At 39.4% G+C, this 52476-nt stretch overlaps 2 protein-coding genes across 3 annotated transcripts; both read right to left on the minus strand.

The window, feature by feature from the left end:
• Positions 1-1735: 1735 nt before the first annotated feature.
• Positions 1736-10551, minus strand: cebpe.S (CCAAT enhancer binding protein epsilon S homeolog). The gene is made up of 3 exons (XM_018243908.2): positions 9927-10551; positions 4395-4981; positions 1736-2763 (listed from the first exon to the last, which is right to left on the minus strand). The coding sequence occupies exons 2-3, from the start codon at positions 4839-4841 to the stop codon at positions 2449-2451; spliced, it is 762 nt and encodes a 253-aa protein (XP_018099397.1). The 5' UTR covers positions 4842-4981; positions 9927-10551; the 3' UTR covers positions 1736-2448.
• A 6645-nt stretch (positions 10552-17196) lies between these two features.
• Positions 17197-49984, minus strand: slc7a8.S (solute carrier family 7 member 8 S homeolog). 2 transcript variants are annotated; one of them, NM_001086186.1, is given in 12 exon segments: positions 17197-18397; positions 19259-19436; positions 19545-19694; positions 20127-20223; positions 20728-20831; positions 22246-22369; positions 23749-23902; positions 26291-26416; positions 39048-39199; positions 39329-39533; positions 47375-47595; positions 49782-49984. In NM_001086186.1, coding segments are annotated over 11 exon segments (1590 nt in total). In that variant the 5' UTR covers positions 47526-47595; positions 49782-49984; the 3' UTR covers positions 17197-18248.
• Between the last annotated feature and the right edge of the window lie 2492 nt (positions 49985-52476).

Here is a 52476-nt window from a genome sequence, read left to right on the forward strand (position 1 = left end):
AGGGCTCAACAATCGAATCATAATGCAGGCAATACGGGAAGTCGAATCACAGGACTGCATCAATGAACTGATGCTGTCTGCGATCAAACATCGGCCAGATATTGATCGGGGAAGCCCATCGGAGGGCCCCACACACGGGCCAATAAGCTTTTATCGGCTTGTGTATGTCTTTTAGGACTCAGGCTCATACAGATGAGCTTTTTTCTCTGCACTCAGTTTAAATGCATTCAGCTGTAGAGGAGTGTAGGAAAGATCGCAGCCTACTCTTCCTTATGGCCCTTTAAATTAATAGTTGCTGTTCTTTCCTGCTCATTTGTATGAGCCCTAAATTCTGACTTTCTTTCTAGTTAACAACCTGCCAGTTCAAGTATCATGTCTTCTAATGAAACAGTCCAGTTAGTTGCTATGTTAGCAAAGGCTTCCTAAACAAGCTGGCCGCATAAAGTCCCATGTTGTGATTTGCTTTTTTTTTAAACTTAATTGGTCAATCAAATTCAATTTATACCACTAAGATTGTAAGCTCTATGGGGTAGGGACCTACTTTATCTTGCCTTTTAACGCTTATTTGTAATCTTGAATGTACCTGTATTTTGTATTTATTTATATTTTATTATTGTATTGAGCATATCAGTTCTATCATTCTAGTGTGCTATTGCTGGGGTCCCCATCTGCCGGGCCGCGGACAGTTTTGGCCCCTGGCCGCCGAGCCTAGGGGCTACTAACGTGGTGCGCCGGGTCTTGTAATCTACAGCAATTAGATGTGCGCCTTTAGACAGGTGCCTGTTGGTTGGTTGCTATGGTGATAAGACCTGGTGCAAGCTTTTATACTCATTACCCCTATATTGTGAGAAACAAATACTCCTTTAGAAAGTGAAGTTGAGTATATTAAATAGTAATGAACAAGATATGTGCAGAGATAATATAGACACAGCTACAGGCTTGCGTAACTACACACAGAGAGCATTTCACATTATAAAGACTATATACTGTAATTCTACATCACGCACACCCCATCTATTTTACCCCTGTCTTCCTGTCCCCTTAACCACTCCATTCCCCTTTTCTCCCTCCCACAGGATGATGGGGCAAGTCTGTGGTCACAATTAGCTGTGAAAAAGTGGTTTTGTAATAAGAACATCCCCTTTGAGTTTTACAGAAAACTAGAGAATGGGGAGGAATAGTGAGGAGGCAAAAAATTTAATGAGAGAGAGTAGAAAAACAACAAAAGGCAAATTGGGGACACATTAACTGCATGACTATCATACAGCAGTCAGAGCACAGGGAATAAAGTTACAACAGGTCTCGTAACCCACAGACAAATGGGACAGTCAGTGAGCAAGAGGAACGTTTGAGATGAAATGGGTTAAGCAGAAATAACTGCACACTGGGTACCGAAATATAGCTGTTTCACTTCTTGTTGTGACTGTTCCTGTGGATAAGTCTAGACATATATCGCTATATATATATATATATATATATATATATATATATATATATATATATATATATATATATATATATATGTATTCCCAAAATAGAATTAATTACTCAGGTATAGGAGAACCTATATAAAATGTTCTATTCCTTTTTTTTTATATTATAATTTTTAGACCCCTTCCCCCCCAAGGAGCTGCCCTTTTCTTTTCATCTTATCAACCCAAAGTACACAGCTAAAAGAAAGGTAAAATGCAGCTATGCATATTAATGTATATGAGCAGATGGACATTGCTGTACACATTGTTTATTGGCCATTTTATTGAACACCCAAGCATTACAGTATATTTTATTCCCACCCACAAACATCATGAAAACAGAGAGAACTGACTAATCTGTGGGAACAGTTCCAGGAATTCATGATTGTGATCCCTAGAGTCTCGCAATTCTGTATGATGTCATATATATTCTTCTTCATTCAGAGCTGTTACTCAGAACTTGTATATACAGAACTATCTAGTGGCTCCTGGAATTTGTCACAGTATGATTGCCATGAGTGTGTTTTCCTGCCTGGACTGGCAATCTGTGGGTTCTGCTGTAAAATGCCCTATTAATTGGGCTGGTGGGGGCAATTAGGGCCTCTGTGTACTTGGAATGCCAGGGCCTATTTTAAATCTCAGTCCAGACCAGCCTGCAAACATATGTATACAACAAATTTCGGGTTTGCATTCTAAAGACAAAAAAAGGGGCATAGATAGTGAAGTGTAACACTGTATATTTGTTTTGCCTAATCTGGGGCCCTTCAGTGATTGTTCAAGAACAAATCCAAGCACCCAAAATCAGTCAGATCTTGTCAGTGGATAGTAAGAATTGTTGCTGAACAACAGCGGAACGGACAAGGGTTAGAAGGCCCTATGTTATATAAATAATAGGGCTCTAGAAAACCACTGTGGGGATACCCTATACTCGTTTTGACAAATGAACAGGTAACAATCTGCATTCTTTTTTGGGTTATCAGCTACACCCGCCTGATCCTTTGCTCAGAGCTGCTGCCTCAGGAATCTGTCTAAATACACCCCTCAACGCATCGAGCTCCTGGGTCAACTGCTGGACACGGTTTCGCAGTTTCTCATTTTCTGTCATGTATTCCAGGGCACGCTGCTGAGTCTCCAGGTTTCGACGTTTGGTTTTGTCTCGGCTCTTGCGCACAGCAATATTATTTCTCTCCCGGCGTAGGCGATATTCCAGGCTGTCTTTACTCAAACACTTCTTACCCTTTGATGCCATATCTTTTAAAGGTGGACTAGATAACATCCCTGAGATAGACCCCTGTAAAGTGAAACAAATTTACATAAGAGACAGGAGTGCAGAAAGTAAAAGCAAAACTTCTACATAATTAGTGTCTACATTTGGGCAGGCAGAATTTACCCACAACAACCTAACAGTTCAGTACTAACCCAGTTAGGATTAGCAATGGAACATAAAAAGTTTATTAGAATGTTTTTGGTGGGCTGCTTCCCATGGTTCTCTTAGCAATAGGAACTTATTTTTTCTTAAATGTTCTTTCTCTTTATATTTAAAGTAGAGTCAGGGCAGTCCTGGCAGCACTAATTGCATTGAGCACCAGTGTGATTAATACTATACAAATAAGTGAGGAAGAGAAAAAGCCAGAGCTCTGTCCATTCATTGGCTAATATAACCAATCATGTATTTGTAACCTTGGTTTGTCCATGAGCACAGTAAATCATACAATCTTGTGTAGTAGCACTTGAAGCCAGCACTGCCCTGAAAAATTACTGGACAATAGATGTTGAATAGAGTACAAGCATAAACAAGGAGGGTGTTTTGCATCAGATATTAAAAAAAAACAAAAAAACATTAGGGTCTAAGGGCAAAGCCAAACCAGATGGTTCCAAGAGTGATTGCAAGAGTGAGTGCCCAAATTCTATGAATAGTGTCTGTGAGTCCAGACACAGGAGCAAGGGGAGGCTAATGAATCAATCCCATCCTCATTTGGCAGTAGTCTCACGACAATGCTTGTTCTGCACATAGCTGATCATTGATCTGATCATTAGATAGGAGGGTAAATGGTCATAGACATCAACAGGTTTTTTAAATACAGAAGAAGAGTAAAGCAAACCAGATGCTGCTACTTTGGACAATAAGATATGTGGATGGTCTGTGGGAGACTTTAGATTTCCTTTAACTTTTAGTATGATGTAGACATCAATATTAAAAAGACAATTCATATCTGGTTTTCGTTTTCTATTTTTATGTATGTGAAAGTATTTTCATTTCTAGTATGCCTCTCTGTAACCGGAAATGTAAATGCTTTCTGTTTACTGGGATTGGCAGCAGCTAGCAATAAGAAAAATACATATTCTAAGACATTACTTCCGTTCCCATTCTCCTTCATTTATGTCCCAGTTTGTCATTCAAACCCCTGTTGGTTGTCAGTGGGACCACAACAAGCGTTTAAAGTAGAAGTTTAAACGTTTAAATTAGAAGTTTAAACGTTTAAATTAGAAGTTTAAACGTTTAAATTAGAAGTTCAAACGTTTAAATTAGAAGTTTAAACGTTTAAATTAGAAACTAGACAGCTACAGAACAAAACATGCAATAATTAAAGAAAAAAAGAAGTAAAAACAAAATCAATTTTCAGTTCTATAAACTGACCAAATATTTGCAATGCAATAAGTCAAAAACTGCAGTTCTGGAACATAAAAAATTAAAACATTATCCTTGCTTATTTACTATTCTCTTAATGGCAGCACATCACTAAATAAAATTTGGAACTGCCACATTTATAATTATTATTATTATTTCAGATCAAAAGAACCTAAGGCCATCCCTGGATCAAGGGTAATAATCACAAGTGGAAAGAGACAAACACAGATAAAGGGGGTGTAGATTTGAGACTTGATCTAGTAGAGTAGAATCAGAGTGCTTAACCTTCTTACCTTGAGAACTCGCAGGGCAGGATGTACACCCTCCAGAGGAGAGGGCAGATGCATTGCTGTCTGTGCGCACTGTGCCGCCTGATACTGCAGAGTGTTACACACACTCCTGTGGGTTCCACGGGTCTCTTCCTTTACAATTACCCCCCCAGATTCATACCCCCCCATTCTGCGCTCTGGAGCATTGCTTGGGGCATACCCATACATGGCAGCAGAGGGCAGTCCTTCTGGAGGCATATAAGGATACGTGCCTTTAAGCCGATCCTGTTTAAGAGGAAACAGATCAGACAGAATCTCTTCTCCTGTGTCCATGTAAGATGACAAATCCACAGATGTCTCAGGGTCACAAAGATTGCCCCCTACAAGTTCTGAATGGGGCCCACTCAAACGGGCTGCATATGCTGAACCTTGACCCCTCTTCTCATACTCATAATAACTGCCGTGGGACATTCTCGATTCTCTGACACGTCCCCTGGTCCCTCACTTCTCTAAGATGTTCTCTGAACACTTGACTTATACAGATGTTCTCTGTACACTTGATTCGCTGACTTCCTGGATGCAGGATTCACATTGATGGCAACAATGAATAGCTGAAAAAATAAAATCAAGTTACATTAAGGATGAGTTCAGGGTGAAGCAATGACTACTTGACTAAACACAAATTTAAAGATGACCACGTTCCTATGGCAAGTGGGATTTGGTTCAGATTTGATTCCATGAAAAAACTTTATTTTATGAAAATTTATGGGTGTTTCAATTTAAGGAGAAAAACACTTTTCTCATAATTCTGCTCCAATTTTTCCCCCATAGACTTCAATACAATTTTTATGTGATAAATGGTGATATATACTTTTCTCATTGAATTATATCTGGCTCTGTGGGACAGTCTGAATTGAATAAGGAGACTGGATTTTCTTATCAAATTGAACCTGACCCTTTGTAATCTATTATGTCATTTGTAATTTCAATTCAGTGGTTTTCAGATTGTTCACCAGAAATAAAGACTTTTATCGGTTGCTATCCATTTTTTATGTTTTACCAATTTTTTTAAAACTGAAGTTTAATGTCCCTGTCTCTGGTGTCTTGGTCTGGTAGCTCAGTGATTCAGGAGCAGATTCTGAACTGTTACAATTTGCTACATTTAATTGCTGCATATGGTATATCAGCAACTATTTTATCAACTCTAACAGCTACCTTTAAAGGGGTTGTTCACCTTTGAGTTAACTTTTAGTACAGGGGTGTCCAAACTTTTTGCAATGAGGGCCAGATTTGGTGAGGTGAAAATGTGTGGGGGCCGACTATTCAGCCCGACATTCTTTGAACCATTAACATCATTTAACTCATTTAAACAAGGAATCGCATAGCCGTAATATTTGGGCATATTAGTGAAATGATCTGCCACTTGGTCTATACTGCTGCCTGTGTGCTGAAGGTGTATATAGACACGCACTGGAAAGTAGTGACGCCATACTTCTTTAGTTTACTGTACTGGCATGTCAGTACATCTATTGACACCTTCAGCCCTAAAGAAGTATGCGAGATCGGTGCGTCACTATGTGCCAGTACTTGTCTATTACTAACACCTTCAGCACACAGGCAGCAGTATAGACCAAGTGGCAGATCATTTCACTAATGTGCTTTAATATAACTGCTATGGGATTCCTGACTGCACTGTGTTGGGAGGCCGCATTATTATTAATTTCATGATGGAGGCTGAGGGCCGTTGTAAATTCGAAAACAGTCTGCAATTGGCCCCCGGCCTGACTTTGGACATTTCTGTTTTAGTATGATGTAGAGCAGCGGTCCCCAACCTTTTTTGGACCAGGGACCGATGTAAAAGAAAAAAGTAAAGGGGTCAGGGGGTTGGGAGGGGTCAGGGGGGGGTCAGGAGGGTGTTGGGGGGGCAGCGGCAAATGCACGTCCAATTCAGGCATGCCGGCATCCAATTCAATGCGCCGGCATTAATTGCAGGCTAGGCTCGGTGGCCCAGTTCAGGACTGTCCGCTCCCCGGTTTTGGCCCGTGGCCCGGCGGTTGCGGGCAAGGTGAACAACCTACTTTGCAACAAACATTATTTTACTGGTCCTCTTTGCCTCAGGTAACCTTTTGATCATTAGACGGCCCATTTACATATTTCAGTATTGTTAAGGCAGAACATAGATTTGAAGGACATCTCATCTAAAATGCTTGTTTGTGTTTGTTGGTGTTTCATATTAAAGAAACAGTAACACCAAAAATGAGAAGCATTGTAAAGTAATTAGAATATCATATACTGTTGCCCTGCAATGATAAAAGTTATGCGTTTGCTTGAGAAAATCTAGTACAGTTTATATAAACAGGCTGTTGTGTAGCTATGGGCGAAGCGATTCATGCTGGAATATGGGAAAAGGCACAGGATACTTAGTGGATAACATAAAAGCTCTGTATCAGAATACATTGCTATGTAACCTGTGCTATGAATGGCTGCCCCCATTGCTGCACAGCAGCTGGTTTCTAAAAAACGATATAAGTGTTTCTAAAGCAAACACACCAATTGTATTAGTGCAGGCAACAGAACATTCAATTTTAATTACATTAAAATACTTTTTTGGTGTTACTGTTCCTTTAAATGTTCCTACACCATTTCTTGCACAGGCAGTACATATACGGGCCATCTCTAAGCAGTCACATATTATACAGTCTTGCCAAAAGCATGGAGGGCTCAGCTGCAGAAGCTGAAGATTCAATGCACTTAAAATATCATGCCCCTCTATGATTGTTTAACAAAGAAACACTACTCCATTAATATGTTCTATTGACTTTCTTTTCCATTAAGAGATACAAAAGGATGAGTCTTAACTGAAGAACATGACACACAGAACAACAGTTCTGTGCACTGGGTATATTAATAAAGACTGCTTAGTTTTAGTATATATCTTCCCTTAGTGAATACTAAGAGAAGATAGTACATTGCCCACTCAACACAATGTAACTGCACACTAGATGGGGTCCCCAACCATACTGTGTATAGCGAGATAAAGGGGTGTACATGTAAAGCTCTGTGTAATATGTTGGCTCTATATAGATAAAATATAATAATGAGTACAGAGGCATATTGGAGAAAAGTCGGTAAAAACTAATTAATTTGGGCTTGTCATTTCCTAGGTATCTTGTCTCTGCAGATGAAAACCTTCTGATAGGGAAGTCAAAAGTTCAAAGGAAAATGACTTCCCTAAGAGAAAATCTTTATACCTTTGCACATCATGCTTCTTTACCAAGTTTAATGTTTCCTTATCTATACATATCCATATCAATAACCTTTCCCATCAGTTTATTAGCACTGGTATTTTCCATTTATCAACCTGTTTACTTCTCTGTTACATTTCTCTGTGACATTTGCAGCTTATTTGATGGCAGATAAATGTTCATACAGACAATATTAATGTTGTTAATAGCAACTATGGAAAATAGTACAGAAAAGTGATGTAACCCTAGCCAGATAAATTGTTCTACCTAATTTGGAAAGCTGACCAATCAGGCATAAGTTAAATTAAAAGTCCTGTCTAATCCTCTATTCAGATAATGATTGGATAAGAGATGAAAAGAGTCAATGAACTCATAAATGCCCCCACATCTTGAAAAATCATGGTTTGTTTTGTATTTTGACAAAGTTTGGATCTGGATGTGGGTTCTCTGATGTTTTTCCAGGATTTCAAATACCAGGATGCAGGATAAGGGGTTCCACACCTGTAATCACTATGAGTTGGATTTATAGGTGTGAATACAATGTATGGTGAAATTCCCTTTGAGTCACCCTATGGCATATGCCATGCTACAAAAATCACTTCTGTGACCTGATATACACTGCCTTCTAGTTGATGCTTCAGGAAAGTTCATTTATATCAGCGAACCAATAATTACCCATAACACATGTACTGAAAAATGAAATGTCCAGTGCAACATATGGGGTCTTTGGTTTGGGTTTGTTTCAGTTGGTATGATTTTTTCAGTTATCAGAATCAGGTGGCAATTTCTCTAGGTGGCACACATACAAATTAAATGAACAAAAATTAGATATGGCTAAAACATTGGGTCATTTTTTGACCCAATCCAATGAAATTTAGAAAGCTGATTTAATTATGTCATATGCACTATCTATCTATCTATCTATCTATCTATCTATCTATCTATCTATCTATCTATTTATCTATCTATCTATCTGTCTATTATCTATCATCTATCTATCTATCTATCATCTATCTATCATCTATCTATCTGTCTATTATCTATCTATCATCTATCTATCTATCATTTATCTATCATCTATCTATCTTTTATCTATCATCTATCTATTATCTATATATCTATCATCTATCTATCTATCTATCTATCTATCTATCATCTATCTATCTATCTATCTATCTATCTATCATCTATCTATTATCTATATATCTATCAATCTATCTATCTATCTATCTGTCTATTATCTATCTATCTATCTATCTATCTATCATCTATCTATTTATCTATCTATCATCGATCTATTTGAATTTGGATACACACACACATAAAAAAGAAGGAATAGCATTCTTCACACACTTTTTTTGCATAGCTGATCAGTATATTAAACAATATTACATATACAGTAAAGTGACAGTTCCGTTTGTGTTGAATAGTTTTTTGCCTATTGTTTTAATCCTGAAAAAAAACTATGTTTTTTGTTATTTCTTGAGCTGAACGGGGCAATCAGGGAAATGAAAGCTACCCCACATTTGGTCCCTGCGATGTAGATAATTAGATCACCAATGCACAATCCCTTCCCTTTACCCCTTTGTTGTGACTTTTGTTTCACAGATATGCAGGTTTTGATTAAGCAGAAGGATTATCTATGTGCTGGTAATGTAATTATTTACATCGCAAGGACCAAACATGGAGTCTTAATCACAAGAAATAACAAAAATATAGATTTTTTGATTCAAATGCCAGGCAACCCTTATTTATTGAAGTTACGTTGAACAAAGGTGTATCCTTTAAATCCAGTATACACCAGCCATTTTCTATAGCTGAACACATAACATAATTACCGTGTTTTATAATGAGATGTGGTTTATAAATGAATATCACATTTGTGAAATCTGAACTTTTAACATAAGACTTATATAACTAGATCCATTATGAACCTTATTTTAATGGGTCGTAGAAATAAGACCTTTTGGTTTTACGGTTATTTTTGTGAAATCGAAAATTGTGCTTCCAAATGCCAGCTCGTGTATAAAATTATGTTTCTAAATGAAATGAAGCAAACCTAAATAACCTGAATAATGGCCATGGTGGTCCAACAGTGGAAAAGAGGGAATAGCATTCTGCACACATGTCCTTCATGAATCTTAGTAAGTGTTTTAAACAAAATTACTGAGCATACATTTCAGCACAAAGCGGTCATTTTTCTGTCGTTTAACACTTACCATGTAATTATAAACAATTATGTTTTAAGTTACCCTTAGAAAGTGATTAAAACATGGTATTAGGGTATATTATATATATTATAGGGTATTACCTGCCTCAAGTGATGCTTCCCCACTTGTGCACTCTTTTTCACAGGTATATCTTTGCAGCGAGGGAGAGGTCTATTACACCTTGTGGCTTATTCCTGAGGGTCACAACTATACACCTGTCGATCAATGCCACTCTGAGCTCAAAATGCAAAGGGAAGGGGGGGTCACGTTCTGTGTCACTGTATGTCCCCTCCCCGTGGCTCACAGATTCTGCTCCCCCTCCACCGCTGATGTGCTCTTCAGGAAGACAACAGATTTCCCAATTGGGCTGGTGCAATCTGAACAGTGCTATCAGTTTATCAGCTCCCACCACCCGGCCCCAGAGCACGCAGTAACGGTTCACACATATGGTGACTGTAAGCAATGTATACATATTAACTCATTCCTTTGCACAGAGCAGGTATAAGAGTATGAGACAAAAAATGGCAAGAGCGCCATTTAGGAGCGACAATATGAAGACCCACCATTTGAAACTTTTGAAGGAACTGTCTAAAAGGGAGACTATGCTCATGAACATTGCGAGCCTGTAAAATATTGCATAAAACAGCCCATATGTCAAACACTGCTTCATCTTAATACACCATTTAAATGAAAATATACTTTTTTGTGCCACTGGATAATCCGAAATAGAAAAACTGACATTTTAAGTATTAAGGGCCACCCCCTGGCTCATATGATTCACTGTGCTTACCCAAGAGCACATATGTAGGTTAGGTTACATCAGCCAATGAATGGACAAAGATTTGTTTTAACTCCCACACTTCTTCCGGTTATTTCCTGTCAGGTGATCTCTGAGGGAGCACACAGACCATCACTGGGGGCTCAAGATTCTTTAATTGTCACTATAGACACATTCCATTATTCTTTGGAGAACACATTACACTTTTTTTTACTCAGTTATCAATTCCCAATGTGATTTCTAGGGATGCACCGAATCCAAGATTCAGTTCGGGATTCGGCCAGGATTTGGCCTTTTTCAGCAGGATTCAGATTTGGCCGAGTCCTTCTGGCCGGCTGAACCAAATCCTAATTTGCATATGCATATGTGGGGAAGGAAATCACGTGACTTTTGGTCACAAAACAAGGAAGTAAAAAATGCAAATTAGGATTCAGTTTGGTATTCAGCTGAATCTTTCGCAAAGGATTCAGGGGTTCAGCCGAATCCAAAAAAGTGGATTCCGTGCATCCCTAGTGATTTCTTTACATCATGGTGACTTTAAAACTGGGTTACATAGTGGCATATTTGTATTGAATAAATGTAAGCATTTATATTAAGCATATATTAAAAATTGATTCTTTGTGAATTCTGTGTTTAGGCCTACAATTATTGGTCTCTGTAATAACACACTGGGTCACTTGCCAACAGTATAGCCATCTGCAGTTGTGGTGCCCCATACGCTAGCACTAACCATGTCTTTGATCTACCAATCCCATCCCAATCCAACCAAACCCTGGCAATTTAGCCCCTGTGCTTGGAATGGATGTCCAAGAGCAAATCTGCCTCCCATCCCAATCAGTAAGGGCCCAGAATGCCAGACCATTCTTATCACTTTCATTTCTTACAGTGGTATTGCAGAGTCTGAAGAGATGATTTACTCATACTGGCTCACATTAAAGGTGGCCATAGACGCACAAATAATATCATACGAAACAAATTTTCTTTTGCTATTTGGTGCGTGTATGGTTGGAAAAGAGCCGACTGATATCGGCAGAAGACTTGAATATCGGTCGGCTCATCGATCGTGGCTGGATGGAAAACTTTGATTGGGTGCCTTTGAAGGCACCCAAACATCGCCCATTGTTAGTGCTGAATTCTATTGTTTCTACCTATATATCTACCTCTATATCTGACGATTCAGCTCTACACGTGTGTATTGAAACAAACAATCTTTCTTGGAAATATCTTTTCCAAGAAAGATCGTAATTGTTACGTCTGTGGCCACCTTAAGGGTGGCCATACAGAGGGAGATCTGCTCATTTGGCGATGTTGGAAATCTCCCACATGCCCACATTGAGGTGGGCGATATCGGGCTGATCCGATCGTGGGCCCTAGGACCCAATGATCGTATCAGAATGGAGGGCATACAGGCGGTCGGATTGCGGGACCACATCAACTTTTGGCCAGATATCGATCAAGGACGCCCATCAGATGGCCCCACACACGGGCCAATAAGCTGCCGACTCGGTCTATCAGCAGCTTTTATCGTTGGGCCCGTGTATGGGGGCCTTTAGCAGTATATTAGATTGGTCAAAGGTCATTACTGTTGGTTAGTATGGGTCACTGCTAGTGATGGGTGAATCTGTGTCGAAAAATTATCGAAACACATTGAAGTCAGTGGGCGTCAAAATAATTTTGACGCAAATCAATTTTGACTTAAGCGACAATTTTTCTACGTGCGACTATTTGGTCCAAATGCATTAAAGTCAATGGGTGTCCAAATAATTTTGACACGTGCCAATTTTGATGCATGTCAATTTTTTTACACATTTCGCCAGCAAATTGTTGCCGCAGTTTTGAAAATTTGTTCGATTGTGGTAAAACGCAGAAATTCACAGCAAATTTGTGTCTGCCGAATTTATTCGCCCATCACTAGTCACTGCCACAGTGCAGCATTGAATATACTGTAAATTAATAATAAGCCCTTGAAAACTAGTAAACTGCACAATATCCCATTAGTTTTCAATCATATTCTTCTATACTGAACCTCACTTAGCTACTCAGGTTATAAGCTATCATGGGAAAAGCAGAAGGCTATCAGCAAATTACTTTTAAATTGCTAACTTCTGCAAGTAGGTGATGTGGCAGCCATTCATGGTAGTTGTGAACCATACAGAGCCAGGATCCAAGGGTTATATTGTAGCAGGCTATAAAGTGTATCTGTCTGGTCTAAGCACTTAAAAGATTCAGATAAAGGTTTATCTTGTTTTTGACCTTATATATCTTACTCTACTTCAATACTATGCAAGTGCTACAATATCTATCTGTGTCATCTGATTTGCAGAAAGTTTGAAGCTACTAGGCCTAATAGTTATAATTGATAATTTATCATGGACAGCAAAGAAATCATATTTTACAAGTAAAAAAAAAGCACTAGCCTGGCAATAATGCACATTTATTGCATCAAATAACACAAAGTATGTTCTTGAACTTTTTCACTACAAATTCATACTTACCACAGTTGACACTTAGGTTTCTATATGCAGAAACTGGACCAATAGGTTCTTTTTCTCATATAAAAAATAGGAAAATTAAATGATTTACAGACCATAATAATCTTAGTTCTACATTTCTGACAGCCACATATCATCAGATACATTATATAAATAAGAAATTGACTCCCTTAATCTCTAAAACATGCAGCAGGAGATTTTAACATCACATGTCTGTACCCCTCATATTCAGAAAAGTGAACATCATATAATAAATGTTATATTTTTTAAACATTACAGAGTTAGCAAAGCAGGTTCCTTCTGCACACTGCTTTTACAGTCTGGTTACACAGTATATATAATACACATAATACACAAGAGCCATGAATATCCTGTAAATTATATCCTTATAAACGGTGAGTTCTGATGTCATCAGTTATAAACAGTTATACTATCCTTATAATTTACAAGAGGGGGTACTTTATTCACTATATTATTTTTGAAAGCAAGCTGTAAAGGGTACATACACGCAAATATAGTGGATCTTTGCTCAGTTTTGCCACCCACATGCTGGTCAAATTTTGGATAATAGCTTGCCCCTTCGTGAATCATTTTGCAGGCCTATGGGACCAGTCGAATGAAGATACATTAACATGCAAATGTGGTCCTTCTCATCTTTAATCACTTGCAAGGCAATGCTGCAAGTGAAGTACTGGCTGGCATGTTTTAGTGCTAGGTAAATATAATATTAAAGGTAATTAGAAAAGAAAAATAATCAAATAAAAATGAGTCGAGAATCAGCCTAGGTTACACAACTACTGCAGTTCTAGCCATGCTGCTGGGTGAGGCAGAACTGCTTGGCTGCCTCTTACCTCTACTTTATAGCAATTGCCTGGTGCTTGGGGTTTTACCAAGGAAGTATAATGTGCCAAAAGGTGAAACTTCCAGTTTAAAAACGGAAGTTACCAACACTAACAGTAAAGCAGATATTATTAGGCTAACAGAAAGTAAATGACCATGCTTTGAAATAGTGTCCTACTTCATAAACGTTGTTTGCTGGTTTTTGCACTCATTGAAAGGGTGCAGGACAAATTATTATTTTAAGGGAAGACGCTGCTTTATATTGCATTGTTTCCCCTATGCATATTTGCATGTATACTTGAGAGAGCTGCCACACTTCTAACTTCTAACTAAGAAATTCTACATAACTGTAAAAGCAATTTCTAAGTCTTTTATTGTTGTCTATAAAGTCTTAAAGGGATAATGTCATTGGAAAACATGTTGGGGGGGAATGTAATTAAAGTCGCAAAGAGAAAAACAATTCGCACCAATAAGAATAAAAATCCACATCTCGCAATGTAATATTGTTCCTTAAACTGTTATTGCATTGCGAATTTTAATTGCGCGTTGCGGATTTTAATTGCTCTTAAGAAGTGCTTGAAGTTGTCATAATCTTTTGGAGCAAACATAACAACTTTTTCAATAAGAAGTTTTATTACATTCACTGCGCATTAGTGCAAACTACTGTAGAAAATCACAAACAGTCTTCCACTGTCGGAAGTGGTCGCTAAACAGTTTCCGGGTTGGCAAAAGCTATATTAAATTTGTGCAAAGCAAATAGTTTTTCCTTTACCGACTTTTATTAGATGACCCTAGTTTTTTTTTTAAAATGCCTCCGTTAATAGTGCTGCTCCAGTAGACTTCTGCACTGAAATCCATTTTTTCAAAAGTGCAACCTGATTTTTTTATATTTAATTTTGAAATCTGACATGGAGCTATTGTCAGTTTCCAAGGTGCCCCCAGTCATGTGTTCTGATAAACTTCTGTCATTTTTTATGAACCAGGCATATTCATTGAACTAATGTTGAAAATGGGGTATAATTTCCCTTAAATGGAATGCGCTTGTAAGGGCTCTTACAGACGAGCGTTTAAAGCTGCGCTCCCCTGCGTTCCGTTTTTATGCGTTCAGCCGCAGGGGAGCGCAGAAGTAGACGCATGGGGATGTACTCACACAGGCGCATGTAGTCGCCGACCGCAGGAAAAATGTAGCATGTTGCGTCTCAACCTGCGTTTGAAACGCAGGTTGAGCCCTAAGAGAAAATTAACAGGATGGGTACCCCCAGTGCCATTTTAGCACATTTTATTTTATATTCTTTCTGTGACTGGTTGCTCATCAAACTGCTGAGCCCACATCACTACTATAGGTCACAAAGCCCCCAAAAGACAGAGGCTAAGGGGCACATTTACTTAGCTCGAGTGAAGGATTAGAATGAAAAATACTTCGAATTTTGAAGTATTTTTTTGGCTACTTCGACCATCAAATTGGCTACTTCAACCTTCGACTGCGACTTTGAATCGAACGATTCAAACTAAAAAACGTTCGACTAAGGACTGTCTCTTTAAAAAAAACTTCGACCACCTACTTCGCCACCTAAAACCTACCGAGCACCAATGTTAGCCTATGGGGAAGGTCCCCATAGGCCTTCCTAGCAATTTCTGATCAATTTCAATCGATGGATTAAAATCCTTTCAATCGTTCGATTCGAAGGATTTAATCGTTCGGTCGAACGATTTTTCCTTCGATCATTCGATCGAATGAATTGCGGTAAATCCTTCAACTTCGATATTCGAAGTCGAAGGATTTTACTTCGATGGTCGAATATCGAGGGTTAATTAACCCTCGATATTCGACCCATAGTAAATGTGCCCCTAAGTGTTACAAATGATGCACTGGCATAATAAGCTCTTGAAAACGGGACCCTCTGCTTCACACAATTATTTTTTTAAACACACTTCTCAAGTTGAACAGTGCAGCATTGACATTCTTTAAATCAGTTTGTAGCAGATGAGGTGCTTTTCCAAACCTCTCATTAAACCACTGTAAGGTATCATGGGTGGAGGCACAAGTGCTGGAGTGTTAACACAGAGCATGTGTATCCATACCCCTGGCAGGTGATTCAAGCTCCTCTAGAGTTGCCACCTCACCCCTTTAAAATCAAACACATATGGAATCCACAGCCTGCATGGCTAATTAGCAATTAATTTAGATGCATGATGCATGGCTGCACATAAATCAGTTCAGTATGCAGCATATGTGTTTGGTTTTCAAGGAGGGAGGTGGCAACCCTAAACTGCACTATGTTCTTTGAGCCATAGTAAACATCTGAAGGTACAGTCCACACAGTTGCAAGGGACCCCTGTACTTAATTCTTGGCTCAATTCCCCTACTTGGTGCTTTTGCTTTGCAAATTCTAAATGACACCCAAGGTAGGGATTTGCAAAGAGACACCTATGTCCTATCCAGGTGTTGCCCCTTTATTTGCAGTGCTACGAAATACTGCTAGCACTGCATATATAATTGGTTTTCCCTGGGCAGCAGGAGTTGCACCTGAGTGCAGTGCAACAAATGCACGGGGCCAAAGTTGCAACAAAAAAATGAAGCTTTGCTAATTTATTTTCTATGTCAATAATCTGAAATGACTTGCATATCACATACAGTGACTTTGTCTTCCCTTCTCAAGAACTGAATGCACCCACTGTTATGTTCAGTCAGGGCTGCCATTAGAAATCACGGGTCCCCGTACAACAAAATTTTGGGTCCCCTGAACTCGTGGCTTCAGAACTTCAACTTCGCCTCCTTACGTGACTTTGGGTCTATTCGCCGTTTCAGGACTTTTCGGCTGTTTTCATAACTTCGGGTCTTTTCTCCACTTCAGGACTTCAATTGCGGCTGTTTTCGTAATTTTGGATCTTTTCACTGCTTTAGGACCTTAATTTTGTCTGTTTTTGTGACTTCTGGTCTTTTCACGATTCGGGACTTCAGCTTTGGCTATTTTCGTGGCTTCGGGTCTTTTCGCCACTTTGGCTATTTTCATGGCTGTTCGGCTTTTCGGCACTTCCACATTTTGGCTGGTCGGGACTTCGACAGGGCGGCATGGCTTTGGCGCTGCCAGGCCCCCCTTCAGGCCCAGTACACTTGTACCCCCTGTGCCCCCCTGATGGAGGCCCTGTGTACAGTATTCACAATACCTTAGTTTCCTTCCACAGCTATATGTACTCTGCAAAGTGCAAGAGATGCACAGTAGATGCTTCAGTAACAGACTACAACCAACAATACTGATGTGATGTTTCACCAAAAAGGCACAAAATTAATTTTATTACATTCAAAGACAAAATCCTAAATAAAAAATATATATATCATATAAAACATGTAGAGCATCCTGGAAATTACCCAGAATTTCTGGAGTGTGTTAATTCGGTACTAAGGGACTGGATGATCCCAGAACATTACAGTTAATCGCAGCTTTGGGTTGGACTGAGAATACCCTGAAGTAACCTGGTTCAGTCAGGTAGGGGGTGGGGTAAAGTATTTGATTGGTAAAGACCTGAGACTACACTAGAGTGTGCTGGCATCACACTTTTTCACTTGCGATAGGAACCATGCATTACCCTGTTGCTTTCACAGGAAATCTTCAGCAATAGAAGCGTGTTTGTCCTGTGCAGATTACATGATTGTCTGGTGATAGCCCAGCTCCAGCAGCACAGTCTGTATTGGAGACGGTTAAATAGGCAGTGTGGAGCAGCCAAATGATACACAATCCATGGTTTTGTGAAATATAGGATCTGGCAAAGTTCAAATAACAAAATACAAGTTCCATAGGTTCTGCAGTCTTTTACATTTCAAATGATTTGTAACCCTCAAGGAGCAACCTGTTGCCAATATAGGGATGGGTGGGCAGGAGGGAGATATATATGCAGCAAGCCAAGACCTCAGATCTGCACATTCACAAAGCACAAAGACAATATGCCATGTTGCTGAGCAGAGCTGCTATTTCATCGTCTTTCTTCTTTCCAAGAAAGCAGGCACTGCTAATTATGGCACCACAGGGGTGGCTGACATACAAAGTCCAACAGTACAAAGTACAGACAAAACTGCACATGTAACTGAAACAGACAATTATACACCTACGTGTATTAGGGCACATGGTATACTGAGGAAGATGGTGCAATAACCAGTACACACAAAGAGGCACACGGGGTATCCACACAGACAGACACTGTCATATGTACATATATGCATTCACACAAGTTCCTTCCATCTTTATAGATCTGTATACTGAGGTCTTGACAGCGAATATATGGAGGGGTAAGGGAGATGGCTGAATGCTCTGAGTTCAGGCCTGTGCTCCACTTTCTTCCTCAGAGCTTGGTTTATAGATTGGCGCCCTCTGCTCTTTGGTCTCTTCACTCACATCTTCATCTTTATTGTCCATTTGAGGGTAGACAACCACACATAGCTTCTGACCAGCTCGTGTCACGGCATCTAGGAGGAAGTTAATAGTTAGAGATGTAATCGTGCAGGTACAGTCATGCAATCCCACCTACATCATGAAGAATAATTACAAAAGCTTATTTATACTGCATAGGATTCGCTGAAGGTTGAGATACATTTTACAATGTTAGGAAAACTGTGCAGATGTGTTTGGGTAAATCATGAGCACGTTTGAGCATAATGGGGTGACAGGGGCATGCAATTTATATGGGAATTTGGTGGGGGGCTGGGCTTTCTACTTATTTAGCAGCACATCATAATCAAAATAAAAAATATGCATTTGTTCCTAGGAACAATGTGCAACTCCTGGCTTAAAGAAAAACTTTGGCAAAAATTGTTTATTTAAGTCTGGGGAAAGAATAGTCGTGTGTGTGACGTGCAGGGCCGCCATCAGGGGGGACAGTTGTAGGGGGCCCCGAGAGTAAGGGGGGCCCGACCACACCACACTTACTTGATTAGCCGGGCCCCCCATCCACAGCCCAGGGGGCCCAGGAAATTTTGTTGTATGGGGCCCTGTGATTTCTGATGGCGGTCCTGGTGACGTGAACTGTCTTTTTAAAAGGAGTCTACTGCCTTTCTGTTTGTATATGCTACAGAACAGTCCTATCATGATCTATAGTGGAGCTTCATTTATAAGAGCAACAAGTTACAGGATGCACTATTCTGAACCTCACTTTATTTAGCAGGATACATAAAGTGTCCCAGCTAAACTGGGCTGAAAGGTTGGAGCTAAAAAAGGAAGAATTATGTTATGTTCTATTAATTTTGGGTATGCTATAGGGATTAGCCCTTTGGAATATAGTAGTAAGTGGCAATATATGTTTCTTATAGCACTGTAGAGACCATACTCACCCACAAAATTATTAAAACACTCTGGTTTGTTCTGCCAGTGCACTCCCAGAAAATAGACAGGCACCCCTGTCAGCATGATCGCAAGGCCAATTCCACAGACCACAGGCTCTGACCACAAGCTGAAAACAAGCAAGAAGGCCCAAAATAGGAGGTAGATCACTGGGAAAATCAGATTCACCTAGGGGAAACACAGACATCATAAGATTCACATACATCTGACTCCAATCTGTCCTTTTTTTTATTTTCATTGATTTCCCCCAAATGAACTTTCAGAGTGGTCACAAACCTTGATAGGCCGAAGAATGTCTGGCTTCTTCCATCGTAGGACGATCTGTCCTGCCACTGTTACTCCATAAAACAGATAATTGATGAAGCCGACATAATTGATAAGTGTGTACATATCACTGGTCACTAACATCAGCAGAGTGGAGATGCACTGTGGAAGTGGAGATTATGGGTGAGAAAGAGATAAATGTAAAAAGAGATCTGGCTCTTGCACACCCTTGTAAGAGATGAATACAATGCTGTCTGGTGCGCAATGGTAGAGGTCTGGCAACCCCAAATCTAGTCTAGAAGTCATGCAATCCAGAGGCACACAGAACTGATGCAAGCAAGGAACACGTTGCATTTTTATTGCAGGATAGCCATTGTGTTATTCCTCAATAAACGTGCAAGGTGTTCCTTGCTTGCATCAGTTCTGTGTGCCTCTGGACTGAGAAAGAGAGAAATACCATGAAGCACTGTTCATAGAAAAAAGTAAAGAAAATTCTGCTTTTGAAGAAAGTTATCAATACCAGCAGAAATTGAAAATGTTACATCGCCAGTAACAAATAGGAGGTACTAGGCTGCCTCAATGCTGTTGACTTACAGTGAAGAGCAGTGCTGGAATAGGAGTGCAACGCTTTATGTGGATCATTGCCATTAAACTTGGAAGATGGCCCTCTCTGGCTCCCGCAAAGAACAATCTGTTGGGAGAATAAAACCATAGAGTAAATCAATAGGGAAAATGTGCAGCACTTAACGGCAGACAATTTATAACAGGAGCTATGTCTGTTCTTCAGTCAGCACCATTGCTTTGGTGTGTCTGCAGAGGATATTATAATGGAAATAGCATCTCTTGTTGTCTTGCCATGTAATATGCTATTTCTAAATCTAGATGTACTGTATAATTACTGCAGTTATTTGCCTTTAAAATACAATGATGTGTAAGCTAAGCACTATACATTCATTTCTTTCTCCATCATCAACATGGAATATGAGAAATCTGAGGGCCCAGATACATTTATCAGACTGCCTTGAGTTCTGGAAGAATAAAATGCCTTTGATCCACCAGTAGCAGACATGTTTGTAGCCAGAATACAAGCACAATATGTTAGCATCACTACACACGGACACAAATAAACTGTAATAGTTCATACATTGTCATATTCACAAAGTACAGTAATACATACACTGACAAACCCACTGACCTGGATGAAGTAAAGAGAGAACCATTGACTCCCCCAAAAGTGGAGAGAGCCACAGAAATTGGCATGATCCAGGCCATAACACCTAGCAACTTCTCACCAAATGTCTGAGGGAAGAGAGAGGTGGCAGTTAATTGGAGAGAAGGGATGGGTGAGAGAAACATGATAAAACATGAAAAAAGAAGAGTAAGCGTATATATATATATATATATATATATATATATATATATATATATATATATACATACACACCCTGAATCAAACGATTCAAACTAAAAATCGTTCGACTATTCGACCATTCGATAGTTGAAGTACTGTCTCATTAAAAATTTCTTCGACCCCCAAGTTATCCACCTAAAACCTACCAAGGCAAATGTTAGCCTATGGGGAAGGTCCCCATAGGCTTCCTAACAATTTCCTGATCAAAGGAATATCCTTCGATCGATGGATTAAAATCCTTCGAATCGTTCGATTCAAAGGATTTAATCGTTTGATCGAAAGATTATTCCTTCGATCGTAGGAATAGCGCAAAATCCTTCGACTTCGATATTCGAAGTCGAAGGATTTTACTTCGACCGTCGAATATCGAGGGTTAATTAACCCTCGATATTCGACCCTAGGTAAATGTGCCCCTAGTTTTCTGTTGTATAAAATCCTGTGAGTGCCATCACTTTACACATTATATATGTGTATATATATATATATATATATATATATCTACAAATAAGCAATAATGTCCATTGCCCTGTCTGCACAGAACAAAGATACAAGCAGTGCACTATCTTATCCAATAAGCTTCTTATGCACTGAGGTCTGCATTCTCTCTGCATGCTTAGCTTCAGGGTGCATTTAGCTTCATGTGTTAGTAGTCCGAGTATATGATATTTTGTAATACCTAGCAGCATCAGTGCATCACAAGAATTCTTCATTTCTTAATTTACATTTAATTTCGAAGCATAGTAAAAATATTTCGGCCACCTGAGGAACTGCCTGTTGCACTTACAACTTTTTGTTCATTAGAAAGTTACTGCCTATTTAATGTCAGGCACCTAAAATTACCCCATTTAAACTTATTACACTGCTGCCCCCACTCTGATAACAAAGCAGATCATTTGTACTTCAAATTGATGCTTTCTAAATGTGATTTAAAAAAAAGACTGCAAAATATAAATATAGTCTAGCAACATCCTGCTTCTTTTTGGAATTTGTGAGCCAGTGTTAAATGTTCCTTGGAATGTGTGAATAATAACAACAAGGGACATCTGAATGATGCAATGAAACAAAGCTGTCCCACTGATAGCCCTGCAGATTGTCGCTGCAGGTTATAGTAGACATAGGCCATAGATTGGGCATTCCTTAGGCATCAACATAAGCAAAACAGAGATGCAGTGAATCAATGGAGTAGAAAGAGATGGAAAGTTTTGAGTATTCTTATCACAGAGATATGTATTATACTGGTTTATTATCCAAACAAGAGAAAGAGAGAAAACCAGACAGATTGGATTGGATTTGTATACTCACCACAGCAACAGCATTGGATGCTAGTAGTTCCTGGGGGGACATGGCAGTCACATAGGCAATATTGGCAAAAACATACACAAAGGTGACAAGTGGAATAGAGATAAAGATGGCACGGGGCAAGTTTCTGTACAGAAAAAAAGAAATTAATGGTGAGTACTTGTATTTAGCCACAAGGGTGTGCTCTATGCTATCAGAATATCAGTAAAAGTCAATTTTCTGCATACAGTACCGGCATGCTAACTCCTTCTATGAACACACTACTACAACACAAATGGGAAAATAACCTTATCTGTAGGTTTGTTTTAGTCAGGTATACCACAAACAAGCAACCCAATATGCAGATAGACTATACTGATTTATATTAGATCTCATAAAATAACTATATATTTATAATGGAGGGTGGCTTTTTGCTCATTTAAGCATTATATTGGTTCAATTGTACACAAGTCTTGGAGGTAATACAATAAAAACTGCAAATGTTTCACTAGGTCTAGTAACCTATAGAAAACACTTAGTTGCTTTCAAACAAATCACCAGTAAATGCTACCAATTGAATGGTTGTTATGTTTCTAGAACTAGTGCATACTTAGTGTCTAGTAGTACAATAGAGTTCTTTGCTACTCAGTAACTGTCGTCTGCTGTATGCCATAGCCATTACAAGTTGCATTGTTTGCTTAGTGTACACATAATGGTATTAGTACATACAGTATATATTGCAAAAACAGCAAAATGGCTACACTTTTCCTGGTATATCTGGAACAGTTATAAAGCCACCATGCCTTAATCTGTATCCATTGCCCACACTGGGGATGCAAAATGTTAAAGGGGAACTATCGCGAAAATGAAAACTTAATATAAGCTTCAGCATACAGAAATAAGGATTTCTAAATATAATCAAGTAAAAATTCGGAACTGTTTCTGAAATAACCAAGTTTATCTTCACTATCCCTCTCTCAGCATCTGTTTCTCTTCATTCTGTCTTCATACAGGAGTTGAGTATCAGATAATCATTGACAGTTAGATCCAATATATCTTATGGGGGGGGGGCTCCTTTTGCCTAGAAGATGTATTAGAGCTCACTCTTTTAAAATCACCAGAAATCATGTCTCTCTACATGCAGAATTTGTGCAAAAGGCAATTATTTTGTTAGATTTTGTTTGTACTGTAATCAGTTATTGTAGTGAGCTCTAATACATCTGCTAGGAAAGGAAGCCCCCTATAAGATATATTGGATCTAACTGTCAATGACACCTGACACCCAACTCATGCAAGAAGACAGAATGAAGAGAAACAGATGCTGAGAGAGGGATAGTGAAGATAAACTTGATTATTTCAGAAACAATGCAGAATATTGAATTGATTTTATTTAGAAAGTTTCTTATTTCAGTATGATGAAGCGTATACAAAATTTTCATTTTCGCAACAGTTCCCCTTTAACTGTCCAAGGATTCCAAACTAGTTTATTAACAACTGGGTTGTACGCCTGATATAGCTTAAACTTACTTGTAAGGGTTCACCAGTTCTTCTGTGACATAGTTAAGGAAGTTCCAACCACCATAAGCGAAAGATCCCTGTAAAAAGGCTAGTGCAATAAGGCCAATGTCTGGCTCCTGGAAATTCTCAAAGGCGTTCTTTGGTTCCAGCCAGAAATACTCTCCTGAGATACAAATGACAATATTTTCAGTACACAGAATAATAAACAGCAGTACTTGTTTACCTGAACCACCAAATTATTGGACTGCATGGCAGCCAGAACGTGTACATATATACTATATATATATATATATAATATATCTGATAACTGTGGCTGGTGCAGGTGCCACAACCAACGCATTCTGTATTCAGGGCCCTATTGGTATAAGGTGTCAAACCCTTAACGATTAGACTGGGTGCACTATAAACAGGACAGGATTGGCGTATAATTTTTGCATGACCCCATTGTGAAAAACAAAGCACCTCAAACTGATACTGATTGTTATTTTTTTTTATAAACTCACAGGAATTAATGTCTAATATAACTTGTTGCATATCTATAGCCATAATAGAAAAGTAAAAGGCACTTTACAGACTTTCATGGCATGTGGCCTGACTTGGGACAGCTGGGAAATTGACAATATGTCTAGCCCCATGTCAGATTTCAAAATTGAATATAAAAAAATCTGTTTGCTCTTTTGAGAAATGGATTTCAGTGCAGAATTCTGCTGGAGCAGCACTATTAACTGATTCATTTTGGAAACATTTATTTTTTCCATGACAGTATCCCTTTAACTCTGGTTTAATTATTGTTTTTTTTGCAAGAGCAGTCAAGAATGTTATCCTAATATATTTTCTGCAGAGAAACAACTCTTTTAGCATTATGGCGAATATGACCACAGTGCTCTAAGGTAAAATGAATGGCAACACTGTGAACAACCGGTAGCAGCTGCCCATGTCACTGAATGGTGCTTAAAAAACACTATAGATATTAGAAGACTATTGAGGTTCTTCATAATGGAAGCTGCTCTTTGTGGGCAATCTGATCATATTGGTTCTCCCTGATTGGACAATATAAATGCTTGTGTGCAAGTTCTCTAAATCTGGCATCTTTATTTGGGTTATATCAGCCTATCTAGTATTTGGCTTGGCCCAGTTTTCATAAACAGACTACAGATATATAACAAATATTTTACAGCTAGCCTGCTAAAGTTTTGCTGGCATTCAGGACAACTGTCATCTATCAAAGTGGTACCCCCAAGTGAAGTACAGTATATGAGACCAACAAGAACAACCTGGAAATAGAAACTGATAATGCTCTGCTGCTCTCAAATAATAGTAATATAAAGAACCAGAAGCAGAGTAATACAAGTTTTAAGTAGCTGCTTGTTAGTAACAACTATTTACCCTGGTAAATAAATCAGTTGGTTACAGACTTTGGGTCTGCCCCCCTTTTGATGAGCCTCAAATGCCCTGTCCAGATAGGGTGAAATCTAATACTGTAATACTTATTTACATCTTGGCTATCTTATCTGAACCACAAAGGAGTTGCATATATTATAATGGTTTATCAAGTGAAAACTCATAGATGAGATTCAATTTGAGTTGCAATTCAATTCAGAAAACTCTATCTCATGGTTTATCATGTAAAGACTCTTTTGAAGTCTAGGGGAAATAACTGGAACTGAATTTAGAGAAAAGTTTTTTCTCCTCAAATTAAATCATATTCATGAGTTATCACGTAATAAACCATGAGATGCATTTTTCTCACTGAATTGAGTACCTCTGCTCCATAATAAAAGTGACCAGACCTCATCTTTAAGGGCTAGTCCACACGAAGAGATTTGGGGAGATTTTGCCGTCTGGCGACTAATCGCCTCGTCTTTTGAGCGACTATCTCCCCGCACTGCCTCAAAAACAAAACAAACCCCCTAAAAAATATTATATTATATATTATAATATAATATTATTATTAATTATATTATTATTATTTACTGAACATTTAGAATTTGAAACATGAGTTTCCTGGTCCAAGTGGGTATTTCATATTTTATTTAAATACTTAGGTGCTGGGCATTTCAAAACACAGTTTGGGATAAAGTCCCTGTCCTAAAGTTTACTATCTATTAAATGCCAGCTACTGTACTGTATAAATATATTGTGTAGTGTTTTAGTTCATTATTACTGATCCTTACATTTTATGGCTGGATTCATAGGGCCAGATTCAATTCAGTGAGAAAAGGTTATTTTATAGTCACATGAATACTCACCGATGAGATTCAAAAAAAAACTTTTCTCCAAATTCAGTTCCAGTTTTTTCCCATCGAGTTTTCATGTAATAAAACGTGAGATCAATTTTTCTGAATTGAATCACATCTCAAATTGAATGTCGTCCGTGACTTTTCACTTGATCCTTTTTCCATTAAATTGAATCTTATCCATAATGTGTTATACTGTTGAATGCCCATATAAATTGCACTCATTATAGTACCCTTATATATTTTGGCAGGAACGTTATTAGTTCACATGTTAACAGTATGTAAAAGCAAGGGGATTGTTCCAGAAAGCTTACCTTTGCAAATCTGTACAATTCCCATGATAATGATTAGTCCCAGTGCCAAAAGTTTTCCAGCTGTAAATATGTCCTGCACGCGTGTTGCCCAGCGCACACTGGCACAGTTCACCCATGTCAACAACACTGTGGAAGGCAGAGAAACAAATTGCACATTAACTACCATTATTTCATGTTATTCTTTGTCTTATTTTATGCCACCAAAATGTAAAGAGGTCATAAACACACAACATTTCCCAATCCTCTACTCCCGGTTCTGGGATATGTTTTTCCGCAGGCCGAGATCATCCCCCCATGTGGCATTAGGCATTCCCAAAAGGGTTTTCCCACTGGCAATAATGTAATATATAAAATAATGGTTGTGGGAAAAACATACAGGTTGCTTTGTTTTTTCGAAGTTGCCTTAAAGTAACAGTAACACCAAAAAATGGACAATATAATGGACCAATGTCTTGCACTGGTAAAATTGATGTGTTTGCTTCAGAAACTAGAATAGTTTATATAAATTAGTTGATGTGTAGCCATGGGGTCAGCCATTAAAGCACAGGATACACAGTTGATAACAGATAAGAATCTCATTGTAAACTACAGAGCTAATCTGAGCTCTGCTGTATATCCTGTGCCTTTTCTCCTTTTTCAGCTTTGAATGGCTGCCCCCATGGCTACACAGCAGCTTGTTTATATAAACTATAGTTGTGTTTCTCAAGAGGCTTGACTCTGCCTACATTTCTATGTTGGAGAGAAGCTGATGCCACCCCACTCGCCACCCCTCCACTGCGTCTCAGTACTGACAGGTGTGGTGTTGGCTTGTGTTGAGACATACAAAGTGTATATCAGCACAAAAACATGAAATTATACACTTTTCAAGGTGGAGAGAAAGACAAAGCTGCATCTCGTGTTCTTTAATGACAAATGAATAGAAGAGGTCTCCCAAAGAAAGGGTGTGCAGGCAAAACATCAGGGGTCTGAGTACAAAGCCTTGCTGCACCCCACACAGTTAAACTGAAGAGGAAGGTTTTGTTAGCAGAGTATTGATTACAAAGGTAACAAGGGAGTTATCACTAATTGTGGATAACCAAAGAAAGGAGATATTTGCATTAGAAGGAAATGGTTGACAATGTGAAATGCAGAGGATAAAAGTAGGAGGATAAGATTAGAGAAGTGTCCTTTGGTGTTGGCAATCTGTCAGACTCATGTCAGTGCATCCTATATAATCTATGCAGCAGGTATGCGAGGAAGGATTATGGCACTCCTTCTGTGACTCTGTTTCACAACCATTGCATCTATAGAAAATCCAAATGGGGGAGGGTTTCTCTGATAGATAACAGCTGCTGCAGAGATGCCCTTTGTAGTAATGAGGACGGGGATGTTTACTGAGACCATCCCCCTTTCTATTCACTGCACAGCGCATCTTCATGACAGATGGCACCTATGCAAAGAGAATTACAGATACCAGTGAACAAGTGAAAAATGAAGAAAGTAGCCATGTGAGTGTATAGCATAGCAATAGCAGTGTATCTGTATGCACAGCAATACAATACTGGCAATTGGTGGTTATTGTACAATACTGTATGCCCAGTGGATCTAAAATTTAGTGACTGCTACATTTTACCCATCAACTTTATGAGTAGATGGAAAGCATAAGGATAGTGTAGTCCTTGTCATGCCCACAGCTGTATAATGAATAGAACAGAAAATTAAATATTTATTATTATTATTAACATGTATTCATATAGCGCCAACATATTGCGTAGCGCTGTAAAGTAAATGTGATTATACAACTAAATCACATGAATTCTATACATAGAACATATGGAGTTACATACATCACAATCAATACCGGTACAAAAGGTGAGGAAGGCCCTGTGCAATTAGATCTTACAATTTAAAGGGAAGGGAGTAATACACAAGGTGTGGGAAATCGGCAAGATCGAATTAAGTGGGTGAGAAATGTGGTACTGTATGTGGTGTTGCCTTTGCTAGTTAAGCAGAGTGAGGGTAGGCTTCTCGAAAGAAGTGCGTTTTAAGAGATTTCTTGAAAGCAGAAAGGTTGGGAGAAAGTCGGACAGACCGTGGGAGAGAGTTCCAGAGGAGGGGTGCAGCCCTTGCAAAGTCTTGAATGCGAGCATGTGAGGAGGTAATGAGAGAAGAGCTGAGTAGCAGGTCAATAGAGGAGCGTAGTAAGCGGTTGGGTGAGTATATAGAGATGAGTTCAGAGATGTAGGGTGGGGCAGAGTTATAAAGTGCTTTGAATGTCAGGGTCATTAATGTTCACACCTTTCTTATCTAATATAGCTTGTTTTGGTAACTACATTGGGGTTTGCCAGTATTTTGGTAGCAGGATTAAGCCATGGATGTGAAGGGATACAAACACATGGATGTCTTTGTTTTGTGTGATTGGCTGGGGCATGCTGTAACACTGATGCTGACTAATAATAGATTAAGAGCACTGTATATTTTAAGCCATATAAAGCCTTTTAATATGTTAAGATTACTGAACTTTCAATACAAACACATGCAATATAAAAATATACCCTATTTCTAAATAGGAATCGCCTTCCATATGATTTTTAAAAATTAACTCTAGCAAAGTAATAGGCTAATGATATGACATCGGCTGCCAAATTATGAATACAAATATAAAACGAGCTAACTCATTTAACTGCCTATTATAAAGACAATTAACTGGAAGGTAATCCATAATATAAAAGCAGATCCCATGTTTCCAGCTACACTTACTTCTATACAGGTACCAAAGGTTGTTTGGTATAGAACATACATTTACTAGTGATCTCAAGGTATTACTTTAAATAAAAAGTTTGATTCTATTTTAGAGTGTGAAAAAGATCAAGATGCAGCAACCACTTCTCACCACCCGCCACTATTTTAGAGCATCCTATATTAATGACTAATACATTAATAAATAAGAATATGAAATGATGTTCAAAAGAATATTTTTTCCAGTAATAAAAACTTCCCCTCAGAATGGCAATTCAAGGCATGTCTTAAAAGTCAAATGATATTAAATCTAAGAAAAAATTAGTTTTCATACGTCAATATTGGCAAGACAATTAAGTTATATGCAGTTAGCTTTCAATTTGAAATATGCCTTTCAACATAAATGTATATGTTACTACGTATTGTGCAGGGGCTGTCAGCACATAGTCAGCATTTAGTTTTAAACAGTCTACTTCAAGATAGGAAATGAATGCAAAGACCTGTTACGTTGCCCTGATGACTGCATATGTGCACAAGTTAGCACCTATGTTGCTGAGTGAACCCTTATAAAGTTCCTACTTGGTTCCTATAGGCTGCTATTCTGCTCAGTAGCAAGGAGGGCCAACAACTTCTCTGGCAAGGTGATTTAAGGTCCTTCCTGAAGGAGCAGGTCAAAGCATAAGCAACATTATTCTAAATTGTAAAGAAAAAATGAATTACAAAGAGGAACATTTTGGTCTCTATATATTTTATAGACTGTAATTCCATCTCCTAACCATAATGGGCATTTTTATCTTTCCTTTCATGAGATTATAGGCTTTCTAAGTAATGCTCCCAAATGAGAAGAAAAGGTTTGGCAGATACTTATGTAGTAACATAGTAGATAAGGTTGAAAAAAGACACACATCCATCAAGTTCAACCTCTAAATCTATATATAACCTGCCTGCTAGTTGATACAGAGGAACGCAAAAAAAACAATTTAAAGCCTCTCCAATTTGCCTCAGAGGGGGAAAAAAATCATTCCTGACTCCAAGATGGCAATCGGATCAGTCCCTGGATGAACTTGTACTATGAGATATCTTCCATAACCCTGGGAGGGCCCTTGCTAAAAACCATCTAACCCCTTCTTAAAGCTATCTAGCCTGTACGACTGAGAGAATTTCAAATCTTCACAGCTCTCACTGTAAAAAAAACCCTTTCGAATGTTTAGGTGGAACCTCTTTTCTTCTAATCGGAATGGGTGACCTTGTTGCAGCTGGAAAGACCTACTGCTAAAAATAAAGCATTAGAGAGATTATTATATGATCCCCTAATATATTTATACATAGTTATCATATCACCCATAAAACGCCTCTTCTCCAGCGCAAACATCCCCACTTTGTCCAGTCTTTCCTCATAGCTAAGATTTTCCATACCTTTTACCAGCTTAGTTGCCCTTCTCTATACCCTCTCGACTTCCTTAATGTCCTGTTTGAGCACTGGAGACCAAAACTGTACAGCATATTCTATATGGGGCCTTACCAGTGCTCTTTACAGTGGAAGAATAACCCCCTCCTTCCTTAAATCTATGCCCCTTTTAATACAGCTCAATATCTTATTTGCCATTGATGCTGCTGACTGGCAGTGCCTGCTAGTTTTCTCATATTAGAGAACATGAGCCATATTTGCAACCTGCAAAAACAGTTTTAGGAGCAAAATATGTGCAAATCTCTGTGGCGTAGCCCACACATCCATTGATTACTTTCAACCAGGTACTCAAATGTGTTTGCCTATGGACCATATGCAGAAGAGGAATGCACTGAATGGATGTCAGGGGGATTTTGATGATATGCTGTCCTGGTAATTCCAGATGCCTGATGATATCTATCTAAGATTTTCACTCTGAAAAATAATCTGATTCCACTAAAGATCAGATCACACTTTTGCTTACGCAATAGAACATACCACTCATGCAAACTGGAACGTGAAGTTAAACAACAACTGGAGAGTTGCAAGCTGGACATTCCTTATGATTAAGGGCAGCTGTGTCTGTAACGCTTCAAGCTAACCATGCAGCGTGTTTTTAACAAGGACTAATAAAGATTTCGGCTTTTAACAAACAGTCCGGTGTGGGAAACTTCACCTTTTTCCTTTCCTCTATTTTTGTGCGGCGCGGGACTCCTGCACCCGGGCGTGTACCAAGTGCTGCTGGTCCCTAACTACATGATTGCGATGAGTCGGAGCGGTTATATTCTCTAAAATTTCTGTGTAACTATCTGTATAACTATCAAGTGTAGTATCTACATACATTCATCACACTAGCCTCATGACATCGGCTACAAACTGCTTCCAGGAAATAAACACTTGATGCTTCACAATCATGGTATTCCAAAAACCAGTCGTGGACAGTGAGCATTAGCCTAAAGCTTGACCATACATGGAGAGATCCGCTCATTTGACGACATCACCAAACAAGTGGATCTCTCCCTGATATGTCCACCTTGAGGTGGGGCTGACCCGATCGTTGGCCCTAGAGCCCAACGGTCAGATCATAACAGGTATGCCAGCGGTCAGATCGCAGGACCGTATCAACGAACAGATGCGGCCGTGATACAAATGGATTTATTACCCTGCATGATTGACATCTGACTGACTTTCGGCCAGATATCGATCGGGGAAGCCCATCGGAGGGCCCAACACACCGGCCAATAAGCTGCCAACTTGGTCTGTCGCTAGCTTTTTTTGGCCGTGTATGAAGGCCTTTAGAACAACCCCCCCATGGCTGAAACAGGGAAATAAACATTACAGAGAATCATTAGGTTATTGGCTCACAATCTGGGCATGTGGTAATCATTTCAGAGGTTGTGCCTAGCCAAGTTGACAGAGCCCAAGTCTGGGCATGCGTGTCATGCCACTTAGTGAACTTCCTGGAACTTCATCCATATATGCAAAGAGACTTCCTACAAGGCAAGCCCATACATGATGAGGGAGAAAGAGAAGGGAACTAAAGTGGAGAGAACCTGGCAAAGGACTCTTGTAGGCACTAAAAACAAATTTCATGCTCCTTTGCTGGCACTCTAAATACATTTCCCCATTGTACAGTGATAATGACACCTGCAACACAATTCCCAGACAAGAAAGTATGTAATTAAAGGATACACGTCAGTCAATTAGCTTGTCTGGGATAATGCATAATGGGTGTGCACTGAGAGCATGTAGATGTGAGGGGGAGAGGAAGGTCATAGGTACAGGGGAGAGGAAGGTCATATCACAGTACGACTACCAAGAGTTTTACAAAGCTTACTACTCCAGCACAAACTAAACATCCTGTTATGGATGGTGTCCACACGTACTGCACATATCCATATTCTCAGCCAGCTTCCTCCAGAAAGCATTAGACAGGTACAAACACCACCACACCTCTTGATAGTGATCAAGGAGCACATTCTAACCCTGGTCACCAGGAAGGGTTTCTACCTTTTCTGGAAAAGAATACCGACCTTCCTATATATTTATCATTTTCCCCTATTTATAACATTAGGATCAACCATCATTTTTACCAGCCAGGCCGCTAAAATACTGGCCAGGTGGCAAACCTGGTCACCAGGAGATATGGTGAAGATAGCCCTGCAGAATGTTCCATGCATCAGAGATTGGTCTAGTCACTTTTTTTCTACAACAAAGGTGTCTTACCTGTGATACTACAACTGTTATCAAACTAAAATTCCCAACATTCTTCAACTGCCTTTCACTGCTTTCATTGATAATGCAGGGTAACACTGTTATGGGTAAGGATTTTGTTTGCTGTTTGGCTGATAATGAGCAGTTTAACCATCCACATGGATTTCTAAATAGAAAACTTGTTGAGCCTTTTTTTACAAGGGGTTCCACCTGACACTGCTCAGTGTAGATCAACAAGGGCAGTGATGCGTATTATCACTATATAACTTTAGAAGCAGTGAAAGGTGTTGTGATCCAAAATAGAGAAAATAATGCATACCCAGAAAACCCTAGGTCTCAAGCTTTTAATATCCAAACCTGTTTTGCAAACTCATAGTTCCTGGATAGTTTGTGCCAGTACACAGTACGTAGTAAAACATCTTACTAAAAACGTTGATACTCCCCCCCCCCTCAAAAAAAAGATAGTAGTACCTTCAAGTAGTTCTTCAAAAATGCTGCAATAAAACCTGTAATGAAGTAGCTGTCTGATTTAAAATATAATATGATATGTTCTGCATTTATTTAGTTTATGACTTATTATATTTGCGTATTAGTGCCTTTACTTTACTGTGTTTTTATGTCCAGGGTCTACATTCTCAACGATTTTATTATGCTTGTGTATATTCAGTATCCCAGAGATCAGGGAGTTCTGCCAGAAAAGACAACTTGTTTTCAATCTTAGTCTGTTACTAGAAGCAAAAGATGGGAGGGGAAAGAACTAAGTGAGTGCAAGGGGAAGAAAAACAACTCATAGGTAGAAAAGACAGAATTAGACAAGAAGGAGGGGGAAGAGAACATGAGAAGGAGAAAGCAGGGAGAAGGCAAAATATTTCCTAGAAGAGCAGTACAGAGTGAATGCATAAATATCATTTTTATCTGTCAACATCTTTATGTCACCGTGTTCACTAATCCCAATAGCACTGGATGTAACATAGAATATGTTACATTCATTTGTAGCATCCACTATGTAAAGACAGATCCTATAGTAAGGATAAGTATATCTCTTATGGTAAGCAGCTTTGCCAGCCAGCCAGCAGCCTACCAGATGTTGCTGAACTACAGATCTCAGACCTTTGCTTATAGCTGAAGGTTACTACTGTACACTTACTGCTTAATGTCATCTCACAAAATAGACACATAGGGCAGATATTTCTCCTGTGGCCCTGATGCTTTATTGGTATAACTAACAATCACTTTTTTTTCTTGTACCACTTGAGGTATATCATGTATGCTGGGAAATATATTATTTCAATCAATTGGGTAGGTACTTCTCTCACAACCATACAGCTGTGCAGCTCCATTAAAGTAGGTAAGCCATCAAAACTGTACCTTCCAGCTGTATCGACTATGACGTTCTCTGGACCTTTTATACTGTAGATCCCCAACCAGTGATTCATGAGCAATATGTTGGTCACCGACCCCTATTATTTTTTAATGCCAGGCTTGATGCATAAAAATCAAGTATACTGCCAAACACAGCCTCTTGTAGGCTGACAGTCCACATAGGGGCTACAAAATAGCCAATCACAGTCCTTATTTGGCACCCCCAGAAACTGCTTTTGTTGCTCCCCAACTCATTTTATATTTGAATGTGGCACACCTATATAAAAGGTTTGGGAATGGACCCTAGAGGAACAGGTATTGCTATTGTATGCAAGAAGATGAATATACTATCCACAGGTACAAGTATTCAGTACTGTTCAGAATTCTATCAAAATAATATTCATAAATTAAAAATTAGGGATTTTTTCCCATAGTAGCTTGCCTCATTTCTCAAATTAATTTTGACCAGAATATTAGTCCTTCTTGTATGATCATTTTGTTATCTCATAAGTAAATTTGTCCACATGCACTGAAGGCATATATAAAATTATGGCAATTCATTCAGAACCAAAAATCTTAGGCATAAGGTGATGGATAACCTTATAAAGTAATTGCCAGCACCAGTTTTACAGTGACAGAGGGTTAGAATAACAGTAGACAAAATATGTAAGGTGCATTGGTAGCTTCATAAGATAATAATGACTTGAAGCACAGGGTAAAGTGTAATTGCCGACAGTAACCTTCTATTTTTCGAGTTATACGTCCCTCTGATTATCAGTAACCTTGTATCTGAAGCATAGTTGGCAAAGGGCAAGGAGTTACCTCTGGCAGGAGTAAGGAGGAATGAGAAGTAGGGAGGCGTAGTGGCTTGCCTCTTATTCACACATGCCTACATATTTAATAGAATGAACATCCTGTGTGCCAAATGCAAACTATGGTGTTCAACTGAAACACACACACAGTAACAGAGGGCTTTACACACATTAAGGGTAAGGCCAGACGAGGAGATTCGGGGAGATTTGCAGTGAGGCAACATTGGGCGACTATTGAAAACGCATCGCCGCGTGTGCATTAGCACAGGCGATTTTGCGTTGTAGACTATGGGGAAAAGACGCTGAGGTAGTTCGGGGAGATAGTCGCGCATAAGACGTGGCGATAAGTCGCCAGGCGACAAAATCTCCCCGAATCTCCTCGTCTGGCCTTACCCTAAGTGTCTGACTAACTCCCAACTAGTGCTAATTAATAAGGGCAGACACATAGACATTAGTGTGTCACATGCAGAAGATCTATTCTTTTTTTCTCACACACGCTCATATGCAAACACTTCCCTGTCTCTGTCCCTCATTCCGCTGACTCAGGCCTGACTAATCAAGCTGTCGTAATAATGACATTTCAGGCTCAACTGTGCTTGCATAATCCCAATCCCCCTCCCTCTATGTCTTTTGCTTGCACTGAACCAGTTTCAGCAGGATCTTTTCCTCCAGGCTGCCTGGCACCATGTCCCATGAACACAGTCCAAAACACCCCTTCCCCCACATCAGCAGACAAAGGGTCCAGGGCCAGAACCAAGGTCCAATAAACACTTATTAACTGATAAATGACGCTAGAAGCTGGATGACAAATGCCTCAGTAAAGGTGGCCATACACGGGCCGATAAAAGCTGCCGACAGACCGTGTCGGCAGTTTATTGGCCCGTGTATGGGGGCCCCCGACGGGCTTCCCCGATCGAGATCTGGCCGAAAGTCGGCCAGATCTCGATCGGATGGGTTTAAAAACCCCGTCGGATCGCGGCCGCATCTGTTAGTTGATGCGGTCCCGCGATCCGACCGTCCGTTTGTGAATGCTAGGATCCGATCGTTGGGCCCTAGGGCCCACGATCGGATCTGCCCGATATTGCCCACCTCAAGGTGGGCATATCGGAGGGAGATCCGCTCGTTTGGCGACATCGCCAAACGAGCGGATCTATCCGTGTATGGCCACCTTAAGTCTATAAAGCTTGCCCAATGGAGTAAAGCAACTGCTTTATTTAATTAAAAAAAGGGCAATGCTATCTCTAATATAGAAGGGCAGTGCTATACGCTGAAAGATTTCTAATTGAGGTTAGGGTGTCCATACAAGGGCCAACCCTTACAGTACCCTGGGAATAGCTGGACTGCTGAATAACCATCTGAAGATGATAAAACCAGAAACGAAGAGTGACTTTTGCTTCCCTTCCATTTAGCCGTCACAGATAACCCTCAACCCATCAAATTCTTATCTGTTGAAACATCTCCTTGGCTTGCTACATATGCCCAGATAGGGGGCAGTAACTGCCCAATCAAATCAGAACATGTGTGACATTCTTCATAGCTGTTGACTTGCAGCTCCACTACCCTTTTCCCATTCACCCCATTTATTGTCTAGAATTGTATTTTGAGAGGAGCTATGTAAGCTCAGACTCGTAATTTTTTTGTGTTTTATATATTTTATTAATAATATCTAATAAAGTAGATTTTTTCAGTAAAAAAATTGGGCTTCTGAAACGGGCACTATCTGCAAGGATGTGTATAGGTTACCTAGTTTATTCCAGTTTTCGCCCACACTCCGAAAACATACAAACAGGTAAATAACATCCAGATGTTATTGACCTAAGGGCACTTATACATAGACATTTGAATAGGCATCTATTTGAATGCATGTTCAACTGTATATATTGTGTTTATATGCTTTTGATTGTTTTTGATATTTAGCATATCTGTTTTCATCTAAGATATCTGCATGTATAAACACAAAAATTTGCAAATGTTGCATTTATAAATATTGCAATGGAATGCAGCCATGCCCAAATCAGCAACAATAAAATGGAATCCATTAGATCATGTGTTTGTTTTGCTAAGCTCTGTCTTTCAAACCTGGGTTAAAAGTCTAAGGGGTATGTAAGTGAAAGTTCACCATTTGATAAAAACTTTAAAAATCCCCATAGAAATGAATGGAGAGAGGCAGTATTTCACGCTAGCGGACTGTGGCGAACTCTAACTTCACTCTATGATAAATATAATATAAGAATATGTTTCAGAGAATGAGCTTTTCCAGTCTTCTATTTTCAATGGTATACAAATAAAAATCAATGAATGGCTTCACAGTAAATCAGAGCCAAAACAACTGCAGCCTGGTTTACAATGCAACTCCAGAGAAATGACATGTCTTTCATGGTGATTAAATGGCAGAACTGAGTGGGACAAAGTGTGAAGTTATGGTTTTTACTACTAGTTTAAGGGCCCCAGCAGTCTGTTTTCTTGCGTTCCACTGGTAGGGAAGAAAAAAAGCAGCTTATATTTCTTGATAGTGCTTTACTCACACAGACATATCGAAGCACCGAACACAGGTGGAACACAACATGATGACTGCAGGAGAACACAGGGCAAAATAGTCAGCATGAGCCCTGGAGGGTGGGTAATCACGGGCGATTCTGGGGATGCTGCCACCTGAGGCAGCAGCCAAGATGCCGCCTCCCCCCTTCCGCTCCGAACTTAAAAATCAGTGTCAGAGCAGGTCAAAGGGGGCAGCATCGCTAGTGGCAATGAGCATAATAGTTCTTTCAGCACTGGCAGACCCAGATTTCCAGGTTAAACATGGAAATTTGGCTCTTAAATTTACAAGAGGTGCCTCTCATTGTACCTGGCCATTTGCTGCAGCCTGAGGCAATGTTTTCACCTTGCCTTATGGCAGGAGCAGCCCTGTGGGTAATAACAGGATCTGAGAGGAATATAATATCATGTGATTTGCACCATATTATGGCTCTCAACTCGCTGCTAATGACTGCCAGGGTTGTACCTATAGAGGAACAGACCCTGTGACTTCTGGGAAGCCTAGGAGAAAAAGAGGGCCAGTTGAGGCACTGCATTTAAGATATGCACTTTTAATACATTTTTATAAATGTTGTCTAAACTACAAAATGTTACAGGATCTCTGAAATTACTTTGACTGCCACGATTCTCCATGAAAGTGCCACAGTTGTCAAATCACTTTGTTTGCCACAGGCCATACTACAGTTGATTGACAACATCTTAATATATGTGCAGTACTTGCAATGAGCTTAGGTAAATCAAAGCTAGCAAAAATTGCCTTTAACAGCAGTGCACACAGCTGATGATAAGAACCTGGATTTATTATACTGATATCTAAAGAACCAATTATATAACCCCTTATAAAGGTAGGTAATACAAATTCCATCTATTAATGCCTGTTTGCTCTGTTCTCCATTAGACTCTAGCTGCTGTTCCGTTTTCATGCAAGAAAACTTTTAAAGAGGATTTGAAGAAGAAGCCAACAGAATATGGAGCAGGTGTATGTTGACAGTGTGAGCAACAATAGCAATGAATGAAGTATAAGAGTGCATGCCTATACCCTCTTCAACCAAAATGTTGCCTGTTTGATATGTGGTTTTTGAGCTAAATAAATCACTTTTTGCATCACTAGAACTGACTTTGTGTGCTGCTGGAAAATTGACTTAAGATATTAATGATCCCGTGGCAGGCTTGGATCTTCCAGTTCAGCACCAGACACCAGTGATTGGATGTCAATTTGTGGGAGTTTGAGCTTTCCATTCCTGCTACTTATACCCTCTCCAACTGGCTGACACTCCAAGCTTAACCATAAGTTGCTCTATTGCTAGAAAGCTGATTGTCAGTCAGAACAGGAGTACTTGTAATTAGAGGAAGGCATAGAAGTTAAATTAGATATATATATATACAGGCCCGGACTGGCAATCTGTGGGTTCTGGCAAATGCCAGAGGGGCTGCTGTAAGTTGCCATAGACAGGCACTATTTATTGGGCTGGTGAGGTGCTGTTTGGGACTCTGTGTAGCTGAAATGCCAGGGCCTATTTTGAATCTCAATCCAGACCTGTACATATATACTGTATATTGTATATATATATATATATATTGATTGTTTAGTGCTATCCACAGGCAAAGACACAGTCACACTATTCCTCTTCACACTATTCCTTGTAACATAAAAACACTATTTACTTACACAGACAGACTGCAGCCAGCAATCGAAGTCCAGACTCTGGTGCAAAGCATGTAGGGAAAAGGGGCTGCAGGACGTAATTGGAGAATGTCAGGGCAATAACTGCTTGATTTGTAGGATATATTACCAGAACTGCTATCCACAGTCGGAGGAACCTGCAATCATTTGGAAAAACACTTAAATCATTTCACTGTAAATTTTAGCTATATGCATTAAATGGTTTTATCTTAATTAAGCCATGAACAATTTTCATTAAGATAAAAAAAATGGTATGTTATACTTACCCTGCTAGTCCACCAAATATATCTTTAACATATGAGTAGTCTCCTCCAGATTTTGGGATGGTGACCCCTAGCTCTGCATAGCAAAGGGCTCCTACTGCTGTGATTACTCCTGTTACAATCCATACAATCAATGCCATTCCTACAGAACCTGCATTCTCCATCACTCCCTTTGGAGATACGAATATACCAGAGCCAATAATATTACCTGTAAGATATAAAATATGTATATATTGTCATTTTAGAGGAATATTAAGGTACAGCAATCAAGCATAATTATGCCGAAAGTAAAATTGCTATAGAGGTGCAATAGATAGAAGACGAATTGAAAGACATGATCATGGGAAGAACACAAGAAGGAAATACTTGAAGATTACAGAAAGTTGAAGACATGAGTATGAACATTTTCATGAGAGAAAAAGAGAGAGATAGAAGCTAATGCACTACCACAATTGCATTACTGCAGTTACATGCAGCAATTAGTTTTAATCAGTTTACTGTAAGGGAGAAACCCCAATCAAAGATTGGTTGATATGGGTAACTGCAGGGGGCAGTTTAGCACCTGTGCTAAAAGGAATTGTTCGGTATAAAAATAAAAACTGGGTAAATAGATAGCCTGTGCAAAATATTTTTTTTAATATAGTTAGTTAGGCAAAAATGTAATGTATAAAGGCTGGAGTGACTGCATGTCTAACAGAACAGAACACTACTGACAGGTTACCCTAGTGATCAAGCAGTAACCAATCAGTGACTTGGGAGGAGGGCATATGCGCCATAACTGTTGCTTTTGAATCTGAGCTGAATGCTGAGGATCAATTACAAACTCACTGAACAATTATGTCCCATATGGCCCCCCTTCAAGTCGCTGACTAACTCAGAGTTAAAGAGCTGAAAAGCAGGAAGTAGTGTTCTGGCTATTATGTTATACATCCCTCCAGCCTTTATACATTACATTTTTGGCTAACTAACTATATTAGAAACATTTTTTATTTTGCACAGCCTATTTATTTATCCAGTTTTTATTTTTATACTGAACTGTTCCTTTAAGGATCAAGAACGAAAAGCAAAATATAAAGTAGTCAGCCACTGGAGAGAGAATGGAAAACAGGGAAAAACAAAAAGATTCTTGAATTTAAAACAGGGCCACATAGGTAAGAAGAGGAATAGAAAAGTAATTGACTGACCACAAAAAAAGAAAGGCAGTGAGTGAAAAAAGTTTGTCACCACAGGGAACAAACAGATAATAAATGCTTTCAGTTGAAATAATAACTAATAGTAATATTATGAATAAATATAATCAAATGAAAAAGAAAGTGTGACCAATTAGTTCACTAATTTGTGTGTCTGTCCTAGCTTTGTCTTGATCTATGTTAGTACAAGGCCACCAACATGGGCGCAAAATACATTCTTGGTACTTATTGCCCTAAGATTGCTGACAAAGTATGCTGAATTAAACTAGGATTATATATTCTCACACAGATTATTCATTGCTGTGCACATCTGAAATGCAGGCTTCATATATCTGAGAGTGACACCAGCAACCAGTTCAAATAATCCAACACAGCTAGCTACAAAACCAACACAAATCTGGCAGACCACGTGAATACTATTATAGGTTGAGTATGTTACAAGATCTGAATCCAGGCAGTCTTGTGATAGGAATTTACTTCTAACAGCTTTGCAGATCATAAGACTGCACCTTCCAGCCTCAATCCAGGAGTTAAGCATAAACCAATAACAATATGCAGGCAGGTTACTTTGAATCGGAATGAAAAATTATTGATTGTATAAAAATCATTGTATTGCTTAAAATACAATTTTTAAAATACAATACAATACAATTTTTTTACAAATTTTTGCTGCCCCTGGTACCTAGTGGGGCGCTGCTGCCTGAGGCGACAGCCTCAACTCGCCTCATTGGGAAGCACCCCTGGTGGTGGTAGAGCACTCCAAGATAGAATAAAGGCCAATGGAGGACTGGAGACTTCTTCAAGGTGGGACAAGGGGTGGATTTGCAGAGGTGGGATTTTTCTGAGTTAATTAAAAAATGTAAGTTCATAATGCACTTCACAGGGGGGGAAATTGCAGTCATACAAAACAGAGTAGTTGGTGGGGTGTTCCACTTACTCAGGGCTTGGATCTGGTCATATTTAATTTTTCCATAAAGTAACAGCAGTATTGGCTGTCTTGCAGAATGCTGTAAATGTGTTGCCCTATGCCCCATCCTTCCTCTGTTCCTAAGTTTCCATAATTACTTATGAAATGTAATAACCCCTTAGAATAATATCTGAGCTTGAAATCATATGACCTGATAAAGATTATAAGCATAAGTCACCTCTCTAGGAGAGAGAGCCTGCCATGCAAAGTCTGAGATCTTGTAATTAAATATTAGCTTCACAAATTCATGTGAAAAAAGTCCAGCATGGGCATAGATTTTCAAAGGCACTTCTCCTCCCACACATTGTTCGCATGAATGACCTTGGCAAATAATTGTAATGACAGTTGCGCTATATAACATCAAAACAGAGCAATTTATTTATTTTCCAGGTTCAGCTAGCATTCAACGAGTTAAAGGCAGAATTACAGTGGTTGACTTTTCCCTCAGTATAGTACTTTTAAACTTTTAAACTGCCTGACATTGCTCTTTCTCAACCTTTGATCAATTTCTGTGTAAATGGCTTGTCCCTTCTTTGAAGACTATGAATATGAACTGGCAGTGATTGAGAGGCCAGGCCACCCAGAACACAATGTCTAGATAACAGTGATGATCATATTTATGTCTATACATTAACAGGTACTGGGTTAAATTAAATATGCTTGTAAATGACTGAACAGATGCAATAAAGGGTGCCTATTTCCATAGAAGGAATGTGCATTATTCATACATACATGCTAAAGCTTCCTCCCCAAAGGTTGCAGGGTGGTGTTGGGGGTTTGCTAAAATAAATTTGCCGTGAAGCACCGTCACCCTAGGATTAATAATATGAGGAAACATGATCTTGATATCACTATCACATACCGTTGCTTTCTCCTGAGTAACACCATATAGGTTTATACATATTCATACAGTGCAATAGTTCTGTATTCATTATTCATGTATTCAGAGGGGCTCATTTATCAACACAGGGCAAATTTGCCCATGGGCAGTTAGTTACCTATGGCAACCAATAAGTGATTAGCTTTTTAAAGCCAGCTGCAAGTAGAAAAATGAATGCAGCTATTTTATAGGTTGCCATGGGTTACTGCCCATGGGAAAATTTGTGTTGATAAATGACCCCCAGTATGTTTAATATTGCCTTCAAACCTTCAAACCCATGTCTCATAAGGAAACTATTATTCGACTGAATCTCTGACAGAATTCACTTCTGCCCTATATAGCATCTAGCCTAGTTTAAGTATTGGAGTCAGATTTGTGACCAAATACTGTGTTTTGAATTAATTATGCATCTAAAGTGTGAGGGCATCAAATACATGGCTGTTACTTTTACTATTACCCGTTGGCTTCGGAAGCACACATACAGGATGACATTATTTTTTATTTAAAATAGGACTATTGCCACCAAGAAATGATTGATTTGAATATTCTGGCTATACTATGAATGTAAATTAAGTATGTTTGTGTTTTAGTATTATTGGCCCTTTTACTCTTTTTACAGTACAGATACAATCCAATGGTGGGGGCTATCTCACAGTAATGTTACTAAACAAGACATTTTCCACCTCCCACCATTATGATTACTGCCATCTTCACTGCACTATAAATAGCACTTATACACCACCATATCATCCATTATTCAAAGGAGAAAGTGGTGATGGAGTGGGGGGGGAGATGGCAGGAAAAAACAGGGAGGTGAAATTTGCAAAAGGATTTGGTGAAAATGAGATAGTAGGAAACAGCGCGTTGTTATGAATTGGATACATGCTTCTACCCCATATCATTGTAACAAGATGAATTTCTAGTGCTGTCCCAGATGGCACCCCCTGATCCTCCCATGGTTATAATCCCCATCAAATGCTATATATAGTGTGACGACATATAGTGTGGGTGGAAGGAACAGGATGCTTCACCTTGCATCCCATGTGAGCATAAAGATTAAAGTGGTTAACTGTACATACATACAGATCATTATGCAGAATCAGATTGTATGTTTATTTAGAGGTGTGTAAGGATGTGTGCATCTTTATGTCTGCATATGTTCATTTCCTGTTTGCAGGAAAGCTGACCAGGTCCTGGAGGGGTTTCCTCTCCCTTGCTGCGTCTGAGTCTCTCTCTTATGCCTTCCACTGTATTTGTGTGTGTACAGACATCTTCCATTAATGTCCTTGCTCTTAGATCCCTTAAATACTATGTGTTTGATATTTTGCTTTTGTGTATCTTGCAGTTTGCCTTTTATAGTACAGGCACAGGAGCTTTTATCTGGAAACCCATAGCTTCCTAGTTGAACAAGCAATTGTTCATTTTTTATGGATTTGCTTTTTCTCTCTACTAATAAGGTCATTGTCAGACAGTGGCGTATATACGTGAGCGGAGAGAACAACCTGTCTGACATTGGCCTATGAAAGTATTTTTTTGATTGATGTTAAGTAAGCTGGAATAAATCCATACTGATGGCAAAACAATTTCTTGGTTTTTTGTATCATTGAAAAGGTACCAAGCATTCAGGATAAAATATTTCATATCTGTATCTGTATGCCTCATTTCTTCTGTACCTTTGCCTCAAAACTAATTTTTGCATTTTATGTGTATTTACTTTTAGGGTCGGGGCACACGGGCAGATTCGAGAAGATTAGTCGCCAGGCGACTAATCTCCTCTTCTTTGTGGTGACTAATCTCCCCGATCTGCCTTCCGCCGGCTAAAATGAAAATTGCCTGGGGGCAGGCACTTGGAGCGCTTCATTTTCCGAAGTCGTCCATAATTGCCTCACGAGGAAACTTTGTGCGACTTCGGAAAACAAAGCGCTCCGGGTGCCTGCCCCCAGGCGATTTTCATTTTAGCTGGCAGAAAGCAGGGGAAGGCAGATCGGGGAGATTAGTTGCCACGAAGAAGAGGAGATTTGTCGCCTGGTGACTATTCTTCTCGAATCTGCCCGTGTGCCTTTCAGTGCCTCTGGATTTATATTTCCTTATGGTTTATTTCTGGAAGGATACCTTCTAAAACAAGAACCATGTCAATTATATGAAAGGTTGGCATCTTGTTATATTAATCTACTGAAGTATAACAAACTAACTATGTAACATTAGCCTCAATACAATTCTTCAACCGAGGGCAAAGAACTATACCTTGATAATCACATGTGATTAGCTGAACAATGGGTTCTCATGCATTTAAGATAGGTCACAGGCCTTGCAATCAGATACTGATATGATAAACAGGACTTTGTACGTGTCACTGATATAGCATCTTAAACAGTACTTCTTTTTTAAAGCAAAGATACAGGCATCAACCCACTGTATTAAGCCCTGTAATGTTTCTTGGCCACCCAGCTGGGAGTTGTTGCTCAGCAATAAGCCAATGGCAAAAAAAGATGTTTTGTCTCATGGAAAGGTTGGCAAGACAAAACAGTAAGGACTGGCTCAAGTCTGTTATGAATTAATGAACATACCTTTGACATTATCTTTCTTTATGTATTGCAAAGCATGCCTGTGAACTTCACTCTGCACCATGTGCCAGATATGTATTTTTACTTTATTTTTGTGCATGGTGCTGTGCTTGCATGAAGAATACGCAGTTGTGCAAGTGATAGCTCCAAGGACCCTAACAGGCGCTATCAGTTGCTGCCCTTAGTGCTCAAGTGCTTCTATCACTGTTCATCATGAATAAGCCTCAGTGAGAACATGTTATTTTTCACATTGACCTCCAGTAAACAGGCCGTTATGTTTTACCACATATTAACAGTTGCGCTTATTTCACACTGTACACAGGATCATTGACATCATTGGAAGATGTCTGTGTTATATTGAGTCTTTGCTCAGTATCTCCCTGAACCATTCACATGACTTTATTCTTCTCTGCCCATATCAATTAGCAATTCATTTTTATCAGACTACTACAAGTTAGAAATTTAAATCAAAGTTTATCCCTACTTCATGCTGATCCAGCAGTCCTACTTTGCAATTTCCTACTATTATCATCTAATCATCTGACTCAACACAGTTCCTTCTGCTACTTCTTTTTCTACTCATCCTGTAGGATCTTAACTTGTCACGTTTCTGCTTTGATTTAGACATGAAAAGTGTGGCCAAGCTACATTCACTACAGCACACAATGTCTACCACACATTACCACTCTCTAGGTCTAGGGACTACCACTAAAATAACAGACAAATAGATGTTTATTTGATCATTACATATGGAGACCACAGTGGTCAACAGTTGACAGGCTATTACGTCGGGCTCTTATATGACCAGTTATCTTTGATTGTGAGTAGATTTTATAGGGGAATGTGTACAGGCATTGCCTCAGACATAGAGTGAGATGTTGTTTGCTAGTTTGGTATCACTTTGTACTCCATACTGGTTAACATAAATATTTATTGGTGTAGTGTGTATATATACTACAGGAAATCACTCAAATCAACAGTTATAGTCACCCCTTTTTATATACCAGAACTCTTTGATCACAGAAGCAGTATGGACTAAATATAGTTAAAAACCCATTGTTGGTTCAACATACGTCTTTTAGTTTCATAGTTTCATTTATGTAATAAAATAATGCCATGAGCAGTGATTAGGCAGGTTAAATGAAGGCTAACCGTGGAGTGGTTTATAATAGCATCTGGCTCTTATTGTTTCATGTAAAGCAGCATTGAATTATTGTCACTTCCTGTTCACAGCTTGCATTAAAACATAACAGGATTAGCGGAACTCCTGGCACAGCTAGTAACAGTAATCTGACTTCACTATTCCCAGAGAACAATATACCTGTCTGTTTCAGGGCAAAGTATGTATATACAGTATGTTCCTTCAACACCATGCACACCACAGTCCTGTCAAAATCATGCACTGACACAATTCTATCTTGTAACAATCAGTTCCAAAGGAAAGACAAAATACAGCAACAAAAGGCCAGGACTTGACACAATTTACTATCCAGGCTCATTGCACACAAGGTATAGTCTGCATCAGCATTTTTCAGCTGGCAAAGAAAAACGGCCTGAAAGTGGCTTTGCATCCTGTTATTTGAATTAATGGAATTCACCTAAAATGCAATCCAGTGTTTCCCAAGCCAGTGGTGACACGAGGATTCAGTTAATGCAAATTATAGGAGGCACTATGGGGTTCGGCCTTAATGTTCCAGCTTATTTCTTGATGTTACTGGTTCTTTAACTGCTTGCTTATATAGATCATAAAGATTTACAAATCTTCTAAAATATTTCTGGTTTCTTGTGTGATCTATGCTACACCTCATGATCTCTGGCAACATAACGTGCTGTACAATCAAATGCACCCACTAGGAAAGGGGTTAACCCCTCTCATCAGAATTTGTTAAGCTTATAATAGATTAGTTGTTCCACTTTTCCAACTAACTAAAATAGGCATTATTTTGCAAGATCCTTCATTAAAAAACACCTATTGCTCCAAACCTCCCTCTGGGGTACAATTGGGGTAGCAATACTTTTTGAACAGCAGTGTAATCAGGCAGAGTTGTGTATAGAGCAATTTCCACCTGTGGTGCTCCTCTGGTGTGAATAATTTATACCCATATCTATAGTTGCCATATGATATAATAGACAGTTTGAGATTTACTAAATAGGAAATAGAATGGTGCATAATGGCTTTCCAAGTAAGGAATAATATAACCATTAAACTATAAATGGCCAGAAGGCAAATAGGTAACGAGGTAATTGTTCACTGTTTGTTTTAAGGCTCACAATGACGCTATTTTGAATGTAAGTAATGTGTGTTATAAACAAATCAAACTAAAATTCTAATATAAATCACCAATGTTGTATTTTGTTGAGTTTTAACCTAGCTACATGTGACATGTACAAAATGACAGCATTTTATTTTATTTATTAAAATGGTTATATTAAATTAACATGACTCACCCACTATAATGCCACAGGCGCTCACCAACCCAATCTCTTTCTTTAGAGCCACACCGCCATCTTCCCCAGAACCCGATCCTGATCCAGAGTCCTGTCCCTTTTCCTCTGGGATCTTCTCAGCACTATTCCGCAATCTTGCACCTTCCGCCATCTTTACGACCCAAAGATAATGTAGCAGACAATGGGAAAGGATCTGCTATGAACACCCTTGTTGTGAACACCTGTGTAAGGAAAAATATGGCTTAATTAGATGCTTCACATATCTAGGTTTATTTTTCTTGAACTGCTAGCAAGGCTGCAATTCAAAGTGCTATAAGGATTTTTACTAGGGAGCCCTTTGGAGATGTTGAATGCTGGTACACTGAAACGAACTAGCAATTACTCAGGTATCTCTTTAAGATATAAAACAAACAGTTACTAACATGCATTAGTCAATAGTTTACAATAAAGTTTACAGTCCAAGCACAAACCCCATAACTTATATATATATATATATATATATATATATATATATATATATATGGCTGTCCCCTTGGATGCCCCCTAGCTTGCATATCATTTAGACACACCATGTAGGGAGTGTCAATAAGTCCAAGACGAGCAGAACTCTGTACTTACTGCCAGCCTATGGTTATTTTGCATCTACAGGCACAAGGGGTCAATACAGTCCAGAAGTGCAGTTGTGGTTGCATGCTCTCAATTGCTTGTGGTCACTTGTTTGTTCATGGTGCATGTGCAAACAAGCACACAAACTAACAAGATACATGACAAAAGAGGTACATGCCTAGTGCCCCCCACCACAGCGCCCAAGGTGGCACATGCCTCTCCTGCGTACCCTAGTCCCAGCCCTGATGCAAAAAATTACAGCAAACAGCCTTCTGTGCAGCTGTGTCCAATTAGCAATGAATTGTATGCACAGTTGCATTCATTTTGGCGAATTGAATGCAGTTGTGGTAGGCATTGCTCAATTGCCCCAAGCGCATTGTCCCCTAACTGCAGTGATGCTGGAATTCTGGGGGAAAAAACACTGCTATGGGAAAAAACATGGGAGTTGTGTTTAAAATTGCACTTTGCTTACTGCAATTTTTGATGGAAATGAGCCCTACAGGTTGCACTGAAATCCCCAAGAGCAAGCACCCCTTAGTGCTCCAGCATCCATCCGGGAATGTGAAACAAACATACTGGCAGAAGAAGAAAAGATTATAATAAATGAAAAATATATGCAGTTACAAAGATTATAAGTGACATATGTTAGGAGATGTAAGTGGATGTATGTACCTGCCCTGTAGAGCCTATAAGTGGCTAAGATATAGACCAAATTTGTTGGATTGAGCTTTATATTGCACTGTGCTCACTGCACTACGGATGGAAAGTAGCCCTACAGGTTACACTGAAATCCCCCTTAGTACTCCAGCACTTGTGTCTGGGGACTTGATAAATGACCCCCAACAGTGTCACTGTGGGGCACCACAACCTTAAAACAACAAGGCACAAATGTGATCTGAGTGATTTTCCCCATAGACTCGGATGCATGGTGCTGCAATTTCTAGCATCCACTTTTATATACAAGCTGTCAGAATGACTACTATTTAGTGCATATTGCCAAAGTATGGTCAAGGTCTTAAAGTGGCCAAAGACATTAAGATTTTTAAAAGATCTTTTTATTATTGTAGGACCAAGCATTCCATTAACTAAAAAGACCATTTTAAGCGATATCATCTAGTTGAAGCCAAGAAAACTGTGTGTGTGTGGGAGGGGGGGGGGAAGCTGCCTACTTGGCCCTGCAAACAATTGGACAATGGATACATTTCACTGTGAACGATGACAATCTTCTAACCTGACCGATCAGATGAAAAATCGTTAGATATGCAATCATTTGGTGCCCACTAAGATAATGATAAGGTTTGTCGGAGTGCACTAAAATTGGTCGTTAGGGAGAGAAAATTCTTAACATCTATAGCCAGCTTCAATATTCAGTTTATAACGCAGAATCACGGTGAACAGTGGATTATTATTATATTATTATCACAGTGACCTAGTTTAAAGAGCATGGTCAAACCCCTACCTTAAAGAAAAAAATATATGTATACGGACCACTGATGTATATAAAGACATTCTGGGAAAGTTTCTCATTTAGTATAAAGATATTTCCATTATCCATAGATACAGAGCAATACAGCAATGTACGAACCAAAGAATGATAAGAACATACCATACACAATGAGAGACGTACAGGGAAAGCTGCTGGGAGTCTAATGGTAAGAGGTATAATAAGAGAGGTATAATATATAAATACAGAAAGCAATGCATGACTCTCCCACAATGAGAGAGTCTAGTGAGCTAAACACAGCCAAGACATCCCTCGAGGTACAACCCCAGTACCACACCCGGTGACCCTATTTCTCACCAGATCCGGTGTTCTGTTTTCTCTCTCTCAGGATGGTCTCGGCATCTCCAATGTGTGACTAGTGATCACAGGCAACTTTAGTGCATCTCTTGAATGGCAGATGTGTGTGTGTCAGGGCTGTGCTTCAGTGGGTTCCTCTGTGTGTGTGTTTCTCTTATCTCCCACACAGCCTGTTTATCTGTTCTGTGCACCTGATCACACCACCACCCAGTCTCCTTCTTCCACTGTTAAAAGCACTCTCTGTAAGCCTTTATATTGCCTCAGCTCAGCTCCTCCCTCTGACTTCACAGTGTGTTCCTACTCACAGGATTTCTCTGGCAGATAAACACACAAGTGGAGACATTGATGCCTTCTACTTCCTTGTGTAGGGAACCCTTTATTATTTCCCCTTTTGCCAATGCACAAATTACATCACTCCTGGTAATTAAAGTGTATTTTCCATCTTGCTTTTTGGCAGAGTTGGGGCACATGAGAACTAAGCACTGTACAGCAAAAATTACATTAACAAACAGGGTGTCATTACAAAAATAAATACAATTATACAAATGAGTACTAAGTACAAGAATAAATACAAAGTGCAATTATAATAAATTAAGGGCTGAGTGTCAAGGAGACAATGGATGTCCCTGTACCATACAGCCTTCAATCAGGGGAGTTTCAGGGCTCCTTGTCGACCTGAGTCAGCCTTTCTGTGCCGACCACTCGCAACCGGCACATACCATTTCAACCACCGGAAGCAGGAGCATCGGTAGTGCAAAGAGCGCAATTATACCCTCTGCAGTAGCAGAGACGAAATTCTGCTGCCCCTGGTAACTTGCGGGCTGCTGATGTCTGAGGTGAGTTTCTCAACTCGCCTCATGGCAGCAACTCCATTGCTTACAATCTAAATGGGAGGGTAACTTATAGACACAAATCGGGGGAAAAATAAGTGCTGTAGGTTACAGCGGGTGATTCTGCCATGTGCCAGTTCCCAGTTCAGGTACTATGCGTTTGCTTAAAGAGGTAGTCTGAATTTAGTTATGACTGAGAAAGGATTATGAGCAAGTTCTGTGGTTAGAACGGAACATGTTTAACTTAAAGAAGCAGCTCCATTACTAGCTGTCACGATGCTGCACTGCCGCATCCACAGTAGAATTAACAGCTGCTGCTTTTTGACTGGGCTCAGAAAGGCTGTCATGGCTGCCAGGTATAATGCAACTGTCACATTTAAACGATTTTATTCCAATTCTGGTGATTCCACAGGTAACCAGGTTTCAGTTTCCTGCTCTGTTCAGTCTGTCCGCTGCCTTTCTTTATTCTGTTTCCAGCAAGTCAGCTGCTGTGTCCTAATGTAACACACCTTTTTCAAAATATTATTAACAGGTGATCCCCTTGGGTATTTTAGTAAAAGTGTTTCATTTTATGAAAACACCCGAGGATGCAATTGCATGATTATGTGCATTTACCCACATCAATTTCAGTGAGCGACAATAGAAGAACATTTTCAAGTGTTTCGTTGATTATGATTTTATGCAGGCAAAAATGGTGACCAATGTCACATGGTGGATTCTCCAGCAGAAAAGAACAGCAACTGATAAAATGGCACTTGGGGCAATTTCCATCCTGTTCGGGCAGTAACCGACACAAATGGTGCTTGCCAGTCACTGCTTACATGGATGAATTTTGGCATAAACTACCAAGGTCAGAATTACCAGTGATGCAAACCCTTTAGCTTTAAATATGAACATAATACAACATTTTCCTTTACTTTTCTGTTAAACAAAGTCCCAGAAATATCCATGCAATAGGGCATTTTAATTATTTGTTCCAGGACTTACAGTTTATTTATTAGGGCTCATCAGGTCTGGATCGCAGGATCTGCACACCTCCCAACTGTCCCGTTTTTTGAGGGACAGTCCCTCTTTTGACAGCTCCCTCCTTTGTACTGGAAAGTCCAGTTTTTCTCTGCACTGAACAGCCAGAAATAGAAACAAAGTTTCTAACTTAATTGGCTTTTGGCAGATAAATTATTGTAACAATATAAGATAACAGGTCCCTTGTGAAAAGTTAGACTCACAGCTTAGGGCAATTCACCTTCATTAGCAAAACTGTAATAACTGAAAAAAAATTCAGAAATGTGTTCAAACTTTCATAACCTGGCAAATTTTGTAAAATGAACAAGGTAATTAGGGGGTCAAAAAAAATTAGACGCGATACGCGCGGCAACTTTTTGTCCCTCTTTTTATTTCCAAAATGTTGGGAGGTATGTATACTTACGCCACGGGCAGAGTCAGACCCGTTGGGACTTGGCCCTCATGGGCCCCCACCGGCCCAGACCCACTCCCCCATCTGCCAGCCCCCCCCCAAAAAAAGTTTATTGGCATTCATGCATGCATGTGGGGGCCCCCGGAGGTTTGGTATCAAATGGGCCCCAATGCTCCAGTCCGACCCTGGCCACTGGGGCTCATTTATGTCTGCATGTGTAAGTTAGAGTGCAATCACTGTGTTTTTTTCCATCAATGCAGTTTTTCACCCAGAATTCCAGCCTCATTGTGGTTGTAGGTGGGGAATGCACTTGGTGCAATTGTGCAGCATCTACCACTATATCTGATTTGCCAAGATTAATGCAACTTTGCACACAGAAATTGCTGGGACTACACATGTGAATAATTCAGCCCTACTTGTTTGGCAAAATCTCTCGGCGGCAGGCCTGTCG

This window comes from Xenopus laevis, chromosome 1S (genome assembly GCF_017654675.1).
Source record: "Xenopus laevis strain J_2021 chromosome 1S, Xenopus_laevis_v10.1, whole genome shotgun sequence".
NCBI classification, from domain to species: Eukaryota; Metazoa; Chordata; class Amphibia; order Anura; family Pipidae; genus Xenopus; species Xenopus laevis.

Excerpts from the sequence above, each read along its gene's own strand:
- cebpe.S (XM_018243908.2), bottom strand. The coding sequence starts at position 4,841 with ATGTCCCACGGCAGTTATTATGAGTATGAGAAGAGGGGTCAAGGTTCA. Across the intron at positions 2,764-4,394 it reads CTGCCCTGCGAGTTCTCAAG|GGGTCTATCTCAGGGATGTT; the intron begins GTAAGAAGGTTA and ends TTCACTTTACAG.
- slc7a8.S (XM_018232908.1), bottom strand. The coding sequence starts at position 26,406 with ATGGGTGAACTGTGCCAGTGTGCGCTGGGCAACACGCGTGCAGGACAT. Across the intron at positions 20,224-20,727 it reads TCTCTCTTTACTTCATCCAG|ATTGTTCTTTGCGGGAGCCA; the intron begins GTCAGTGGGTTT and ends TTCTCCCAACAG. Across the intron at positions 18,398-19,258 it reads GTGTTTTAATAATTTTGTGG|ATGCCGTGACACGAGCTGGT; the intron begins GTGAGTATGGTC and ends ACTTCCTCCTAG.